General features: G+C 45.0%; 3 protein-coding genes and 2 pseudogenes across 8 annotated transcripts; 2 read left to right on the forward strand and 3 right to left on the reverse strand.

Moving 5' to 3' along the window:
* Positions 1–937: 937 nt before the first annotated feature.
* On the reverse strand, positions 938–9,907 carry LOC133381175 (zinc finger protein 883-like). 4 transcript variants are annotated; one of them, XM_061619864.1, is made up of 4 exons: positions 9,677–9,907; positions 6,467–6,617; positions 5,823–5,957; positions 938–3,527 (listed from the first exon to the last, which is right to left on the reverse strand). In XM_061619864.1, the coding sequence occupies exon 4, from the start codon at positions 3,493–3,495 to the stop codon at positions 1,555–1,557; it is 1,941 nt and encodes a 646-aa protein (XP_061475848.1). In that variant the 5' UTR covers positions 3,496–3,527; positions 5,823–5,957; positions 6,467–6,617; positions 9,677–9,907; the 3' UTR covers positions 938–1,554. The 4 variants fall into 4 exon arrangements, with proteins under 4 accessions (XP_061475848.1, XP_061475849.1, XP_061475847.1 ...); XM_061619865.1 differs by lacking the exon at positions 5,823–5,957 and having other exon boundaries at positions 6,467–6,567; XM_061619863.1 differs by lacking the exon at positions 5,823–5,957.
* LOC133381183 (putative zinc finger protein 56) lies at positions 9,137–24,269 on the forward strand. Of its 3 annotated transcripts, none has more exons than XM_061619883.1 (4): positions 9,137–10,724; positions 19,824–19,906; positions 20,441–20,567; positions 22,593–24,269. In XM_061619883.1, exons 1-4 carry the CDS (start codon positions 10,655–10,657, stop codon positions 23,261–23,263), a joined length of 951 nt encoding a protein of 316 aa, XP_061475867.1. In that variant the 5' UTR covers positions 9,137–10,654; the 3' UTR covers positions 23,264–24,269. The 3 variants fall into 3 exon arrangements, with proteins under 3 accessions (XP_061475867.1, XP_061475868.1, XP_061475869.1); XM_061619884.1 differs by having other exon boundaries at positions 9,138–10,607; XM_061619885.1 differs by having other exon boundaries at positions 9,286–9,308.
* LOC133381187 (gastrula zinc finger protein XlCGF49.1-like) lies at positions 10,816–40,620 on the reverse strand. Its single transcript, XM_061619891.1, has 2 exons — positions 40,426–40,620; positions 10,816–12,507 (listed from the first exon to the last, which is right to left on the reverse strand). Exon 2 carries the CDS (start codon positions 11,847–11,849, stop codon positions 11,259–11,261), a length of 591 nt encoding a protein of 196 aa, XP_061475875.1. The 5' UTR covers positions 11,850–12,507; positions 40,426–40,620; the 3' UTR covers positions 10,816–11,258.
* Positions 32,796–32,913, reverse strand: LOC133382474 (5S ribosomal RNA; annotated as a pseudogene).
* Positions 40,621–40,819: 199 nt separating the features above from the next.
* Positions 40,820–57,791, forward strand: LOC133381171 (zinc finger protein 420-like; annotated as a pseudogene).
* The last annotated feature ends 13,391 nt before the right edge of the window (positions 57,792–71,182 follow it).

The following is a 71,182-nucleotide window of genomic DNA, read 5'->3' on the forward strand; positions in this document are numbered from 1 at the left end:
TCGAGGATCGGGATATTCGCAGGGAGACCAAAATGCTTATTTACAAAGCCATTGCACTACCGACCTTACTGTATGCCTGTGAAACATGGAGCATCTATAAACGCCACTCCCAACTTCTTGAAAGATTCCACCAACACTGCCTCCAGAAAATTCTGCAAATTACTTGGGAAGATAGGCGGACTAATGTTAGCGCATTGGAAGAAGCAAAGACCACCAGTGTTGAAACAATGATCCTCCAACATCAACTTTGCTGGACCAGCCATGTTGTTCAAATGCCTGATCACCATCTTCCAAAGCAGCTACTTTACTCCCACCTTAAGGATGGAAAATGGAATATCAATGGACAGCAAAAGAGGTTCAAAGATGTTCTCAAAGCTAATCTAAAAAAATGTAACATAAGCATTGAGAACTGGGAAGCTTTGGCCCATGAGCGTCCCAATTGGAGGTCAGCCATTATCAAAGGTGCTATGGACTTTGAAGCAGCACGAGTACAGGGTGAAAGGGACAAACGAGCTAAGTGGAAGGTGTATCAAGCAAATCCTCATTGTGACCATCTTCCATCTGGAAACCTATGTCCTCACTGTGGGAGGCTGTGTGGATCCAGAATTGGCCTCTACAGTCACTTATGGACCCACGGTTAAAGACCTTATCTTGGAAGACAATCTTACTCGGCCACGAGTGATCGCCAATGATGAATGATGACATCTGTACCCCCAGTAACTCCCTGTCGATGGCCCTGCCTATTTTCTACGGGCATCACCCTCCCGTCCTCCTTGCCAAGGAATCTCAAGTGGCCAATTTACTTCCTGATAAAGGAAGTGTGTTCACTATTCTCTTCTCCATGTTGAAAACTTCATTGGACATCCAGTGAAGCTGAATGTTAGAAGATTCAGAACAGCAAAAGAAAGCACTTCTTCATGCAGCCCATAGTTATTTATTTATTTGATTTATTAGACGTCCATCTGGCAGGTTGACCGGCCACTCTGGGTGATGTACAGTAAGAAAATATATAGTACACTCAATATAAAAGCATATACAGAAAGGTTAAAATCACAAATAACTGCCAAACCTGATAAAACCTGGCCAGTTAAACTATGGAATTCACTCCCACAAGAGGCAGTGATGACCACCAAATTGGATGGCTTTAAAAGAGGATCAGGCAAAGACTATCAGTGTCTTGTAGCCATGATGGCTATGTTCTGTCTCCAAAGTCTGGGGCAGTATGCTTCCAAATACCAGATGCTAGAAATTGTAGGTGGGGAGAGAATGTTGTTGCCTCAGGTTTTGCTTGGGAACTTCCTATAGGCATCTGGCTAGCCACTGTGAAAACAGGATGCTGGCCATACAGTGAGCATTTCTATGGTTTGCATTGTACTTAGATCTCCCAGTATTTGTATAGTTTTTCTCCGGACTGAGGTCTATAATCTTTAATAAGACTTGAGTATTGACAGAAGCTACTTCCACACATGCGCTTAAATGGCCTCTCCTTTATGTACATAGCCTGGCATCCCATGTGATGAGTTCTCTTATGGTAATGCCTGTCAACTATCCCAACTATTGTGGGACTTTTCTGCCAGAGTGGGTTTTATGATGTGCAGTAAGGTTGGTACCAGTGCTAAAGGTCTTTCCACATTCCATGCATGCATATGGTTTCTCACCCGTGTGAATTCTTTTATGTACACTGAGAGACCCACTCTGACTGAAGCTCTTTCCACACTCTATGCATTTAAAAGGTTTCTCCCCTGTATGGGTTCTTTTATGTGAAGAAAGGGATCCACTCTGCCTGAAGCTCTTACCGCAATCCAAGCATTTATATGGCTTCTCACCTCTGTGGGCATTTTCATGAACAGTCATTGCTCTGCTGTTACTGAAGCTCTTTCCACACTCCATGCATTTATATGGGTTCTCCTCTGTATGTGTTCTTTGATGTTTTCTAAAGTATCCTCCATGGCAGAAGCTCTTTCCACATACCAAGCATTTATATGGTTTCTCCCCTGTGTGGGTTGTTTGGTGTATAGTGAGGTGACCACTCCGTCTAAAGCTTTTACCACACTCCATGCATTTATATGGCTTCTGCCCTGTGTGGATTCTTTGATGTATGTAAAGGGTTGCACTACTGCCGAACATCTTTCCACATTCCATACACTTATATGGTTTCTCACCTGTGTGGGTTCTTTGATGTGAGACAAGATGGCTACTTAGTCTAAAATTCTTTTCACACGCCATGCATTTGTAAGGCTTCTCCCCTGTATGGGTTCTTTGATGTATATTAAGATGTCCCCTCTGACTGAAGCTCTTTCCACACACCAAGCATTTATATGGTTTCTCCCCTGTGTGGGTTCTTTGATGTATAGTAAGGGTGTGATGCCGACTAAAACACTTTCCACAAACCAAGCATTCATATGGTTTCTCACCTGTGTGAGTTCTTTGATGTGAGGCAAGATTGCTTATTTTAAAATTCTTTCCACACACCATGCATTTATAAGGCTTCTCTCCTGTGTGGATTCTTTGATGTGTTCGAAAATTTGCACTCTGACTGAAGTTCATGTCACACACCAGGCATTTATATGGTTTTTCCCCTGTGTGGGTTCTTTGGTGTAAAGTGAGATATGAACTCGAACAGAAGCTCTTTCCACATTCTGTGCATTTATAAGGCTTCTCCCCTGTATGGGTTCTTTGATGTGAATGAAAAGATTCCCTGTGACTAAAGCTTTTTCCACACACAAAGCATTTATATGGCTTCTCACCTGTGTGGGTTCTTTGATGTAGAGCAAGGGTTCCACTGTGTCTAAAGCTCTTTCCACATTTCATGCACTGATGAGGTTTCTCCCCTGTGTGGGTTCTCTGATGTATATTAAGATGTCCCCTCTGACTGAAGCTCTTTCCACACACCAAGCATTTATATGGTTTCTCCCCTGTGTGGGTTCTCTGATGTATATTCAGATTTCCACGCTGGATGAAGCCCTTTCCACACTCCGTGCATTGATACATCTCTCCTGTGTGGATTCTTTCATGTTGTCGAAGATTTGCACACTGACTGAAGTTCTTGCCACACACCAGGCATTTATATGGTTTCTCCCCTGTATGGGTTCTTTGGTGAGAAGTGAGGTATGAAATTTGACTGAAGCTCTTTCCACATTCTGTGCATTTATATGGCTTCTCACCTGTGTGAGTTCTTTGATGTATTTTAAATTTTCCATTGTTACTGAAGCTCTTTCCACACTCCATGCATTTATAAGATTTCTCCCCTGTGTGGGTTCCACAGTACCTATTTAATACTGATTTGTCTGTGGATATTTTCACATACCCTAGGCACTTTTTCCATCTTTTACCATCAGGATCTCCTGCGTTTAGGAGTTCATGCATTTTGGCACCCTGAGAACTACAGCATTCCTTCATTCCATTCCTTGATGGGCTTCTCTTGTGCCTCTTTGGTCTCCTGTGACTTTGAAAGATCCCTGTTTCTGTTTCATGCTTACTCCTTTCTGATGACATCACAAATGGCTCTCTAGTGTCTTAGTTGTTTCCTGGGGAGAAAAAGAAAGGGGGTTGCATCAGGGAAAAAGCACAATCAGCTCTTTCTCAACGTCTTTAGATATCTTGCATTTTCTCTCTGTATGCCCAGCTCAAACATGACACCTTGTGAAGATGAACCTGTTTCTGACAATAACATGAATTTCTTTCCGCTCCATTTCCCATTTGATTTCAGTAGGCACAGCACTGCATGGATTTTTTCCTGCTTTGGTGGAATGGTAGTAATTTCTACAAGATTTTGTACTAAGGGGGATTAAAAGGCTATTGAGAAAGAAAGAGACTAAGCTGCGTATAACTCACTGCTCTGTTGTTCTAATTAATTTGCCCGCAGTTAAAAGAGTAGATAGTCAGAAGCAAAGACTGTGATGCACATATGAATCTAATGCAATAAGGGCAAATATTGCATTGAAGTTCAGCGATGGGGACTTTCGTCCCATTATAAGCTTCATCTCAATAAGAGGGTTGTTTTTGTCTATGCCTCTTAGGCTTCCAAGTAGTCAGGATCCATGATATGGGGGAACTGGATGTCAGACCAAGAGGGCCTGTTATGAGAACAATTTAATTTTCATTATTTCTGAAAGTTGTGAACAGACAAACAGAACAGAGAGTTAGAATGTTCCATTCAGATCAATCAATGGAAAACTGCTTTAGTTTTAATATTCAGATTGATTCAACACAAATTGATATTCTGGGTATACTGGACTCCACAAACCCTACAGGCTGGGATTAGGGGCTCAGCAACCATTTGCCCTCACTTTTTCTCTCCTCTCTCTTCAGGTTTTCAGCCCAATCAGATTCCTTTCTTGGGATGATCTGCTCTCTGCCCTCCCATTGCTATACTCTTTTCTTGTTTGCCTGCCTCACCCCAAAATCTCAGTTTCCCTGGCCCTTGCTACCCATAGTTATCCATTACTGCTCTTTTGTAGAAACTGGACGTTTCCTTCAATCCTAGTCCACTGTCTGTCATGGGCCCTGAGGAGAACCTGTGGTAAGATTGGGAGGAGGGAGAGTGGGTTACAGATGTCAAGCAGGGGGCTGGGGAAAACACAAAAGAAATATATCCAGAAAATTCTGGCATCTCTGAGTCTGGTGAGTCTAATGGTGCCCATAACTCCCCTACATCTATGACAGAGAGAAAGGAATTCCCACTGGGACCCAGCCCAGACCTAGTTGTTGAACAGATAAAATTTAATGAACAGCCTGGAGACTTCCAGAGAGAACCAAGGGAAAGTAGTATGTTAGACTCAGGAATTACACTTTTGCCAAGGTCATGCAGATTAGAGAAGAAACAGCTTAAAGCTAAAGAAAACGCTCTCTGCTCCTACCAAATCTAGAATGTACTAGAAAGCTAGCAACAAAAGCTAGAATGTACTAGAGAACACTCAGAAAAGTAATGTACCCACCCACCTCTCTTATATTTAGAATGCTGAATGAGAGTAGCTTGTTGCAGCAACAGTCTGCTGTTGCCTCCACATGCCTAGTCTGGTCATGAGTTATATCTAGGCTGGTTCTGAGAGATGCCTAGTCTGTTTCCGAGATATACGTGGTCTTTTCGTGTTCTATATCCTGAAGCATGTGTAGAAGACCTGATGCTGCATTCCTGCACTGACTTCTGGGATAAAGCTTAGTGTAAAACCCAGTCACCATGTCCTGAGTCTGCTTCTCTGGTTGGGAGCCAGGACACCCTCTAGCCTTGCCAGAAAGTCTTCCGCTTGATATCTGTAGATTCTTGCCCCAAAAAGCCTTGTTTCTGAAAGCCACACAAAATTGATACCCAATGCTCTTCTCCCTCTGGAAACCTCCCCTTCTCTTTCTAAAGCAAGTTGCTTGAGTCAACATTTGTTTTCCTTCCACTGCCTTCTTCACCACTTCAGCAGGTTTATGTTTGATTCCATTCCTAACCACACTTGCCTACTGAGTTATTTTAAAACCTGTCCAGTTCTTAATTCTCTCAGGTCTCGGAATGTAACCTTTTACATGTGTTGACAAAAAACCATAATTAACCTCCTTTATTTGTCACTTCCATGTTTAATTTTAATCAAAAGTTATATCTTACATACACTGATTAATAAAGGGGCTGCCGTCAGCTCCAGAACACCTCAGATTTTCTGCATGATGTGTATTTGTCATGCCTCTTGGCTTGTGACCTTAACGCTGAGTCATGACTAGACATCATTGGATGAAATACCATGTGTAGGAACCTACTTCTCGATTTAAAATGCCCACCCCAATGTTATTTTAGAGCGAACGAGAGGGAGAGAGCGAGCGAGAGAGAGGCATGTTCCAACCTCTTATAACAGGGGAACCTGTGGTCATGAAGATGTAGACATTCAAATTCCAATCAGCCTCAAGCAACATGACCAGCAGGGTGGAATGATGGGAGATGTCATCCAGCAAAATCTGTAGAGCCACATTATAGAAGCCTGTGAGACAAAAATGCAAAACTAAAAAGATCTGCACATCCAGAAAAAAGGACAAGTAGGCAAGATCCTTTATCACTAAAAACTAGCTTTCTATGTGCAGTGAGCTTGTTTCTTTTTTGTAATATGGGGGGATCCTGTGAGACTTTGCCAGGAATTTACCACCTCACCTACTGTTCGAGGGAAGTGGGTTGCAGGAGGAAGAGGAGGCAGAGGCACTACATACACATCACTGACAAGTAAGCAACACTGCAATCATCATATCTCCGAAAATGGAATTTTGGGGTTTTATTCTTAGTCTCACTACTTATAGTGCTTAGGAGATTGTTTCTGTCAGCACAAGTATTTCTGCTTGTCTGACAGAATGGCCTCCTATCCCCCCCGCCCCGCACAGACTGTTCTCCTGACAGTTCAAAAAAAGAATACAAGGTGCACAGGGGCAGCGGAGGAGGGGGAGTCCTGTTGCGCTAATGGGAACCCTTGTGCTGGTCTCTGCTAGTGCAATGACTTACCTGAATATGGCCTTTACACTTTTGAAAATGATGTCAGCCAAGCTCAGGTCCAGTACATGCCCAGATCCCACAGTCCAGCCTCCTATTCCATACTGGCATCCCTATGATGCAGTAAGAAATACTAAGAAGATGAATTCATCCCATCCAGCATCTATCAAACAAGAAACAAACATCATTTCCCAAAGTGATTACATTCACATAACTCTACAGCATGACTTTCTTGTACCTGGATCCAGTAGATCACACTCCTGCTTGATCAAAAAAACCCCCAAACCATTAGAACTGACCTCTCCTATGCACATTCCCGTACACATAGAAACATTAGCCGCTTCCAAGCTTGGTCTGGGAGGACTACAGATCTATGCAACGGGAGGGTGAAAGGCAGACATGAGTGCCAAGTGCTCAGAAGATATGGAGACCTGTTTTTGGCACTTGGGACATATTTTTTAGGGCCCAATTTGTTTTAATATTAAAGTGCTGTAATCTGCCCTGGGATCTGCTGGTCAAGGGCTGGTGGTGTAGTTGTCCAGGGAGTCAAGGGGTCTTAGACCCCTTACTTTTTTTGGAGCAGGGACCCAACAGGGTCCCAATGTCTCTAGCAACCTATAAGTCAATTAGCAAAAAAGGGGAATGTGTCAGCCACTGATAAAAGTCTGCTAGCATGCCTACTTGTCCTTTCCTGCTGATCAGAGTGAAAGGAGGTAGTCAGCCACTGAGAAGACTCTTCTTAGCCATTAACACTCTCCCCTTTCATGATTATAGGCTCCTAGGGATTCTGCCGTTGTAGGAAAAGGCATTAACAAGGATCTCATGTTCAACCCAGCAGCAAAAAGCATGGTGGTAACTGTGGCTAACATGAAGGGACCCCTCACTTCTGAATTTGGCACTACACACCTGTGAAGAGCAGATAATAACAACAATCCCTGCACACTTGTACGAGCATCTGTATATCTGGTACTCGTAGGATGCTAGTCACAGTAAAAGAACAACTTTGCTCTGTTCAGTGGATACGAAGCCCTATGGTGATTTTGCACAATGGTTACACATCCTTCTCTCTCTTTCCCTTCGGTAATCTTCGGGGGGGGCTGCTCTCTCCCCCCCCCAAGTATCCCTCTTGCTCTCCTTCCCTGTCTTTCCCAGAGAGCTATAAAAATATCAGACCTGCCCCTGGGTTGAAGTCAGCACTGTGCATGGAAATCAAGGGACAAATCCAAGATTTTTCTATAGTTGTAATTGGGCAAGAGGTATCCAACCCCCTCCCCGCCCAAAAACAACAAAATGCAGCAGCAAAGAGAAGCTCCTGATATATCCAGCTTGGGACTTATTTGATATACAAGATGTATTTTTATTTTTTGAAAAGCCTGATTCGTCTCCATAGAAGTCAATGGGCCATGAAGCTGCTGGGGCAAGTGAGCATTGGGTTTAACCTAGATGGGTTTTTTAGGAAACAACTGAAGTTGTTCTTTGCTGCAACCTAAAGAATGCTTTGTGTGGGGGATTCCATAGGGGAAGGGGTAGGAATCATAACCCCCTTCGGATCCACCTCTTACCTGCCACGTTCATGTTCCTGTGCACCTTCCCCTTAAGCTGCAGTAAGGGTATAACAATAAACTACATGGCAGGGTTGTTGTATCACACTTTCTTAGGCAGGGCAACAACCCTGGGTGACTTACGGCTGCACTTTCATCTCCACATAAAAAGATGATCCATATTGGGCTGATGATGCCACTGCACTGTGTGTGGAGACGAGAAAGGAAAGGGAAACCAGGCCACCTCTCAAGACTACTCTGGCTATTGCCATCCTGCCTTTAAAGCAGGGATGGGGAAACTGTGGCCCTCCAGACATTGCCAGGCTACCTGAAGCCAAGCTGGCTGGGGCTGATGCGAACTGGCGTCTGACGACATCTGGAGGGCCACAGATTCCACATACACACACAGAGTAATGGGAGGAGACCCAGGCCTGGCAAAAATGAAATGGAAGTCTGATTTGGGGGTAATCACAAAATTTACCTGGGGTAATGGGCACTTAGGCATGTCAACCTATGCATTTGCCAAAGTAAAAATAATCCCCATTTTTAAGGGAAGCAGAACACTTTTATTAGGATTATGAAATACATTTTATTCCTCTTTTCCAAGAAGCTGGCCTATGTGGTCTTTATCTGCACACCTACCCAGCGAGGTAGGCTAGATTGAGAAGGAAAATGGCTCAAGGCAACCTAGCCAGTCCTATAGACCAGTGGGAATTTCAGCCTGGGCCTCTCTTTAATCGCAACACCACACAAACTCTCCCCCTGGTCCACTTTACAGGGTTGTTGTGAGGATTGCTTGGGTATTCTGCTACCCCTAGTCTGCGGCATGGCTGGAGCCTTCTGCCTTGACTATTCCAAGGCAAAATTTGCCAATCTCACAAAAGAAGCGATATCCACTTGCAGCGTTTAAATAAATCACTCTTCCTCGCCGGAGCACACAGTCCAGCCAAACTCCCAAAGAGGGCAGCCGGAGAAGGCCTTTCCCCGGAGCAGCAACAAGTCCAGCTGAGGCGGGGTGTTTAGTTTCTCTAGGCCCTGGCCCTGCCTTGAGCCTTGAAAAGGCAAAGAAGAACCTGGGCAGTCCAAGCCCTCCCCCAAGGCTCTGTTCAGCTCAAAGCCCTTCAGACAGGGCTCTTCTCCAGCTCTGACCCACAAAAGCGGTACAGCTATTCCTTCCCACCTCCTACCCCCACCCCCGACTCAGGCTGTTTCCTCTGCAATAGGGCGACTCCCCCACGTGCCCCGCGAAGAACGGACAGAGCTGCAAGAGGGGTTGCTGGGAAGCCTGGGTCATCGACACAAAGCCGACTGAGGTTCGCTTTGCAACAGGCGTGGGCTATGGATGCGCGGGAGGGAGCCTCGGTGCAGACAACGGCTTTCTTTGGAAGGGGGAGCGGAAAGAGCCGTCCCCCCCTCTCACACACACAGAGATGTGCCGTTTCCACCATTAAGCAAAGCTGCTTCCCCCACCACAAGGCGCCCCCGCCTCCCCTCTCCATCCAAATCTCCAAGCTGAGCTTCAGAGATCACCCTGCAACAGACATCATGCGCCCGCATTGGAACGAGCAGCCCCTGCCTGGGATTGCGAAAGGGCGGGCGGAGGTTCTTCTCTTTTTCTTCCTCTCTTGTCATCCTCAGCACCTCAATATGCGCCCCCATCACCTCCCCACCCCCGATGCACCTTTTATCTTTTCCTCCCGTCACCACCAGACGGCGCACCAGCCTCCTCCCCGCCTCAGGCCAAAGCCTGTCGCGAGGCCGATTTCCCCTCCTCGCGACGAAAGGGAAGCGCCTTCGCCGCAGCTCTTCCTTGCTGCTGCCGTTTCCGGCCTCTCTCCGAAGCGGGACTCCGCTCATTTAACCCTTGGAGGACGGCGTGGTCTCGGTGCCTGCCCGGAGATCCGTTCCTCCCGACTGCAAAAATCCATTCCCCCAACGTAAAACTTGAAGGCATATAACATGTACTTATTGTTCAGTGGAGGCTGGTCTATAAGGGCAGATGGGGCGCTGCCCCACCAACCTCAGCAACCTTGCAGAACTCAGTAGGGAACAGGAGGAAACTGGAATGAGTTGGTCCCGCCTGCCATTGGATCTGGCTCCCCTGCTGCTGGTCTCGCTGCCTTCCACCCCACCAGCCCAAGTGGGCACCAGCTGCCACTGCTGTTGTCTGTGGCAGGTGGCTACAATTCAGGTTTTTCAGAGGGCCTTAAAGATTCATTTGTTTCGATTGGCCCCTTCCCCAATTTTTTGTCCCACTTGTTGAATGAACGCTGGAGTATTATTGTTATCGGAATTCAAATTCTGTTTTTCTGTTTGGGAATCTGTTTTTAATTTTTTGTTTTACCAGTGCTGATTTTTGAAATACTTTTTGTAAGCTATTGTGGATAGGTTTTGCTCCGGAAAAGTGACATACACATTTTCTTAAAATAAAAACAAAAGATCCTGTCTCAGCCAGATTGGCAGCCAGTAACAAGCCGCCTTGGACCAGAAGCATCATCCTGAACAGGCCCTTCTCTAGAAGAGAGGATGCTTCTGCAATGAAAACAACTCTGATGCAGACTGGGAGAGTGGTACTTTCTCACACCCCATGGACTTTCAAGAATGAAAAACAGGTTCTTTCCCCCTTCTACATTAATTTCCTCCAGCGGGCACATGGGGAATGAAAAAAAATCCAGAGCAACATAAAAAGGAAAGTCATTTAATTGAAACAATGAACAGATGGCAAAAATGTAAATATTAAGAACCATGAGCAATTAAAATGCTTCACAAATTTATATAAAACATTTTACTATATTATCATAAAAATGTGAAAACCGTAAAGAAAAAAATTGCTAATATATGGTTAACTTATTGTGTGTTTAGATGTGTAAGTCCCAACTGTATTCATATGGTTGTTGGGAGGATAAAATGGGGAGCGGAGAACAATCTATGCCACCTTAGCGTCCTTGGAGGAAAGGCAGAATATAAATGTAATATCCAGGCTTCTATGATGTGATGTAATGTAAGACTGGTACCACTGCAGCTCTTTCCGCACTCCATGGATTCATATGGTTTCTCCCCCATGTGGCTCCTTTTATGTGAAGCAAAGGCTCCACTAAGACTGAAGCTCCTTCCACACTCTATGCATTTATAAGGCTTCTCCCCTATGTGGGTTCTTTGATGTGCATTAAGGGTTCCACTGTATCTGAAGCTCTTTCTACACTCCGTGCATTTATAAGGCCTCTCTCCTGTGTGGGTTCTTTGATGCAAGGCGAGATGACCACTCAAGATGTAGCTCTTTCCACACTCCATACATTTATAAGGCCTCTCTCCTGTGTGGGGTTTTTTTTATGTGTATTAAGATGTGCTTTGCGACTGAAATTCTTTCCACAGTCCAAGCATTCATATGGTTTCTCCCCCGTGTGGGTTTTTTCATGTAAGGTGAGGCTGCCATGCTGACTGAAACTCTTTCCATTCACCAAGCATTTATATAATTTCTCCCCTGTGTGGATTCTTTCATGACTTTTAAGATTTCCACTCTGGCTGAAGCTCTTTCCACATTCCATGCATTTGTATGGTTTCTCCTCTGTGTGGATTCTTTGATGTATTTCAAATTTTCCACTTCCACTAAAGCTTTTTCCACACTCCATGCATTCATATGGCTTCTGCCCTGTGTGGATTCTTTGATGTAAAGCAAGGATATGATTGTGTTTGAAGTTCTTTCTGCACTCGATGCATTTTATAAGGCTTTTCTCATGTGTGGATTCTTTCATGTTTACTAAGATTTCCATTCTGACTGAAGCTCTTTCCACACTCCAAGCATTTAAATAGCTTCTCCCCTGTGTGGGTTTTTTTATGTACAGTAAGGCTGCCATACTGAGTAAAACTCTTTCCACCCACCAAACATTTATATGGTTTCTCCCGTGTGGATTCTTTGGTGTATTTTAAAATTTCCATGGTCACTGAAGCTCTTTCCACACTCTATGCATTTATAGAACCTGTGTGGGTTTTTGCATGTAAGATAAGGCTTCCATGCCAACTGAAACTCTTTCCACCCATCAAGCATTTATATAATTTCTCCCTGTGTGGATTCTTTGATGACTTTTAAGATTTCCACTCTGGCTGAAGTTCTTTCCACATTCCATGCATTTGTATGGTTTCTCCCCTGTGTGGATTCTTTGATGTATTTTAAAATTTCCACGGTCAGCGAAGCTCTTTCCACACTCTATGCATTTAAATGGCTTCTCTCCTGTTTGGATCCCACAATGTCTATTTAATACCAATTTGTCTTTGAATATTTTCACATTCACTGGTTCCTTTCCCCATCTTTTCCCTTTGCAATCTTCTTTGTTTAGGAGTTGATGGATGTTGGCATTCTGAGAAGTAGAGGATTTCTTCATCTTATCCTTCATCCTTGGTCGGCTTCTCTTGTGCCTCTTTGGTGTCCTTTAATTTTGAAAATTTTCTTTCACACTTTCTGCTTAGTCAATTTTGATGGCATCACAAATGGCTCTTTACTGTCTTAACTATGACCTGGGGAGGAAATGAACATATCATAATGAGTTCAAGGCAGAAACAGAGGATCATATGAAGGAACAAGCATCATTGGCTCTGTTCTCAACATCTCCAAGATTGTCCCACTTCTGCTCTGTATGTCCTGCTGAAACATGACACCTTTTGAATACACTCCTGTCTCCGACAACATGAATTCCTTTCTGCTCCATTTCCCACTTGATTTCAGTAGGCTCAGCCTTGTGTGAATTTTTTCCTCCTTTGACATAATGGTGGTAATTTCCACAAGATTATATACTGAAAAGTGGTACACCACCACCACAGCTAAGCTTGTTACAGAAGTGAGATACCAAGCTGGGTAAAACTCACAATTCTGTTGTTCTAATTAACTTGACCACAGTCAAGAGTAGATGGTCAGATGCAATGACTGTGATGTGCATGGGTGTTCTGTACTGTAAGGGGAATTCCTCACCAGTTAATACCCAAGAGACTTTATTTCACCTGTAACCTTTCAATATATTGTAATAAAGGCAGGTATTGCACTGTACTCCAGCACTGGAAAATTTTGTTCCCATTATCAGCTTCCTCTCAATGAGCCAATTCTCCCTGTCTATTCCTTTTAGGCTTCCAAGGAGTCAGGATCCAGGATATGGGACAACTGGGTGTCAGACAAACAGAATAGAGTTAGAATATTCCTTTCAGCTCTATCAATGGCAACTTGCTTTAACATCTAGATGTATTACTATTATTATTATTATAATTTTTATGTGCCCTTCACCCAGAGGTCCCAGGGCAGGTTACAACCATTTTAAAACACCTAATTAAAGCAATTAAAATAACCTAAACAACATCACAGAAAATAGAGTGAGTCCTAAAAATATACATCTCGGGTATTAGGGTAAAGAGGTGCAACCTCAGCGTTTGCCAAAGTTGTACAATGAAGTTGCCAGACACACCTCGGTTCGGAGGAAATTCCACAGCTTAGGGGCTGCCACAGAGAATGCCGTCTCCCAAGCTACCACCATCCAAGCTTCCGAGGCTGGTGGTCCTCCTCTGCCAATCTCAACACCTGAGAGGGTCTGTAGGGAAGGAGGCGGTCTTTCAGATATTTGGGACCTAATATGTTTAGGGCTTTAAACACGAATGTGAGTACCTTGAACTGGTCCTGAAAACGAACTGGCAACCAATGCAGCTGTTTTAAAACTGGGATTACATGAGTTCCAAAGGGAACCCCAGCCAGTAATCTGGCTGCTGCATTTTGGACCAGCTGAAGTCTCCAACTTGTCTTCAAGGGCAGCCCCACGGAGAGTGCATTGCAATGATCCAGTCTGGAAGTTACCAGAGTATGGAGCACCGTGAACAGGTCTTTTCTGTCCAAAAGGGGCTGAAGCTGGCAAACCAGCCACAGCTAGAAAAAGACACTCCTAGCCACTGAGGCCACCTGAGCCTCCAGTGATAGTGATAGATCAAGGAATACCTCCAGGCTGTGAACCTCTCCTTGAAGTGAAGAGCAACCTCATCCAGAACAGGCCGTCTTCCCCCTCTTGGACATGAGAACTCTGGACACATAACACTGCTGTCTTTTCAGGATTCAGCCTCAATTTATTGGCCCACATCCAGTCTATCACTGACTCCAAGCACCGGTTCAACATCTCAACTGCCTCTCCAGATTCAGATGGAATAGAGAGGTGGAGCTGGGTATCATCTGCATATTGATGGCACCTCACTCCAAATCTCCTGATGATAGCTCCCAGCGGCTTCATATAGGTGTTAAATAGCATGGCGGACAAGATGGAACCTTGAGGAACACCACAGGATAATTCCCATGGTGCTGAATAGTAGCCTCCCATAATTACTTTTTGGAAGTGGCTCTGGAGGTGTGAGCGGAACCACTGAAGCAGTGCCCCAAACCCCCATCTCCCTGAGATGTTCCAGAAGGATACCGTGGCCAACAGTATCAACAGCCGCTGAGAGATCAAGGAGAATGAGCAGGGTCGCATTCCCCCTATCTCCCAGCAGATGTCATCAACCAGGGCAACCAAGGCCATGGCCAGGCATGAAACCAGATTGGAATGGATCCAAATAATGAACTTCCTCCTAGCATGATTGAAGCTGGACCACCACCACCTTCTCAAGCACCTTGCCCAAAAAAGAGGTATCTGCCACTGGCAGTTGTTTAACACTTCTGAGTCCAGGGAGATCGTCTGAAGGAAGGGACACACCACCGCCTCCTTCAAGGCAGATGGTACCTCCAGTGAAGTATTAATCACTCACTGGACCCACCCAGTCAGTCCCCTACGGCTAGTTCCCAGTAGCCAGATGGGCAAGAGTCAAGGGGGCAGGTGGTGGGCCACACTTCTTCAAGCAGCTTTCCACATCCTCAGGCCACAATAATTGAAACTGACCCAATACAGGTGGAACCAGTACTTTGGACACCTCCGTTGGATGCCACAGTTAGAGCAAGTACAACTCTCTGAATCTGATCGATTTTGTCCCTAAAATGCCTTGCAAAGTGGTTACAGCCATCCTCCGAGGGTGTCACAGCAACATTATCTTGGCCAGATGGCAAAAGCCCATTCACTATTTGGAAAAGCTCTACCGGCCGGCAACTTGTGGATGAAATGGTGGCAGAGAAATAGGTTTCCTTCGCTGCCACCACTGCCATCTGGTAGGCATGATAGTGCAGTCTTACCTGTGTTTGGTCAGGTTTGGACTGAGATTTGTGCCACCTGCACTCCAGCCGCTGACCCTCCTGTTCCATCACACACAGATCACTGCAGTACCAAGGCGACCTACGTGCTCCACAGAGATAGCAGGCACACTCAGGAGTGATTGTGTTGGTGGCTCTACGCATCTCACCATTTCACAGTGAGACAAGAGCCTCAACAGGAGCACTAGCCATGCCAGCCAGAAAATCTCCCATAGCATTCAGGAATCCATCAGATTCCATAAGTCTTCAAGGGCGGACTATCTCAATGGATCCCCTACCCTTGCAGAGTGGAGTCATTCATTGACGATCACTCGTGGCCGAGTAAGATTGTCTTCCAAGATAAGGTCTTTGCTTGGAAGACGCCTGTGCGTGAATTTGTTTTACGTGGGGAGATTGGCGCACAACGAACACACAGTCTTGACAGAAAAAGGCTTTGATCCAATGGCATGGATACCACAACAATTGGAAGTCTTTTATCTGCTGCAGCCTTCATCCACCTTCACAGCCGTTGTAACGTACACATTGTTATCCTCCGCCTGTTCTGCTGTTGAGGACTTTCTTGGATCGTTCTTTGTCTGGTTCCTCTCCCTTGACCTTACCACCATGGGTGAACCTGCTGGGAGTACATGACTCCCGACGGCATCGCTCACAGGGTTCATTGGAACACGCAAGCCCACTCACAGCAGAGTGGAGTAACTACATTCAACCCAAACCTTACCAGGGAATGGTACGTCCATGACAACTGGGCCTGGCAACCAAGAGGTCTTCTGTATCCTTAAAAGTTGTGCAGGGGGAAGGGAGAATTCCACCTTGTGGTTTTTCCCATTACAGTGTTGCAAGAACACCTGCACTTGGCTGACTTTCTCTTCTCCTAAAGATACAGGATCAGTCTCTGGCCATGGACCTGGCAACCCTAGGATAGTTACGCTCCTTGACCTGCAAAGAGCCTTGACAGTTTCCCCGCAGCCGAGCAACGGGAAAAAGCAACAGAACTATCCCCCACCCTGTGCCAAGCGAGGCTGTTTACTCTGCCTCAGGATAAGCATAGAAAACTCATGGAAACTGCATGACGCTCCGATAGGCAGAGGATGCAAGCGAAAAACGCAGCTTAGCGGCCCCTTTGCAATTGGAGAAATACTGATCTAGATGCACCTATGGTCTAATTTTGTAAGAGAAAGCTCCTGTCGTCCCCCACGAAATCCCATGAAGCCTGTTTCCCTTCCGAGAGTAAAAGAAAGTGCGTCCGCGATTGGCTCTCCACTTTAAATTTTTTAAAAAAGCCCCTCTAGGAAATAGCACGTAGCTTATTTAACCCTTGAAGGACGGGGTTGCAGAAGCAGCTTCTCTCTCTACCTTTAAACTTCATTCATTGCGCCTTCATAACGTTTCTGTTTGTTCCTGGCTTTTTTTTTTTTTTTTACACTCTCTGCAATGAACGAGGAGGAACGCGGGAGGTGTCCCTTTGACTGCACGGGCGATGGAAAAACCAGCTAGTCTTTTTATTCTGGTTCGGGAGTAATGAAGGAGAACCAAATGGTTTGCCAGGATGTATTTACATTCCAACTTTTCCTCCATGGAAGTCCATAAAGATCCAACCTGGTCACTTATCCAGGCGCTGAACAAATCCAAACCTGCTTAACTTTGGCAAGCGACTCCATCACGGGCCTTCACACCATCACCCGGGGACCTTAAACATGCAGCTGGACTCACCACAGATAAAATGGAGTGCAACCCTAAACCGGGTTGGCCACCGTGATGCTGCACTGGATGGGCCCTTGGCCTGATCCACCAGCGCTCTTCTTATGTTCTGGAGGGGAAGGAGAGGGAGCTTCTGTCCTCCGAGGGTTAAGTAGATGGAGCTCAGTTTCCTCGTGAGGCGGGAAGTTTTCCAACTGAGAAGAAGACCATAGCGAAAGCGCTTTCGATTGCGTTCGGGAAAGAGCCCCGGAGAGATGCCTTGGCGAGGCGGCTGGTGCGCGCCGCGGGCAGGACAAAGTGGTAAAAGTGCAACACGAGGTGATGGGGAGACCTAGAACTGGGAAGGACGAGTCTGGTAATGATCAGGAGATGTACTCAAATCCAGCTGCAAGGTTATTTTCGAAGCCCCCCTTCCTCCCCCGCCCATGATCTTGGCTCCCTTACGATACAGAGTGGGATGCGTGTTTCTGTGCGCGCAGAAAGGATACGCGGCGGGGGGGGCGGTTTGGTGGGGAAATAGTCCTTTATTACCCCACCCAAGCAACTTCTGAGGCGCCCTTCCTCACCTTCCCGCTCTATATTCTCTGGAGAGTGGGTTGATCTCCGAGGAGGGTTTGAAAGAAGACCCCGGCACTCTGATGGAGAACCCCAAAGTCCATGCTTACACCTCTGCAACTGTTGACCCATTAGGCTTTACTACCACAGGTTGTTTTTCATCAAGTCTGAAAGTTTCAAGAAGTCTGGGGAAGAAGGAGTGTTATCAGCTGCAAAGCCTGTGTCTGGCCTGGGAACGGACAGCCAAGGCCAGTAATGTAGTCATGGCAACCAGGGAGATATCGGCTGGGAAAAGTTCCAACAGCATTCTGTTTGTGTCTGTCTAAGTTTTGCTTTCGGAGAGAGATGTTCTGTCTAGTGGGGGGTTGTGTTCTTGAAGAAGCAGCAGTTCTCTGCATGTGCTCTTGCTATGAGCCTTAATGTCCTGAGTAAATGGACTCTTAATACTATGCCGTGTTCTTGGATTTCTTGACCAACTTATACACTAATGTAACTGCGCTTACAACGCACACCGCACACATCAACAGCAACATGCCTCCCCCCAACTGCATTGCGTGAATGGCACCGTCCCCTCTTGGCGCTCTGGCCGCTCTTGCATGGGAGATGGGGGTGTGGTTGCCCTGGGTGTAGAGGAAATATCCGGGGGGGGGGGAGGAATGGCTGTGCTATTTTCAGCACCAGTGCTGGAGAAGAACGTCTGTAACCTTCTATGGCTGGGGGGGGGAAAGAACACGTTTCCCCTTTGCTAGGCTGCGGATGAGGGGCTAAGAACATTCATTCGTCCGTCTGTCCATCCATTAAATTTGTATCCCGCCCTTTCTTCCAGAAGAAGCCCAGGGCAGCAAACATAAGAATCGTCTTGTCCACCATCCTGGTCTCACAGTGGTCAATCAGATGCTTCAGTGGCAAGCCTGCAAAAAAGACATGAGTGCAACAGCAACTCTCCCCACTTGTGATTCTTAGCAACTTTAAAAAGGCTTAAAAATTAAGATGGAAACAAAGAAATAACTCCTGTGTCCCTGGCAGTAATGTGGGGAAGGGGTGAACAGGAAGGAGTGACCTGTAGTGATCATATGGGATCTGATGCTCTTTTGTTTTCTTTCTGTTTACAAATGATATGGAAGAGTGGCGAAGATTTATTGTAGGAAAAAGACAATGAATTGATCAGCTGCTGTTGCAACTCTGCTTGCTTGGAATGGGCTCTGCCAGAGTCCTGTAATGGGTGTTCTCTTTTTGCCTCTCCAGGCCAAGATCGAACGTCCCCTCTCAGGTAGAGGCTACTGTTGTAGGCCTCCTTAAATATTATGTATCATGTAAGTCTATATAGTTAGAGTGTTTTGAAGTTGCCCCCCTCAGAGTTGTAATGAACTTTTTTTAAAAAAAGGTAAGCTTTTTCAGTACTCGTTCTCCCCCTCCAGGAAGTCTGGGCATACAGCCAGAGTGTAGCTCTTCAATCAACAAGTCTGAGCTTAATTGTAAACATAGAAGAGACCGAGAAGGAATACCTTATTAGGATTCTCTGGATGTCCAGTAATAACCTTAACTCAAATCTGAGATATAGATCTGTGAGAAGTATCTGTGAGAACAGAAAGGAGATGCAATTCCAGATCAGATGATCAGGTGGAGAGACTATAAAAGAGAGATCACAAATGCAGTTATTATCAGTCCTTATGGACTGACTGCACATGCTGCTGCCAATTTGTCTAATTGCTGAGGCTTATCTGAGTCCCATGGGTGAGCTTTAAATTACCATTTGTTTCTATCTATGTGTTAAGACTGTATAAGAATATATTGTATTACTTAATATCCTTTGGTTTTGTGTTATATTATTAATTCTGATTTATTAGTTTACTGACTATAGCCAGACTTATGTATGCTTAGATATATCCATATAGAAATGTGTAGTCAATAAAAAGCATAACCTCCTTCCTCTATAGAGCTCCGTTCTTTTTTTACCCTGATTTATCCCTAGTCCTGGGAGAAATCTCTGGTGGGAGTTTCCTGTGAAAGTCTGCCTGTTCAGATACACTTCTGTGCTAACTGTGAAAGCCTAGGTGAGTGCAGTTGCAACATACAAGGGCTCTGAACAGCTTTAGGCTTAAGGGAAAAGTGAAGAACCCTCAAATCTGTCTGTGGGCTCATAAGGGGTCATTCAAACAATTTCACTATCATAGCAAAAGTTGACTTTTTTTTAGGGGTGCTCCATAATAATGCCTTGCCATTTTGTCTCTCTCCTTCACAGGGACATGAATGGTCCCACTTCTCAGCTGCCCCCAGACCCAGGCTCTGCTCCTTTTGCAGTGTGTGATGGGAACATCCAAAGGACTCCCAGAGAGGGCCTAGTTCATGCCACACTCTTTTGTCTCCCGCACAGGCAGAGCAATGGCACCAGAGGCACAATCTGGATCTCTGCGTCCTTGTGATGGAGTGGGAAAAGCTGCCATGAATCCATCTCAGGTAAGGGAGGGATCATCATGGAGAGAGGCAGGGGAGAGCCTGGGTGCCTCCCTATGTGTTCGGGGTGGGAGGTCTGGAAAAAAATATTTATACCTGTTTTCCTTTTGCTTCCTGCAAGATGACCAAATAAGAAGTTTCTGTAAACTTTCACAGGAAGTCTTGAATCCTGAACACACTGAAAAGTGCACACTCACCTATCCATTTAGACCTTCCCCTTTCAAACTTGGAGCATTGTTGGCTCTACAGAGATTTTTTATGTAAAGTAGGGCCCCACTCATACGGTGGGTTACGTTCCGGACCCCTGCCGAAAAGCAAAAACTGCTGAAAAGCGGAACTCATTGAATAGAATGGTGCACGATGCCCGAAAACCGCCTTAAAAGCGGAACAGGCGCTGTATGAGTGGGGCTTTAGTCTAATTGCGTCTAATTGAGAGTGCCGCATTAGTGACGCGCCGTAAAGCGAAGCGCCGTAAAGCGGGGCCCTACTATATGTATGCATTTAATTCTGAATAGAGACTCTGTCTTTTCCTTTCAGTGGCTGGTGTACTTTGAGGAGGTATTTGTGCATTTCACCAAACAGGAGTGTCGTCTCCTGGATCCAGGCCAAAGAGCTCTCTACGAGGACGTCATGCTGGAGAATTTTATGAATGTAATATCTCTGGGTAAGGATGGATTTTCCTTGGTCAACGGATGCTGAAGCAATGGATTCCTCTTCCCCAAATTTTGCAGTGCACTGTAGGGATGGCAGTGTGGGAACGAGCGGCCCGGCCAAGTGCTCAGAACCTGCCTTCTGTACTGTACTGTGTTGGACCTAAGCCTGGCTTATGCCATTTTGAAAAGTGTAAAAAAATTAGAGAAGTGATGCTTGTAGCATTATTCTCTGCAGCTGCTCTGTCTACCTCCAGGAGTCTTGGGGCCATGTAGCAGGGGTCCTGCTGCTGATCCCCAGAGACCCTCCTGGCCCTCTTCCTCCTTCTCGCTGTTGCTGCTGGTTCATTTGCCCTCTCTGAGCATGTGAGCAGCGGCATGGATAAGAGGGAGCAACAGCCTCCACTTCCTCTCCGCCCCTCTGCATTCTGAGCAGTAGTACTGGGGGTGGGGAGAGATAGCTTTAAGAGATGACTAGATAAACTGATGGCGAATTAGTCTATCAAAGGTGTGAATACCAGTTCCTGGAGAAGTAGAAGAGGGATGTTGTCTCCATATACTACCTGTGGGCTTTTCAGAGGCATCTGGTTGGCTACTGTGGGAATGTTGGACTTGGTATTGAGATATGCCCCAAATTTTAAATACCTGGCACAGCTACCACCTTGCCAGTAAACTGAGCTTAACATCCATTCAGTATTAGATGCATCCTGTTGGGTGCATTTCACTTTGTCCTATTCATCAGCAGGAGATACAAGATGTTCATTCCCCCCCCCCACTCTTGGCGGTTGTTTTGGGTGTGTGTGTCGGAGCAATAGATGGACTTGAAATGCCAAAATATTTTGTATTCATTGGCTGGTCTATTTTCTTGAGAGAAACCTGCAAACCAGACTGGTTGGCAGAAGGAGACAATCCATTTGTCTTGGGCTGTGAAGAAGGGTAGAGATCAGCAGGTACGGGCTTCAATTTGTGATGTGACTTGTTCTTGTTTGCATATAGGATGGGGTATGGGAATTTGTCATCTTGTATTTAACCTCCTAGGACACAGGTTGGTCCATCAGACTAGAAATTCTCCTGGTGGACATACCACAAATGCCAGACCCCATCACTAGCCCCTTTAAAGCAGAAATGGGAAACCTGTGGTCACCCAGAGATTGTTGGACTCCCAGCTCCCATTAGCCACACCTGGATAGCCAATCATCATGCATGGTGGAAGGTTTTTTTCCTGAGTGCCCACCAACCACAAATTTTAGTTTGAACAGCAATTCATTATTTCAATAAACAGCCTGTTTCAGTCTAGAGCGCTTCAGAAGCTACATGATTCCATTTTGGTCCAAATCCCAATTTTGAAAAACAACACTTTGTACCTCATTCCTGTTCTGGGCTAAGCCCCATATTTTCATTCATTTCTCTATATTTCCCACTTAACCTGTCATTCTATAAAGTCCTGTCCTTAACAGAGTGAAGAGCAGTGTTCTCTCTCCCATTTTAATTTGAAGAGAATCTTCTTCAGACGCTGTAGACTGTCTGCCAAGTGCAAACTAGTAAATACAGATAACAGGTCTGGGAAGAGAGCCAGAATGTCCACCTAAAAGGATGGATCTCCTTAGAAGTTGATTGTTTTGAATCTTACGAGATTCAGGCTTTCCTCAGGGCATATGAAAAGTGATCTGAAGGGTTAAGAGATTAATAAAAGCTCTTTAGCTAGGTTCTAGAATGTACACTGCTTGATAATAAAGTGTATAATAATGCTAAACACAATGTGTAACACTAGTGCTTTCAGCCCAGTCAAAATGCTGCAGGTGTTGTGTATCACGTCTATCCCATCTGATGGTGAGAGGTACTATTGTATGTTTCTGTATTTTCAGTTGTTATTGAGTAACTTATTGAAAAGATGGTACAGGTTTCAGCAGTGTCCAAATAGGGGAGGGGAGAATCTTGGAAATCTGAAAAATGTGTAGCAGGTAATCAGGCTTGATCCCTGATGAAATCTTTGATTTTAGTATTGAAGTTCTAACAAGTTTTTTTCCTTCTCCAAGCAGATGATCAGCAGGACAATAAAAACTATAGGGAGCCATCAGAAGCAGCCAAGCATGGAGCAGGAAGAGAGATGTTTGGAAATCAAAGAGGAGAAAATAAGCATGAGGCAAACCAATCAAAGAATGGAAGGAAGAAATCCTCCATTTCTCAGGGTACTCCTCATGAACTCCTCAACCCAGAAGATCACAAAGGAAAGAAACAGGAAAAGTGTCTGTTATATGGGAAAACATTCAAAGATAACTTGGTATTAACTGGACATTGTAGAACTCATACAGGGGAGAAACCATATAAATGTATGGAATGTGGAAAGAACTTCAGTCAAAGAGGAATTCTTACTACACATGAAAAAATTCACACTGGCGAGAAACCATATAAATGCATGCAGTGTGGAAAAAGCTTCAGTGTGAATGGAAGTCTAACTAGACATGTAAGAATCCACACTGGGGAGAAACCATATAAATGTATGGTATGTGGTAAGAGTTTCAATGATAATGGGAATCTTACTAAACGTGAGAATCCACACAGACGAGAAATGTGGAATGAGCTTCAGACGAAAGAGAAATCTTACTCAACATTCAAGAAGACACAGGTGAGGAACAATTTCAGTGCATGCAGTGTTGAAAGAGCTTCAGTAATCCTGAAAATTTTAATGAGCATGAAAGAACGCATATAGGGGAGAAACTGTATCAACTTATGGAGCTCAGGTAGGTTGGAACTCTTACTATAAATGAAATAACTTACACGGGATAAACCATTGTTGCAGATGGCTTGTCCCAGGCAAGCAAATGCCAGAGAAAATATGTGGGCCAGAATACCTAACTTTCCCCAGTCAAATTTAATTCCGCTCAGTCTTTTGTGTTGGAAATAGACAAACAACCTAAATTTTTGACATAAGATTATTGGCGTCCTTATCTGAACTAAGCTTCAAAACTTCTCTCTATTCTAAGCAATAAGACTTTATAATGAGCAACTTTTACCTTAAGGAGCAATTTAGGAAAATCATTGGCAATTAACAGCTAGAAAAGAACACCATGACTTAGTGGCAGAGCTTGGAAAAGTTACTTTTTTGAACTACAACTCCTACCAGCCCAATCCAGTGGCTATGCTGGCTGGGGCTGATGGGAGTTGTAGTTTAAAAAAGTAACTTTTCCAAGCTCTGCTTAGTAGGAACCTACATCTTTACGAATATCATAATTCAATTCACATCTTTGAGTGCCAACTCCTGATATGCTCAAAGGCACGTCAAACAGTTGGCTTTATATAAAAGTAAAGGATGCTTCAAACACATGTATGTGTAACCTTGGAATTATAATTATTGCATTCTTTTCATGTGTTCAGATAGCCTGTAAATTGATAGTTTTGTTTTGATCTGAAATATATATTTTCCTCTGATATTTGGGAGGCTATAATTGATCTTAGGTGTATAGCATACATTTGTCCTCTTCAAAAGAAAATATGGAGTATAAATATTGCTTAACTTTTCTATACCAAATCAGTCTTTTCCTAGGAGAGACTAAATGCTCATGCCCCAGGTAATTATTGTGTCCCACTCTGCAGTTCAATGTTTTGATTATGTTGCATTATTGCCTTCTTAAATTATGCTTTTATATGTGATTAACCTTCTGTCTTTCTCTTCTGTAATCCTGAACTATATTATTATTATTTATTGCACTTTTAGACCGCCCTTTAGCGACAAGCTCTCAGGGCGGTGTACAACAGAATAAAAACAGATTAAAATCCAGGTGGGTGTGGGTACAGTACATTATAAAAACATTTTTAAAACAAAATTAAGACAAAAAATTAAAAATAAAATAGATTAAATTTTAAAATGTAAAATTTAAAATGCCTGGGCAAAGAGGTAGGTCTTTACCTGGCGCCGAAAAGATAACAAAGAAGGCGCCAGGCGTATCTCATCAGGGAGGGCGTTCCATAATTCGGGGGCCACCACTGAGAAGGCCCTAGCTCTAGTTATTGCTCTCCGGGCCTCCCTGTGCGTTGGAACCCGGAGAAGGGCCTTCAACATCGAGCGCAGCGACCGGGTAGGTACATAGCGGAAGAGGTGTTCCGCCAGGTATTGTGGTCCGATGCCATTAAGGGCTTTATAGGTAAGAACCAACACTTTGAATCTGGCCCGGAAACATATTGGTAGCCAGTGCAGCTGGGCCAGGACAGGTGTTATATGGTCAGATTTTTTAGTCCCAGTAAGAACTCTGGCCGCAGCATTCTGCACCAGCTGAAGTTTCCGAACCGTCTTCAAAGGTAACCCTACGTAGAGTGCATTACAGTAGTCCAATCTAGAGGTTACCAGAGCATGGATAACTATATTTGCTTAAGTAAATAAAAACTAAATATACAGTATGCTGGATGCAGAAGTGGAGGATTAACTTTCCCCTCAACATGGAAGCTGTTTCTGGAGTAATCTAAGGTGCTGCTTTAAGCACTGAACCAGATTTTTTATGCATAAAAGATACTCTTATGATTTTACTTTGAGCATAGCCGTATTTGTCACACCATATAAACATATGGCATGTGGAAAAAGCTTCAGCATGAGACATCGACGAACCCACATGGGAAAGAAGGCATATAAATGCAAGGGATATGGAAGGAGCTTCAGAAATACTGAAATGCTTACTGCACATGAAAGAACCCACCCAGGAGAGAAGCCACATAAATGCATTGTATATGGTAGGAGCTTCAGTCAGAGTGGAATTCCAGATACCAAAGAATCCATACATGGGTGAAACCATATTATTAATGTATGGAATGTGGAAAAAGCTTCAGGCCTGATGGGAACCTTAATGTACATTAAAAAAGTCAAACAGGAGAAACCATGTAAATTTAGATGTGTTTAAAAGACCTTCATGCAGATGAGTATCCTTATTTTGCATCAAAGAACCCATATAGAGGGGAAACCATAAAAATGCATGGAATGTCCAAAGAGCTTTGTTGTTATGTGCCTTCAAGTCAATTACGACTTATGGTGACCCTATGAATCAGTGAGCTCCAGTAGCATCTGTCATGAACCACTCTGTTTGGATACTCTGTTCATAGGGTTTGCGTGGTAAGAAGTATTCAGAGGTGGTTTACCGTTGCCTTCCTCCGAGTTTGGATGCCTCTTAGTCTGGTGTCTCAGCTTTGACCATTCTGCCTTGGGTGCCTCTGCTAGGAGCCTAGCCTCTTGGTCTAGACTCCTGACGGCATTGCTCTCAGCTTCTTCAACACCCAAAGAGCTTTAACAAAACCAAAAACCTTAACGTATATTGAAAAATCCATCAGAGAAACTTGTCCAGGTCCCACTTTTTTTTTATTTGGTGGCCAACCGAACTGGCTCTAAATGATAAACAATGGTGTATGCGGTATAGAAGCAGCATCCAAAAGTATAGTGATGCTAGGACGGCACTGATGCCAAGGAAGACCAGTCAGTACCAGGAGCTGGAACGGAAAGTGAAATGAAGTCAAAGGTTCCCAAGATGTTTGAGGACTGTCCAAAGAAAACCTCTAGGGGAGACGAAGAGATTTATACCAGTACAGCCGGTCCCTCCAGAACTCTGCAGCATTTCAAGATACACTAGGACTCTGTCTGCCTTCTCCTTCCTCCAGAGCAGACCTGGAGTAAATCTCCGACTGTTTAGTCTTCTGGCAGTGACTCATACATTCTGTGAGCTCTGGATATCTCAGCAGGTCCATTGCCATCTCAAATCCTGCACTATGGGAGATGGAAGGGGAGAATTTGAGTTGAGGCTGTTTGTGTGTGGGATTGATCAAAAGAATCTGCAGGATAGGGTAACTTAGCAGGCTGTTGGGATCAGTATCACTTGTAAACAGAGACAATTGCCTTGCAAAACTGGAAAGATTGTAGAAGAGAAATTCTTCTGAATCTTGTCCAGGACATGCTTATAACCTCCTTATTTTATACCAGCGTTGGTCACATCTGCTTCCCTACTCCTCAGTACCCTTCCTTGCTTAATTGTAATAAGGCAAGAGATTTTTGTTTTGATTCAAACCTAGCTTATTTTTTGCCATATCTTTCACAGAAGAATGGATTTCTTGCTATCAACCTATCCAGGTTTAAAGCTGTCATGGTCATTTCTCTCTGAACCAGTCCTTCGGGGATGGGACTTTAATCCCATTCATAATTTTGAACAGATTTAGCTGCTGTAGTTTTTAATAAAGTAAGAAAATTGAATATATATTTTTTACTATTCTTGAGGCTTAAACATCAACATTTTATTTTCTGTCTTTGCCCTCTCTATCTAAACTTTTCTGGATTTGTCTCTCAACTCCCCCCTAAGCCCACAGAACCCCGTTCCTTTGACCTCCTGTTTGAACATAGGTAGCTATAATACTGTCTTGCTTGAAATTTAAGTTGCTGTATACTGGCCTTTCCCTAATTTGAACTGGTGGGAGATTTAAGTGGTAAATCAATGTAGAGCTGAATCATTGCATACCATAATTACAGTAGGGCCCCGCTTTTCGGTGTTCCGCTAATACAGCGTCTTTCAAATAGAGTAAGGCCCCACTCATGCGGCGTTTGTTCCGCTTGTACGATGTTTTTCAGGTGTCGGGCACCATTTTATTGACGGAGTTCCGCTTTTCGGCAGAGGTCTGGAACGTAACCCACCGTATGAGTGGGGCCCTACTGTATTGCTTGCCGTAGTTCTTTTACTTGATGCTTTGATATTTCTTCTATTTTAGGAGAGTTAAGTTGTAATTCACATTCTATATTTTCCATGTAATTCTTATATCCTATTTTCCCCCTTGCATTCCAGTTCCTTATATTTTTCCTTACCTGAGATTACTCTTTGTATAATGTTTTTGATTTCTTTTGATATTATGCATATGTTTTTCATAAACTGAAATGTGTTGACTAATATTTTGCTATTGCATTTTAAATAAATTTTACAAACTGATTTTAGCCTCTAGTCATATCTAGTCACAACCCTCTTGAGGACTGGGGTTAGTTAATGACATCTCCGTCAGGCAAAGCCTAAACTTATCCCTGTTGACCACGTGTAACACCTTAATGTGTGCAGTGGGTGTGATATTTGAGATCTTTTCATCCCAGCCTCTTTGAGTGCATAGCCTTGGCGCAGGTCATTCCAAAGCCCACTGTAAGCAGTAAGATTCTTATTCTTACTGATAATATTAATCTCAAATAAAATTTGGCCAGATTCATAGCCTTACATCTCCAGTGAATGAACTCTCCTTTTTTGGGTGGAAGGTGAAACTGTCCCGATGGCTTTTTCTTGTGAATGCACAGGACTGAGGGTTCTTACATTCTCCCTGTTGCTTTTTGAGACTCCTTGTACGTCAGACATTATGTTCACCTGAGCTTACACAATTTCACAACAGCAGTTGTCTGAACAGGCAGCCTAAGGTGGGTGCTCCGACCCAAGACTTTCCTAGCACTTAGGAGACACCAGGAAAATAAATGGGGGTTCAATAGAGGATTGTCTTTTAATATTTCTTAAAACATTTATTCTTTATACATTTATTTCTTCTTTATACGTATTACACGTATGTGTCTGGCCTCAGCCAGGAGATCAGAATCATATAAGTCAGGATCAAAGTCCTGACTGCTTACAAGCACATAATGTCATACATAATGCTTACAGTGGCCTCAACCAGTAGCTCAAGGTAATAAACTTGACCTTAGCCAATATGTCTCTTGAATATCAGATCTCAAACACAATAGATGAGGTTGTAAACCTCAGGCTCCTGTTAGCAACTTTTAAGATTTAATTTTTACATTCAGTTGGGCATTGAGAGTGTTCATGGACTGAGATTAGACAGGCCACAGTTTTGCATGCTGTAGTCACCTCCCAGCTAGATTACTGCTGTGTGCCCTGTGAAGGGCTGCCCTTGAAGATGTCCTATAGCTTGTGCAGATTGCAGCAACTGAGAGTATTGACAGCCACTCTGTGCAATTTATAACACGTGTTTTGCAGGATCTGTACTGACTATGCATATATATCTTTCTCCAGTACAAACCTATAAAGTCCTGAAGGATTTAGGACCTAGTTATATGACAGAATATCTCTCCACAGTGATTTCTAAATGCACTAAATAAATGAATGGGTAGCGGTGACATTAGCGAGGAGGTGGGCCTGCTTACCTAAGTGCTCAACCCCTCACATTTGGAGCTGACACTGAGCAAACAGAAGGAATAAACAGTTTTTGAATGGAGGTATATAAGTTGTAAAATTTCCCCAATTGTATCTATTGGTGCTTTTGAACAGGGGTATACAAATCTGTGGTGCAATCACACTTGGACTCTTCTGTATAGTTTTGTGTCATGCCTCCCATCGGATGAGTCCTCAGAGGAGAATGAGGAGCAGGGGGTTCGCACAGCAGACCCAGGAGAGGGAACAAGCAGACCCACCCCAGCAGCGGCTCCAAACCCCTCACCACTGGAAGATGTTCAGGATACAGTTGGGGCCCCTCAGTCAGACTCAGAGAGTGGCCAGGAGGCCCCTCCACTCCCTGCAGAGCGAAGACACCTGTGAGAAGCAGAGCAATGCAGGTGTTCTGGCCGTTTAAGGGCTGACTGCTAGCACCTGAACCAGGAAGGGGAGCTTAAAAGACAGTGAGACCCCACTTGTCATTGGCTGGAAGCATAGTCAAGATGCCAGTGTCAGACCCTCGCCAGCCGTGCCTTGCAACTCAGATTACCTTCGTTAAAATATTGGACTTTGTCCTTCATTAGAAAATTGGACCTTTTGGAAGACGACCTGGTATGTGCACTGAGACCCCTTGACCGCCTCCCTTGCTTATCTACTTTACAACTAAGCCCCTGTGTAGGCGGATGCCAGCTGACTGTTTTCCAGCACCGTATATCGCCTCAATGCAGCTGGCAGAGACTGATAGCATGCTTCCAGCCCAAATAGGTGAAGCAAGGGTTGGAAATTGGTCTACTATGGAACAATGCCAGCAGGAAAACCTGCGTCTCTGCTCATGGGTAAACCAGCTAATGACAGCTGTTCAAGCTTTGCAAGCTCAGGGTGGAGAAACTGCCCTCCCACACCAGCTGTGAATGTCAAATGCCTGGTGGTGGCTCCAGAGAAGTTCTCTGAGGCTTCTGACCAGCTCTCAGCATTTCTGGCACAAACCCAACTCTTTATAGACTTATTTATTATTTATTTATTTATTTCTGCGATTTATTTATCGCCCATCTGGCTGGAAACCGAGCCACTCTGAGCGATGTACAAAGTCATAATATATAAGTATCACAACATCAAAACAGCAATAAAACTAAAACAACAGGTAAAGGTTACTACAGTAAAATTCAATAAAGCTTCTGGCCTGTATAGTCCACAAGGTGCGTCATTTGCAAAACCGAAAGCGGCATCTCCTCCCACTCTCAGCATCCAGCGTAGCAAACAGCGAGAGGCGGCACAAACAGGCCCCACGAAGACGCGACCAACAGGAAAGTTCTCCCCGAGAAGCCAAAAGCAAAGGCGATGAGAGGCAAAACGCGGCCGACACAAGGCAAAACGAGCAAGGCCAGCACGGCAGGACAACGGAGGCCGCAGGGGCGCGCCCCAACCCCAGCAGCCAGCAGAAAACTGCCGCGGCCAAACATCGCTGTCTCCCGAATAGAGGCCGCAGCTCCAGGCTCGCCGAAGGGCCGCAGCTCATCCCCAGCTCCGATCCAGCAACCAGGAAACGGCGGCGTCCAGTGTAGGTCAAAGTCTTACATCGTATTTCTGATAGCTGGCATCCAAGTCGGGTCCGAGGGTGGTGACATAAGAAGGGGGGAGGCTACCCCGTATTTCCCAATGCATTGTAACCTCCAACAAGGGAGAAATTACCACATAAAAGCTGTTTGTTGCGGAGCTCCCTCGCCCGTAGCTGTTACTCCTGCCGCCATGATGGTTTACTTTACTTACTTGAAGCCCGAAGGCTTCCTAGATTATAAGACCCGGGTTGGGTTTCTAATTAGCCTATTCACAGGACCTGGCTGCATTCACCAGGGAGCTGCAGGCCATGTCTGAGGATCCTGTGAGGTTGGCCACCACCAACCGCCGTATCCGTCGGCTGAGGCAGGGCCAGCTTCCCCTTGCAGTGTATGTGACTGAGTTCTGCCTGCTGCAACAAGACTTGGGATGGAATGACGCTGCACTCATGTACCAATTCCAGGACGGCCTCGATCTTCTGGATGAGCCGGCTCAGGTGGAGCGACTGGCAACCCTGCAAAAAAGCAGACAAGTCTCGACCCGGGCTTGGTCTGCCCAGGGAGATCCTGCCCCATGGAGAGCCTTCCTGCAGGGACCCCACCCCACTAGAGGAACCCACGCAGCTGGAAGGGGCTCAGCCATGCCTATCCCACACGGAGAAGCAGAGGTGCAGGTAGCTGGGCCTGGGCCTATACTGCAGAAGCCAAGGACATTTTATGACCCAGTGCCCAGCCAAATTACCATCACTTTCAACCCCGGGAAACCCCAGCGCCCCGGTCTCTATGGGCCCCTAGATTGGGCTGATCCTGCCATCAAGAGGGCCTGCCAGCTCAGCCCTTCACCACTCAGACACCTGACTGTGCGGGTTTCCCTAAAGATCTCCGGGCAGGGGACCCTGCAAGAACAAGCCTTGTTGGACTCAGGCTCATCCAGCAACTTCATGGATATACTCTTTGCAGACCTGCACCACATCCCACAACAACCTACTGCCCAGCCTGTACTGGTAGAAACAATTGATGGTCGACTGCTTACATCCGGACCGGTGGTACAGGAGACCATATCCTTGGAGATGACTCTCGGAGAACACCAGGAAAGAATCCAATTCTACCTGGTGGCAGCCCCCACTTCCCATTAGGGCTCAGTCTGGCTTGGCTCCAACAACATGACAAGAATCCAGTGCTCCACAAGCCTGTTGTCCTTCCCGCCCTCATACTGTCAAACAACTTGCTGGGGACAGTCAGAGCTTGTCCTTACCACCCTGGAAGAGAGCCCCAAACTGGAGGAACTGCCAGAAAAATATCAGGAGTTCTGTGACATGTTTGGGAAATAAGAGGCTGATCAGGTACCACCCCATCAGCCCTGAGACTGCCCGTCTGAATTGCTCCCAGGGGCCAAGATCTCGGTTGGGCGTATTTACTCCTTATCTGAGCCCGAATTGGCAGCCCATCAAAGGACAAGTACGAGTAGCGCTATGACTAATGATGTCACTGGGTCAAAGCTGAAAGGAAGCCCAGAGGCTGATGCGCACAGATGCAAAAGGAGAATCCGGAGCTGTATGACGCACACAATAGTAATATGGAATGTGAGAAGCATGAACCAGGGAAAGTTGGAAATTGTCAAGCAAGAAATGGAAAGTATCAACATTACAATACTTGGCGTGAGTGAATTAAAATGGACGGGAATGGGACATTTTCAATCAGGTAACTACAAAATATTTTATGCAGGAAATGAGAAATTAAGAAGAAATGGGGTTGCTTTAACAGTAAGAAGTGATGTAGCAAAAGCAGTTATAAGCAATAACGCAAGGTCTGAGCCAGTGATATCAAAGAGTTTTAATGGGGAACCTATTGACATAACCATCATCCAAATCTATGCTCCAATGGCAAACACAGAAGAAGAAGAATTGGAGAGACTTTATGCAAAAGTACAGGAAAAAATTGATCACACACCAAAACAGGATGCTCTGATAATCAGGGGGGACTGGGATGCAAAAGTAGGGAACAGAGAAGAACTAGGAATTGTGGGGAAATGGGGCTTAGGAGACAGAAATGAAGCAGGAGAAAGACTTACTGAATTCTGTGAAGCCAGTAATTTGTTTCTTGCAAACACATTTTTGAGCAACTGAAAAGACGACTGTACACGTGGACATCACCAAATGGTCAATAAACACAAAGAAGCTGACTAATAACAGTACTTTCCAACAGTCAAGGGGCCTCCCAAGAGGATCATCAAGGCAAGGGAGGTGACCTTTTTTGACATCCAGGAATGCTGCTTGGAATGACTGGAATGATTTGTGTATATTGGTGGGCACAAGTTGGAGTAGAATGGAATGAGCAATATTGAAGAGCAGTGGGCATTGCATTATTTGTGTAGATGTAAGACAGAATTAGTGTGTGATGTATATGTGGTTTGTTATATGCCTTCAAGTTGATTATGACTTATGGCGACCCTATGAATCTTTTTCGGATGTATTCATAGGGTTTTCATGGTAAGAGGTATTCAGAGGTGGTTTACCATTGCCTTCCTCTAAGCCTATGGCACCCAGTATTCTCAGGTGGTCTCCCATCCAAGTACTAACCCAGCCTGACCCTGCTTAGCTTCCAAGATCAGACAAGATTGGGCGTGTTCAGGGTAGTATGGCATAGGCGAATCAATGCTGTACCATGCAATAAATCAACAGCAAATTAGGGTTTTTTTTGAAGGGGAGGATGGGCACTTGCAGGCTTTCATAGCCTCTCTTATTACAGTGGGATGCCACAAATCATACACCCATGCAGCTGGAAGAGGATCCTCTACAAAATGTCGTTGGCTACTGCCTGGCCCAGAATGTCCAGTGGATGCATGGCACAAGTCAAGTGCGTCTATGCATACCACCCACAGCCAAAATATGCAGGGGGAGGAAAGTAACTCGTGGTGCCCACCCCAAAATATGCTTGGTGCCACCACATGTCGTACACCTACTCCTATGGGAGAGTGTCCTGTATGGCATGCCATTGGTCTTGCCCAGCCCAGTGCTTTCTCTGGACTGATGGCATGATTAAATGTGCCTATGCACATGAAAAATAGTAATGTAAAAATGAATAAATATGGAAATGGGGATGCCCATCCCAAAATATGGGCCACACTCCATTATGCACCATCCAGAAGAGTGTCCTCTGTGAAATGACAGTGGATGCTGTCTGACCCAGAGCTGCTGGCAGCTGCAAGGCACAGTCAAGGGTATCTATGCACACCACCAATAGCCAATATATGTAGAAAAAAATTAAGAGCTAGGGGTGCCCACCTTATAATATGCTTTGGTCCACTACATATCATGCATTCATCCATCCAGGGGGAGTATCTTCTGTGAAATGCCATTGGATCCCACCCAGCCCTGAGCTTCCTGCGGGCTCAAAGCAGAGTCAAGCACAGGTGTACACACTAAAGGCAACCAAAATATGTTTATTTTTTAAAAATTGGGGATCTCCACCCCAAAATATGATTTTGGTCACACTAAATCATGCTCCCACCCCTCAAGCCAGAGAGTATCCTCTGCAAGATGGTATTGGATCCTGCCTGGCCCAGACCTTCCTGGCATAGACAAGCACATTTTTGAACAACAAAAATAGGCAAAATATTTAGGGGAAAATACATTAAGGGAAGGCCTACCACAAAATATGCTTTGGGTCACCACAAATCATACACCCATGCATCTGGGAGTGTGTCCTCTACAAGATGGCACTGGATCTAACCAATCACAGAGCTTCCTCCTGGCATAAGGCACCATCATGTGATGTACACACACCAGCAATATCCAAGAAGTTGTGGGTTCTCACCCACAAATATTTATTATTGATTGATTAGATTTATATTCCGCTCTTCCTCCAAATAGGAGCCCAGGGAGGCAAACAAAAGCACTAAAAACACTTTAAAACATCATAAAAACAGACTTTAAAATATATTAGAACATCTTTAAAAACATTTTTTAACAGGTTTAAAAACAACTTTAAAAAAAAAAAGGTTTAAAAACATATTAAAAAGCAATCCCAACACAGACACAGACTGGGATAAGGTCTCTACTTGTTAAAAGATGAAGGTTTTCAGTAGGCGCCAAAAAGATAACAGAGATGGCACCTGTCTAATATTTAAAGGGAGGGAATTCCAAAGGGTAGGTGCCGCCACACTAAAGGTTTGCTTCCTATGTTCTGCAGAACAAACCTGATAAGATGGTATCTGCAGGAGGCCTTCACCTGCAGAGCGCAGTGATCAACTGGGTATATAAGGGATAAGATGGTCTTTCAGGTATCCTGGTCCCAAGCTGTATAGGGCTTTGTACACCAAAACTAGAACCTTGAACTTGGCCCAGTAGCTAATGGGCAGGCAGTGCAATTCTTTCAACAGCAGGGTGACATGTTGGTGATACCCTGCCCCAGTGAGCAGTCTCACCGCCAGATTTTGCACCAGCTGCAGCTTCTGGATCAACCTCAAGGGTAGCCCCACATAGAGCGCATTACAGTAATCCAGCCTGGAGGTTAGTAGTGCATGGACAACAGCAATCAGGCTATCCTGGTCCAGAAATGGTGGCAGCTGTCTTACCAGCCAAATCTGGTAAAAGGCACTCCTAGCCACTGAGGTCACCTGGGCCTCTAGCGACAAAGATGGATCCAGGAGCACCGCCAGACTACAGACCTGCTCTTTCAGAGGGAGTATGACCCCATCCAAAGCAGGCAACTGACCAGTTATCTGAACTCAGGAACCACCAACCCACAGCGTCTCCGTCTTGCTATGATTCATACTCAGTTTATTGGCCCTCATCCAGCCCACCACCGAGTCCAGGCACCGGTCCAGGGCTTGCACGGCCTCTCCCGATTCAGATGTTACAGAGCTGGGTATCGTCAGCATATTGCTGACACCTTGCCCCAAATCTCCTGATGACCGCTCCCAGGGGCTTCATATAGATGTTAAACAAGATGGTACACTGCAGCACCCCACAGCACAACTGCCAGAGGGCCGAAAGACAATCACCCAAATGCTATTATCTGAAAACGACCCTGGAGATAGGATTGGAACCACTGTAAAACAGTGTCTCCAATACCTATCTCACCTAGTCGGCCCAGAAGGATACCATGGTCAACAGAATCAAAAGCCGCTGAGAGATCAATTAAGAATAACAGGGTCACACTCCCCTGTCCTTCTCCCGATAAAGGTCATCCATCAGGGCAACCAAGGCTGATTCAGTCCCATAACCAGGCCTGAACTCAGACTGGAATGGTTCAAGATAACCTGTTTCATTCGAGAGTACTTGCAATTATCTTCCTGAATCAATCACCTTCCCGAAGAAGGGGGTATTTGCGACCAGGCAGTAATTGTTGCAAACCAATGGATCCAGGGTGGGCTTTTTCAGGAGTGGTCGAATCACCGCCTCTTTCAGGGTGGCTGGAACCACTTCCTCCCACAATGATGTGTTGACCACACCCTGGATCCACTTGGTCAAACCCCCTCGGCAAGCTTTAATTAGCCAAGCAGGACAAGGGTCAAGAGGACGTGTTGCTGGCTACATTGCCACAAGTGTCTTGTCCACATCATCAGGCCACATCAACTGAAATCGTTCCCAAGAAGTTGGAGCAGACTTTGCACTGGACACCTCATTGGGGACTCCAGTAGATGTGGATGGGGCATCAAGACTGCTATGGAGGCAAGCAACTTTACCCTCAAAGTGCCTGGCAAACAATTCACAGTGGGCCTCCGAAGGGTCTAGCTCCATTTCCTGGAGTTGATGTCAACAGACCTGACAATACAGAAAAGCTCCACTGGACGGCTACTTGAGGGTGTGATGGAGGCAGAGAAGTGGGCCTTCTTTGCCCCCCTCACTGCCACACAGTAGGCACGGTTGTGATGTTTTACTCGTGCCCGATCAGCCTCACAGCGCGTCTTTCGCCACTTGCGCTATAGCCGTCATCCAGCCTTTTCATTGCCCTTAGTCCACTGATGTACCAAGGTGCAAACCGGGCTCCACAATGCCAGAGAAGGCTCTCAGGGGCAATCATGTCAACAGCCCAATGTGCCTCACTGTTCCACAGCTTGACAAGGGCTTCAACAGAGTCACCTGCTCTATCTACTGGGAACTCCCCTAGGGCATTCAGGAATCCAGTGGATTCTATTAGTTTCTGGGGGTGGACCATCTTAATCTGTCAACCCACCCCTGCAAGGGAGGATCAGAGCCATAAATCTAAACTTCATCCGGAAGTGGTCTGACCATGACAATGGGGTGACATCCACACACCCCATCTCCAGATTACCCCTTCCTCCATCTGGAGCAAACCAAGTCAAGGGTGGCCGGTGGAAACTTGAGACAGTCCCACAGTCATCATGGAGGCCATGAAGTCCCTAGTCAGAACACTAGAGGCAGCCTCAGCATGGACATTGAAATCACCCAGGACTATCGTTCTGGGCTCCTCCAACACCACAGCCGAGACGGCCTCCCCCTGCTCGGGCAGAGAAGCTGCCAGGCAGCAGGATGGACGATACACCAGCTGCAACCCTAGTTTACTGTCTCCTTGGCCTGACACCAGGTGAAGGCCCTCACAGCCAGCTCTAAAACAGAGTGGCTACCTGGTGATAGAGATGGAAGTTCTGTAGACCACAGTAACTCCTCTCCCCCATCCCTGCAGCCTGTGCTGGTGTTGCACCAAGTATCCAGGTGGGCAAAGCTGGGTCAGATCAACTCCTTCCATCTCACCCATCCAGGTCTCCATAATGCACACCAAATCGGCACCTTCATCCATGATCAAATCATGGATGAGTGTGGTCTTATTGTGTACCGATCTGGCGTTAAACAACAACACACACAGGCCAGCGGGCACAGCAGATGAGCAACAAGGAACCCATCCATGAGAGGAGTGGGAGCAAGGAACAAGGTGTAGATATGCTTTGGACTATCACATATCATATACACATGCACCCGAGAGAGTCTCATGTGTGGAATTGTATCTTAATCTTTCTGAACTAAATCTTTGCCTGTAAGCCAAGTGACATTCTGGCTTGCCACCAGAGATGATATACTCATAGTTTGGGTTCAATTTTTTCAAAAGCAACAATTATAAGGAGTTCAGTTTTTTTCAATAGCAATGAATTTTGAGGTGAAGGGCATAAAAATGGCAGTGCAATGGTATTGGGCCCATGGAAGAAAGATATAATAAAATGGGAGATGGTAAATGTTGGTTATGCCATGAGGTCCAAGGGGTTTCTTTCACACATAGTGGAGGTGTAGAAAGGCTAATAAAGTATACTGGCAAATGGTAATAACAATTATTAAGGCCATGTTCCAGGTTCGGATAATGCAGAGCTGCTATTGGGTTTTCTAATTTAAACGATACACAAGGTAACACAAATATCCAAACACAGATATTGAAGATATTACCTCTTAGCAAGAGCCAGGTTCCGAGAAAGCAAGACTTAGAAATATATAGGAACAGCTGGAAATTATAACAGAGATGGTATGTCCATATAAAATGATAAGGGAGGCAATGAATAAACAACCGATGTACACCTTGCTGGTATAAAGGAAATGAATTTATACATATTTATAAGCAAACATTTTTACAAAAAGACAGCTTTGTGACCTCACACAAAATTCTGTTTCTTCAGCAGAACAGAAGTGGACAAATTGTGACTAACCAAACTTCCAGTCACCCTTGGCTTAACTAGTAACTAGTCCTGGCTGCAGATCCAGTGAATGTTTGTCGCAAAGGGTGTGGATGTGGGTGTTCTTTCATTCATACCAGTTGCTGGGAGTCACAGGAAGGGGAAGTGCTGTTGCACTCAGATTCTGCTTACAGGTTTCCATTGGAGCACTGTTGGCCACTGTGAGAACATGATGTTGGACTAGATGGGCCTTTGATCCAGCAGAGTTTTTGTTATGTTCTTATTTTAAATGAAAAATGGAATGCACAACATATTGTTTTGTAACATGTAAGTGATGTGGAAAATTCCACAGCCATGGTGGGCGAGGGTAATTGCACGTATAAAGGAGGGTGGAGCGATTGAAGTGATGGTGTAAATTTTTGAATTTCCCTCTGCTTTAACAGCTAATGGGGTTACTGCACAGCTCTTCTGGCGCACATCGCAAATAGAAATTCTTTCATTCGCTATGTGGGATCACATGTCCTTGGATGTTGCGAGGGTATATAAGGGAGTCTCAGTCTGTGTTCAGGCAGACATGCTTGTGTGATTGCTGTCTCCTTACGTAAGTAATAAATTCTGACTGAAGTTCTTGTGTGCACTTATTCCTGGGTCTGAACCATTTAGTTGTGGAACAATAAAAGGAATTTCCGTGACATAAGCATTCAATTTATTTTTATTTTTATTTTTTTACTATGTTTTGTCCAGATCTAAAGTGGTGGAGAGAACTTTTAACACTGGAGATCTTTCCACAATCACAAATGACTGGAATTTCTACAATGGAATCAGAGAGTTTAAAAATGCAGGTTGTGGCAATGCTCAGGCAACAGACAAGAGAATTTATTCAACTAAGTCCTGCTCAGAGTAGACCCATTGAAATTAATGAACCTAAGTTAGCCATGTCTATTAATTTCAGTGGGTCTACTGTGAGTAAGACTAACATTGAATACCACCCATAGTGCTCCAAAACTTTTAAAAGGCAAACAGTAGTCCTAGTCATATTGTAGCTGTGAGACTATAACAGACTATATAAGTCCATCAGAAGATAGTATGCAATTTTACTATGCACAAATAGCTAAGAGTAGCCAGTAGTGCTCTTCTAAATGCCCCACCATTAATGAAATTATTGATAATTGAGAGATTAGATTATCTGCAATCGGTAAAATGGACTAGGTTTTGCATATGTGACATGGTATGGATTCTGTTAATTTCAACTATGTCCTTTCTTTTTAAAAATGATTATTTCTTTTAATATTACACCAGTTACGATAACTACATTAATGACTTCTTAGCTTTCAAATAAAATTGAAAACAAGAAATAATAATATCAAATAGATAGCATTGTTCTCAAACAGAATGAGTGGGTGATCTCTGGTGGCAAATGGCAGGAGGACATTTGGCAGGGTCTATAGACAATGATTTTGGGGTTGGCACCCTCAAGTTACTTTTCCTACATATTTGGCCATTTTTGGTGTGTGTAGATGTACTTTACAGTGCTGTGTGCCCAGTGGAAGCTCTGTGCTGGCTGGAATATAGCACTGTTCTGTAGAGAACACACTCTCAGATGTGCGGGTATATGACCTGAGTTGGCCCAAACCATATTTTTGAGTTTGCGCCCCCACTTACTTTTTATTTTTATTTTTTTGCTATCTATTTTGACTATTGTTGGTGCGCAGACACACTTGATGGTGCCATACAGCCATAGGAAGCTCTGGGCTAGGCAGGATCCGATGTCATCTCGTAGATGATACTCTCCTGGATACATATGTGGATGTAACATTTGGGGTGGGCCACAGTATATTTTGCAGTGGGCATCCCAGTTCCTTATTTTTCCCCCTGCCTCAGGTTGGTGCTCAGAAGGCGTGCTTGACTGTGCCATGCATCCACAGGAAGCTCTGGGCCAGGCAGGATCCCATATCATCCTGTAGTGGAGACTCTCCTGAATGTGCAGGTGTATGAATTGTGCTGGGTCAAAGCATATTTTGCATATTTGGGCACTCCCAATTCCTTATTTTTCTATGGTCTTATGATGTCATCACATATTAATGAGTGTCTCGCAAGCATCATTTTACCTGAGGAAAATTATTGTTGGACTCGAAGAGGCGAGTACCCCAAATAATTGAGATACAAGATATAGGGTATCCCTAAGCTTATTTTGGGGTTCAGGGACATACAAACTTTTCATTGGAGCTCAGGTATATGAATTGTTTAGTGTTTTGAACTTCTGAGCAAATAAGCGACTGGGATCTAGGCACCAGTTTCAGCATTGTGGTTGTTAATTACTTGTGATTGCCCATTACTTGACCTTCTATCATATTTTTTTTCCTTTTCTGTGTTTATTTATTTAGAAGTTTTGAAAAACATATATATTCCTCAACAATCTAAACAATACTACTTTACCCCATCCCCCCATAAATCTTCCCTCTTCCCACCTATTCAACATCTTCCATTTTCCATTGAAATACACAGTTATAGAGTCTAAGGAGAACGTTAACTTAACCATAGTCTTTTAAAAGGAGTTGGTACTTGACCCGTTTTTTCATCTTTTGCAGAGAAGAGTATGAAGGGCCATCAGTCCTCTTCGAAAGCCTCTTTGTGTTTCCTCTTTCCAACCTTCTATCATATTTTAATTCCATGATATTCCTGATCCTATCATACCAATCTAGCACAGATGAATCCTCCCCCTCCAGACCATTTTTTTTGCTACACGTTTTTGCCCCACAGCAGCAAGCAAGTTTACCACTTCCTCTACATCTACAGCTGGAACTAAGTTTTTTGAAAGAGTGCAGTGGCAACGTTGGTTCACAGGTAAAGAGATGCTGCCCTCCAAGGGTTAAATGAACTGCGCTGTCGTTCCTAGAGAGGCAGGAAATGTTAATAGTGGGGAAGACGATAATGAACGCACCTCGGTTTTATGTTTGGAAAAGATGCTTGGTGAGCTGGGAGCGAGGCTGATGCATGCAGAGGTCGGAATAAGGAGATAAAAGGTGCTGCACTGGCGATATGGGAGGCTTTGGGGAGGGAAATTATCGTAGGTGGGAGGCTCATGTACCCAAATCCAGCTGCAAAGGGGGCTCCAAACAGCTGCCTGTTTATTGCGCGATTCTTTTTGAAGTCTCACCCGCCCCAAAGATCAACTCAGCCCGCCTTGTTTTATGAACAGGGTGGGCGTGTTTGTGTGCACGCAGAAAAGTGGGGAGGTTCAAAGAGAGCTTTTTCCTCTCATCGGCCACCCAACCAATGCTCCAAGATGCCCTTCCCGATCCTCCTACTTTTATTATTATTATTGTTGTATTACCTGCCCTTCACAATAGAAAGTACAATACTGAAAACAGTTTAAAGCAGATTACGTTCATAGCTAGAGAGGGTCCTAAAATATGCCTCTCTCTCAAATGTCAAGGGCCAAGATGCATCTTCAGCATAACTAGGAAACCTGTATAATGAAGGTACCAGACGCACGTCAGTTTAGGGGCTGCCACAGAGAAGGTGTCACTTGCAGACTGGGTTGATCTCCAAGGGCGGCTTCAAAGAAGATCGTGAAAGAACCCCCAAACCCCACCCCGTCCAAGTGAATCCAGGTGGAAAGTGGTCCCTAAAGTGCAGGGGTTTAAGTGGCATGATCTTCCTGCCAGTCCTTCCTGGAGTTTTAGCCAGTCCAAATGGGCTATGAGGTTGTCTTGATGGAAACAGCCTTTCTTGGGCAGGGAGGGGGCAATAGCTGTGCTGGTTTTCTGTGCAGAGCTGTAAGAGCCATCTGTAAATTTCCAGCTTTAGAAAAGGTAGTAAGTTTCCCTTTTACTTGGCTGGCAAGGAGAAGATGGGTGTTGAAACTGACCAGGCTCTAAAGCTACAGGTTTCAGGGCAGAGACAAAAGAAAATAAATGCCTCAAGACTGGACTTGCTGCTCCGCGAGGAGGACATTTCCATATGTCCTCTTGAGCGTTCGGTTAGACTCTCTGCTGTGGCAGTGAAGATAAAACCCACAGGATGGATCGTGCTTCTTTTCCAGGCTTGGCAGCTGCTGGTGACAGCCTTGCACTTGCCTAGCCTTACAGTTGCCTTAGAACATTCAGAGCATGAGTTCCTCACAGTGATAATGAAAATCCATGTAGAATATCCTAGTAGTCCTCATGAGAGCCCTGTAGGGTGGGCCAGGGTGAGAGTCTGTGTGGTGTAGTGGTCAGAGTGTTGGGGTTAGACTGGACAAGACCGAGAATGAAATCTGCACTCATGCCACGCCCCCTCACAGCCACACACCCTAATTCACTTGCTTGTTTTCCATCATCATCTCTACACTTCTTAGTCCTTCCCACACACAATCTCTCCCACCATAGCAGACATTCCTAGGAGCCAATCAGCATGAAAGGGGGGTGGGTTAGTAGCTGAGAAGAGTCTTCTCAGTGACTGACTCACCTCCTTTCATTCTGATTGGCTCCAATCGAAAGGACAAGGAAGCATTTTAGAAGGTTCTTAGTGGGTAACACACTCTCATTCTGATTGGTTTATAAGATGCTGGAGACACAGGAGCCTAGCTGGGATCCTGCTCCCAAAAAAGTAAGGGATCTAAGACCCCCTAAGTTTCTGGACGACTACACCCCTGATTGGGTCAGTAGCCCACTCCTCCCAGCCTATCTTACTGGGTTGTTGTGAAGAAAAAGGGGACATGATCCTGGGTGCCACCCTGAACTCCTGGGACGAGAATGAAAATGTAATTAATAATGATCTGCCCATATTATGACAAAACAAATGGACTGCCTTCAAGTCGATTCCAACTTATGGCGACCCTATGAATAGGGTTTTCATGGTAAGCGGTATTCAGAGGTGGTTTACCAGTGCCTTTGTCATGGCCCCGTCAGAGGACTCCTCAGATGAGGACGACTCGGGAGTAACAGCAGCAGACCCAGGAGCAGCAGGAGACATGGAGGAGCCTCCTGAGAATCCAGCTCCTTCTGCCCCTCAGCTGCAGAGCACCCCAGGGACAGCAGAGGCCCTGCAGCCAGACACAGACAGTGAACAGGATACTCCCCCCTCACCTGCAGAACGTAGACAGCAGAAGGTCAGGCAGAAGAGAGGCAGGCCTGTCTCCTTAAGGCCCAAACGCGGAGGGCTCACACCTGCTGTCCATCCTGCTCTTTATAAGGCACACCTTGGCTGCAGCTTGTTGCTGACTGCAACGTCAGGCGTGGCTTTGTGTAGACCTAGTTTCCCTGCAGCATCTCTTTGACTGACCTCCTTGGCAATTGATCCCGGACCTCCACTGACCTCGCTTCTGGACTTCTGACTCGGCAAGTACGCTTCGGATAGGCCTGGCAGATTTACAACCCGACTGCTGGCTAAGGACTTTCCTTCCCTGACAAAGACCCAGGAATTTCCAGCCCCCCCTGACACTGCTGATGCAGTGTAGAGCTGACAGCCTTCTTCTGAGGCTGAAAGGCAGTGACTGGCCCAAGGTCACCCAGTGAGCTTCATGGCTGTGTGGGTATTTGAACCCTGGTCTCCCAGGTCATAGTCCAATGCTCCAACCACTACACCACCCTGGCTCTAGCTCATATTATAGGGAAGGATAATTTTTCATTTTGCCAACAATGCATTTTGGTGGGTGTATGTTAACTGCAAATAATCAAAATCTGTTAAATGGTAGACATTCAGAGTTGTGGGCAACCCCAGGTAAATTTTGTGAATATCCTCAAATTTGACATCAATTTCCCCCACTTTGGTCTCAGGCAGCTTCTTTTGTCCCTGTGCAGGTGGGAAAGCTTTTACTTTTCCCCACTAGGCTTGACAGTAACTGGAGGCTTTGGAGAAGCAGGAGTGGAGACGATGTACCTGGATTGATTGTGGGGTGGTGAGAAAAGACCTTCTCAGACAGATAGAACAATGTAGAATAAATTAAGGGGGAAATTAAATGCCATTTATTTTGCCGTCACCTGTCTCCCCACACACGCACACACAAGTTGGGACATGGATGGCTGCACTTCTCACCTGGTCCCAGACTCCATTTGCAGTCCACGATGGGAACAGACGTGGCCTGGTTTACTCCTCCTTCATCTCCCCCGTAGGTAGAGCAATGGCACCAGAGGCACAATCTGGATCATCACTTCCTTGTGATGGAATGGAAAGAGCTGCTGTTCAGTCCCCATGGGTAAGAAAAGGATCCCCTTTGTTGGCAGTGGGAGGTCTGCAGGGAACATGACTCTTTCCCTTTTGGTCTTACAAGATGTCGGGTTGACCAAGTAAGGCTGCGAACTCGACTGTGTCTCTCTCATGACATCTTCAGTCCTGCAGAAAAATGAAAATACAACCACAAAGCTTTCCTGGCTAGCTGAATAGTCTTCTTCCATGGACATTGTTTTTAAATTCATCCTGTGCTGGGTTTTTTTGGTGCTGTTTTTAATTGTTTTATCTGCCTTTATTATATCTTGTACATTGTCTTGAGACATATGTGGAAGGCAATGAATAAGTAAGAGCTCTATTAAATACACAAGAGATTTTGATGTATGTAGGAGTTTATTTCTGAGCAGACACTCTTTATCTTTTTCTTTCAGTGGCTGGTGTCCTTTGAGGAGGTAGCTGTGTATTTCACCAAGGGGGAGTGGGATCTCCTAGATCCGGGCCAAAGAGATCTTTACAAAGAAGTCATGTGGGCGAATTATGGGAATGTGGTCTCTCTGGGTAAGGATAGATTTTCCTTGGTTGATAGATGATGAAAAGGATGAGTTGTTCTATCTATCCATCCATTCCTGGACATAGTGATGCCAGTGTGGAAATGGGTGGCTGGGCCATGTGTGCTGGACATTATTTATTATTCATTAAATTTATTAGTTGCTTTTCTTCATAAAAATGAACCCAAAGCAACATACAATAAAAATATTAAAATCAATATAAAATACAAATAAGTTTTTAAAACACACAATACATGGATAAGATGGTGGAACAACCCACTTCCCTAAAAGACACTACAATGTCAAACGCCGTCTCAAAAATTAAGCGCTGAATGCCTAGGAGAAGAGGAATGTTTTTGCCTGGCACCTAAACATAGATAATGATGGCACCAGGTGTGCCTCACTGGGCAAAGCGTTCCATAAGCAGGGGGCCACCACTGAGAAGGCCCAGTCTCGTGTCACCATCCTCTGCACCTCCCTTAGAGAAGGCACACAAAGACGGGCCTCAGATGCTGAATGCAGGGTCTGGGTTGGTTCATAAGGGGAGAGGCGGCCCTTGTGCTTCTTATGCCACACTGCTGGACCTGTGCTGAGACCATTTTGAAAAATGTACAATGCCATTTTTGGAGAGATGAGGCTTGCAAAGTTAAGTCACTTGTCACCGATGATTTTTCGCTGTTCTCCTCCTGCAGCTCAGGACAGATGAGGTGGTAGTCTTTAGACTCCTGTTGGGGACTTTAGGGATTTAATCCTTTATTTATTTATTTATTTATTTTGTATCTCTCTTCATCTTTCAAAAGAAGTCTCTAAGCGGTTTACAGTATTAAAAATTGTGCATGTAGAATGATACAAAACATTTTAAAAGATCTTAAACAGCAGAATAAACCAAAGCAACTAACCCAGCAATCACAATAGCTGCTGGCAGATCAACGCACAGAAATACGACCGAGGCAACCAGCCCCCCCCCCCAAATAAACAAGCACATGTGTACAGGTAGCATCATCACGCCCACTTCTGCTGCTGCCTCCCCAACTTACACTGTCACCAAAAGGTAGGGCAAAACTATACACTCCTCTCACCAGGAAGCACCTGCAATCATTCCATCCCCACACAACACCCGTAAAAACAACAACGGGGCAACATCCTCATCCTGAGGATAATCCAGAAAAGGTTGATCCGCAGTAGCGCTAGTTGTGTGTCCAGTGGATTTAGAGATGCATTTTGTTGAAGCCATCCAGCCACCACACTCTTCTTCTCTGTCAGTAGCTGGCATACTCCATTAATGCCTTATAGGCCAACATCTTGTGCTCAGGATGCTCCCCCTCGGCTGAGAGCCGCAGGACAAGGGCCCTATAAAAAAAGTGTGTCGAAACTACATGTTACGGTGAAAGACTTAAGCATAGCTGTCCGACGTAGATGCTAGTGTACCCAGGCTGTGGTCTGAAGGCACATGACGCCAGCTCCCTGCTGAAGCTAAGCATGGTCAGGTCTGGTCAGTGCCTGGATGGGAGACCGCCTGGGAACCATATGTAAGCCGCCTTGGGTTTCAATCATGAAAAGAAAGGCAGGGTAGAAATGTAATAAATAAACAAATAATAGTGTAATGTGTGGGTATCAGGGATAGGGAGCCTTAGGGTGGGGGCCAAATCTGACCCTCTAGGCCGGTCTCTCTGGCCCTTGGGATTCGCCCCTCCCAAGCCACACCCCTCGCCCTTTGCCACCTTTTTGCCTGGTTGCAAGGTCGCTTTGAACACTGATACTGCCTCTTGTTTGTCTGGAAGGAGGAGTGAGGTTGGTGTGTTAGTATGGAGAAAACACAAGCCTATCGTACAAAGGTAAAATTCTCACTCAACGCTTTGTCCAGTTTTGCCTGCCAATGGCACATGGTCCCCGGAAGGTTGGCCAGGAGGGTGGGGCCCTACTGTACTGTTTGGGACCAGGATACCTGAAAGACCGTCTTACCCCTTATATACCCAGTCAATCACTGAGCTCTGCAGATGAGGGCCTCTTGCAGATACTATCTTATCAGGAGGTCTGTTCAGCACAACATAGGAAACGGACTTTAGTGCGGCAGCATCTACCCTTTGGAATTCCCTCCCCTTAAATATTAGACAGGCGCCATCTCTGTTATCTTTTGGGCACCTGCTGAAGACCTTCCTCTTTCAACAAGCCTTTTAAGTAGAGACCTTATCCCAGGCTGCGTCTGTGTTGGAATTGCTTGTTAATATGTTTTTAAGCCTTTTTTAAAAAAATGTTTTTAAAGATGTTTTGTTTTAATATATTTTTAAGTCTGTTTTTATGATGTTTTAAAGTGTTTTTAGTGCTTTTGTTTGCCACCCTGGGCTCCTGCTGGGAGGAAGGGCAGGATATGAATGAATGAATGAATGAATGAATGAATGAATGGGCAGGTGGTGACATTAGCAAGGATGCAGAGCCAATTTGGGGCAGCTTGCTCTAGGGCCCTCCAAAATCTGGAGCTGACACTGAGCAATAAATTTGTTGCTGCATGATTTTAGTGATGATCACAAAATTAGACGGCTTTAACAGATGACTAGATAAATTGATGGATGATAAGGCATCTCCAGAGGCCTCTCGCTGGCCGCTATGGAAATGTTAAACCAGTATCAACATATGCCCAAACTATAAATAGATGGCACTGCTTCCACAGTGCCAGTGAACTTAATGTACATTCATTGCCAGAAAGATTCTGCTGGGTTCACATGTCCCTGTCGCATTCATCTGTAGGATATAGAAGATGTTAATTTTCCCTATGCTTTGATTTTGGGAGGGGGTCAGAGCAATGGGTGGACTTAAAATGGCTGAATGTTTTGTAGTGATTAGCCTGTCTGTTTCCCTGAAAGAAATCCCCAAGCCAGACCTCATCTCCTGGCTGGAAGGAAGAGGTGACTCATTTCTCCAGGGCTGTGAAGAAGGGGAGAGATCAGCAGGTATGAACTTCAGTTTGTGATGGGACCACTTCTTGCTTGGATATTGGGGGCGGGGACAGATTGCCTGGAGAATTCTTCATCTTGTGTTGTAACATATTGAGGGTGATCCATCAGGCTGTGGTTTCCCCTGGTTGTGACTTGTGGCTTCACCCTCCTAGCTGATGTACGCTTGACACTCACTAAGTCTCCCTTCCCAAATTTTGTTCCTTTTTTCCTTTGGGGTTTAGGTGAGATCTGGAGGCTGAAATGGCCCCATCCCGTATGGTTCCATCTGTGGCTTTAGGCTTGTTTTCTGCTCCGTCACAAAAAGTCACAGAAACTAAGACCAAAGCTGATTGGACGGGAGTGGATGTGTGTCACAGAGGCAGAAGGACATGAATCGCCAGCATTTTCCAAGCAGGCACTACTAGTAGAGCTAGCAAATGGTACTACACAGGAAGAAGGTGATACAATATTGCAATATCCCTTTCGCAAAGCACTATGTGATTGGAGAGCCCTGGTAAAATCATTCCCTCTGATTAGAAGCCAGCCCTGTCAGTCACAAAAGAGTTCTCCCTCCCCCCGTCCTTACCTTTGTGGTGCCCTTATATGGCAACCTTTGGGAGAAACCTTTCCATTTTTGCATATGCCGCAGTCTTCTGCTCAGACAAGTTAAGATTCTGGAGTTTGCATCCACAAGACACAGTGATGGCCACCAACTTGGATGGCTTTGAAAGAGGATTAGGCAAATTCATGGAGGACAGGGCTATCAGTTAGGAGTTATTTGTTGCGTGTGTGCATGTATAGATCATACAGGGATGGAATCCAAGAGCCGTTTAGAACAGGAATAAGATAGGCCAGGCAAGTTTCTTGTACGAGTCTTTACTAGGCAAAGACATTAGACACAGTTCTCTCTTCACAGACATTTCCCCCACACTCTGAGACACAGCAAGATGTTCCCTTATCTACTTCCCAGCCAGCTTCTGACCTTGGCAAACCTGGCGCTCTGTTCTTTCAGCTTAACCCTTCTGCTTCAGGTTTCTCTCTCTCTGCTAAAAACCCTGTCTGTGAGTCTCACAGCATGCTTCACTGACCAACATTATTGGCCACCAAATCCCATCAGCCCCAGCCAGTCAGGAACAGTTGAGGCTCTTCCACTAGGGCTACTGGGACACAGCCCTTCCAAGCAGAATATCAAGCAATAATAAAAAAAAAACACCCCAAAATCTCAAAGCCACTTGTTTTATACTTCCATGTGAGCTTAAGACGTGCATATCTGTCAGTCTCCTGTCATCTGGCCAATTGGTACTCTGCGCCACTTAGCCAATATTAAATTTATACCCCGCCTTATGGCCAAAAGGCCCTCAAGGCGGCTTACAAAAACACAAATATAACACATCATAATACATCAATACAATAATGCAATTCTCAAAATTAAATGACAAGTAACATTATTAAAACAAAAGGAAAAACATGTAAATGTGTCACGATAAGAGAACCACATGCAGCCAGTTTTTTTATACTAGATATGCTCTGCTCCGAAGGCAAAACAGTCTCAATTTGAAAGGACACAAATTGGCTCTTCTTCAGCTTTTTCAAGACCTGGTCTTCATGACTCCCCAAAACGCCGTCCTCCATTTTGTAACTTAGAGACGAGAGACCTTCATTTTCCTCTTCACGCAGTATGAAGTACCTGCTTTGCCAGCCTTGGATTAGGTTGGTGTATTTGCTCAGAGAGCCCTCGAGCACCGTCTCAGTCTTCCTGCCTGCCGCCAGCCCCCCCCCAGTGCCGCCAGTGCTCCCTCCCGGACTGGCTGCGACTGAACAGGGGCTGCTGCTACTCCCGCCACCTCCATCAGGCCTCCCAGTTGGTGCATCTGCCGCTCCTTGCCAACCAGGGAGCCCCTGGCTGGTGGATGAACAAGGAGAAGAGCGTGCCGAGGTGAGGCGGCTGCTACTCCGGCTGCTGCTGTTACTGCTGCCCCCGCCCCAGTGAACCAGCAAGCAGGACAGGGATGTCCACAGGTGTCAGGATCCAAGATGGTTGGATTCCAATGATTTCCAAGGATTCCAATGGTTCCCAGACTTTCTGTCATGAGCCACTTGAAAATTGCTGAGGGTCTTGGCTTGAACATTTACTTATTTTTCTTCCTGATATAGCAATTGTAATATGCTAGATGCTGTATGGTTTTTAATTACATTTGTATTGCTGCTTTTATTTCTTATCTTGCATTTTGTTGTGTTACAATTTGAAATCAGTTCAGTTGAATTCAATTCGAATTGTGATACAATCTAAGAAATAAAAGAAGCAATACAATTAAAAATCAGTATGAATATCCAATGGAGACACACCATGGACCACCAGAATGAAGCTCAAACCACAGTTTGGGACCCCCTTATCTATTCTGAGCATGCTCAGAGCTGTTTCCTTGAAGGTCACACCCACACAGTACGTTTCTGGAAGACTGTTTGCTTCCCTGATCAGCCTTACCATTTGCTTATTTTATTTCATTGTCCCGCCTATTTGTGTGAGCACCATTGGAAAGACTGAGTCTTCTCTTTGTACAATAAATGTTTTTTACTTAAACCATTTTTGTTGCAATTCTGTACGTACCTATTAGGGAGCAATCGCCATGATATCTAGTGGGGCATACCTCTGAGTAATGTACAGTCATTGTGGCATGAACCCACACTAGGAATTGTGACAGCAGCGATCCCTTCTGAACCAAAGTAAGACACTTTTCAATTTAGTTAGGTGCTATTTGTAAAACTAGAGAGCCAGTGTGGCATAGTGGTTAGAGTGCTGGACTATGACCTGGGAGACCAGGGTTCGAATCCCCACACAGCCATGAAGCTCACTGGCTGAACTTCGGCCAGTCACCGCCTCTCAGCCTCAGAGGAAGGCAATGGTAAATCCCCTCTGAATACCGCTTACCGTGAAAACCCTATTCATAGGGTCGCCATAAGTCGCGATCGACTTGAAGGCAGTCCATTTCCATTTGTAAAACTAATGCTTACATGTCCACAGTTTCTTGGCAAGGAAGGAAGATGGGGAGAAAACCAGAACTTGGCTGTGCCCCTGTGACCTCATTGGCCACCCCTCCCCCCGTGAGTGGCCCTGCCTCTTCCAGTGGGCACCAGCTGCCGCTGGTGGGCAGAGAAGGCTTTGTTGAATCAGGACTGGCGATGATATGGGACCAAGATGTCAGGCATAGAGAACAATCTGGAATAAATTCAGGGAGGAGGGAAAAGTGAAATGCTATGTATTTATGTGCTCCAAAAGTTGTGACGCCTTATAATCTTGAAAGCTACGAAACCCAAATGTGTACAAAGGGTGAAAGACTTGCCATCTCCTCCCTGTTTCTCCTCCACTGGTGCATGAACAACTCCACTTCTCATCTAGTCCCAGACCCAGTCTCTTCTCTCTTTGCAGCACAGCAGTAGGAGTCCCGGAGTTGACGTGGTTTACCCTTCCTTTGTCTCTCCCACAGGCAGAGCAATGGCAACACAGGCCCAGTCTGGTCTGTCGCTTCCTTGTGGTGGCATGGAAAGAGCTGCCGTTCACCCATCTCAGGTAAAGGAGGGATCATCGCAGAGGCCCAGCGTGGATGCCTTCCTCTGTGTCGGTGGTGGGAGATCTGGAAGAAATAGGCCTCTGTCCCTTCATTTTTGTTGCTTCGAGATGTCAAGGTGATCAAGGCATCACATCTCCTTTCAAACTGGGAGCACCATCAGATGTGCAGAGATTTGTATGAACGTAGGAATTTATTTCTGAGTAGAGATTCTGTCTTTTTCTTTCAGCAGCTGGTGTCCTTTGAGGAAGTGGCTGTGTATTTCACCAAGACGGAGTGGGATCTCCTCTTCCCAGGCCAACGTGATCTCTACAAGGAAGTCATGCTGGAGAATTATGGGAATGTCATCTCCCTTGGTAAGGATGCTTTTCCATGATTGATAGATGCTTGATGGGTTGCATTCCTCCTCTTGGTATTCATCACTGCACTGTAGAGGCGCCAGTGTGGAAACGGATGGTCATGCCGAGTGCTCTGGAGATGCCTTCCTGTGCCACAGTCTGCTGGACCTGCATTTGGCTGACACTATTTGGAAAAATGTAAAATGCCATTTTGGGGGAATGTGATGCTTGCAAAGTTAAGTCACTTCTCACTGATGTGAATGCAATACTTCCTTGTTTTCTTCCTTCACAAACAGGATAAATGTGATGGTTTTGCCTTCCTGTTGAGAAGCTTGTTTTTCTATATGAAATTATTTTCTGTCTATGTATTTTGTTTATTCTTTTGCTTTTATTGTTAAATCACATAAAAATGTTTTACAGGAAGGGAGGGATTCTTAAACAAATAAATGTAATAGAGCAAGAACACCCAAAATGTGGAGCTGACCCTGAGCATAGAGAAGGGATAAGTGGCCAATTTTCACAATGGAGAGATGAAAGTTGTGAGTCTTCCCATGACCTCTGCTAGGACTGGTGCTTCTTTACTTGGTTATACAAACCTGTGACACAACCACACTTGAAATACTCTGTATACTTTTGCTTGCCGCACGTAAAAAGGATATTGTAGAACTGGAAAAGGTGCAGAAAAAGGCAACCAGTACATTCAGAGGCAGAAACAACTCCCCCAACGAGGTTAAAACGTCTCTGTGTGTGTGTTTTAAGATTTTTTCTCCCTCACTCATAATATTAGAACTTCTGCTCATCCAGTGAAACTGAATGATGGCAGACTGAGGACAGACTATAGGAATGGCTTTTTAAATATTTCAGCTCTGCAATTTGGTGCTACCAGGTTTTGTTGATGCCTACCAAATTAGATGGTTATAAAAGATTATGAAGGATATCCAAGGCATGATGACTATATGCTACCTCCAGGATCGAAGGCAGCTTGCCTTTGAATATCAGTTGCTGGGGGAGCAGAAGAGGGTTATAGTCATCTTGGGCTTCCCAGAGGCATCTGGTTGTCCTCTGTAGGCACAGTGCCCAAAATTAGAAACAGCTGGTGCTGCTTGAACTGAGCTGATGTTAATTTCCCCCACTCTTGGCTTTTGAGAGGGGGTCAAAGCCTTGAAATGCCTTAATATTTTGAAGTCATTAGCCTCTCTCTTTCCTTGCAAGAAATTCCCAAACTAGATCTCATTTCCTGGCTGGCAGAAGGAGATGGTCCGTTTGCCTGGGGCTGTGAGGAAGAGGAGAGATCAGCAGGTACGTGCTTCAGTTTGTGGTGGGACCAGGTCTTGGGGGCAGGGGGAATTCCTCGGTTAATATGTTCTATGTTTAATCTCACCAAGGACAGTCTGGTCCACAAGGCTGTGAATTCTCTGGGCGAACATGTCCCAAGTGCCAATCCCCATCACTAGTCCCCGTAAAGCACGGGTGGGGAATCTGTGGCCCCCCAGAGGTTATTGGACTCCAACTGCCATTGCTGCAACCAGGATGGCCAATCATCAGGGATTATTGGAGATGCCTTTCGGAGTGTCTACCAACCACAAAATTTGGTTTGGTCCCAGATTTGGTGCCTCAGAAAACAGCCTGTTTCAGCCTGGAGCACTACGGAGGCTGCCTGATTCAGTCTGGGTCCAAATCTTATTTTGGAAAAACAGCAGGATGTGCCTCATCCAATTGCTGTTACGGGATTTAAAAAAAAAATGATACATTTTTAAAAGGCTATAACTTTTTCCATTTTGACAGGATCAGATGAAATGTGTAGTCATAATACCCTCTTGAGAGTGGATAAAGTCTGCAAAAATGCAGGAAAATAGGTCCAGTGTATGTGTGCATTTTTAAAGTTTAATGTAAGGAACCATCTATAATATTTTCAAATTGATTGCAAGGGGAGAAAACTTTCAGGGGTTTGCTTGCCTCCCTGTGGCTTTGTGAGCAGTGATTTTAGTATGAAAATGGTACGCATGGTGGAGATGCCCCTAGAAAAGAAAGCTACAAAATTTCAGAAGAATGGGTGCAGGGCCTAGGGAGTTAAGATTAAACCTGCTGGATGTTAGCTGGTGAGGCATTTCCCTTACAGCACTGGAACCTTGTGTTGTGTAGGTCTTGGATGGGGAGTCACTCCTTTGTATCTGACCATCTACACTTTTAATTGCAGCCCACTTAGGATCCACAGAATTCTCCATTAGCTGCACTCTCTTTTGGACCACATAACTGCTGTTGATTCTGACCATCTATTCTTTTGATTGATGCCCATTTAATAGAATCCAGGAAACAATTATCCTTTTCCAGTTTAGTGTGTTTCTTCTTTCCCTAGCCTGGCTGCAGTTCCATTTCCCCCTTTTACATAACCTGGTGGAACCTGATTTCACAGTTTTATCAGAGAAAGAAAAAAACCCACATGTGTGCATGCACGCACGCACGCACGCACACACACACATATCCCTTGTGAAATCAAGTAGGAAATGAACCAGAAAGGAATTCATGTTATTGAGTAACATATTCATAGGTGACATAGGTTTCAACAGAGAGAAGAGGGAACACTCTTGGAAGTCTGGAAAAAACAAATCCTTGATGAAGCCCTAACCAATTTTTTTCTTTTTTTCTCCAAGCAGGTGATAAGCAAGACAATAAAAACTATAGGGAACCATTGGAAACAACCCATGAAGTGGAAAAAGAGATGCTTTTAAATCAAAGGAGACAAAATAGGGGAGAGGGAAACCAATTAAAGAATGGGAGGAAGAAATCTTCTCATTCTCAGGGTGCTGACATGCATGAACTCCTGAATCCAGATCACAATGGAAAGCAACAGAAAAAGCGTCTAGTGTATGGGGAAATATTCAAAGGTAAATCTGTATTAAATAAACGTTGCAGAGCCCACACAGTGGAGAACCCATATAAATGCATGGACTGTGGAAAGAGCTTCAACATGAGAGGAAATCTTAATGTACATCAAAGAATCCACACAGGGGCAAAACCATTTCAATGCATAGAGTGTGGGAAAAGCTTCAGTGTGAATGGAAGTCTTATTAGACATCAAAGAATCCATACAGGGATGAAACCTTATAAATGTATGGTATGTGGAAAAAGCTTCAGCGATAAAGGAAATCTTACTAAACATGAAAGAACCCACACAGGAGAAAAACCTTATAAATGCTTGGAATGTGGAAAGAGTTTCAACATGAAAGGAAGTCTTACTAGACATCAAAGAACCCATACAGAAAAGAAGCCATGTAAATGCATGGAGTGTGGAAAGAGCTTCAGAAATACTGGAAAGCTTACTGCACATGAAAGGATCCATACGGGGGAGAAACCATACAAATGCATAGAGTGTGGGAAAAGTTTCAGTGTGAATGGAAGTCTTACTAGACATCAAAGAATCCATACAGGGGTGAAACCATATAAATGTATGGTATGTGGAAGGAGCTTCAGCGACAAGGGAAATGTTACTAAACATAAAAGAACGCACACAGGGGAGAAACCATATAAATGCATGGAGTGTGGAAAGCGCTTTCACGTGAGAGAAAATCTTAATGTACATCAAAGAACCCACACAGGCAAGAAACTATATAAATGCATGGAGTGTGGAAAGTGCTTCAGAAATACTGGAAAGCTTATTGTACACGAAAGAACCCACACGGGGGAGAAACCATACAAATGTATGGTATGTGGAAAAAGCTTCAGAGATAAGGGAAATCTTACTAGGCATCAAAGAATCCACACAGGGGAGAAACCATATAAATGTATGGTATGTGGAAAGAGCTTCAGTGATAAGGGAAATCTTACTAAACACGAAAGAACCCACCCAGGAATAAAACTACATAAATGCATGGAGTGTGGAAAGAGCTTCAGTAGTGATGAAAACCTTAATCTTCATGTAAGAACACACACACCAGAGAAACTATATAAATGCATGGAGTGTGGAAAGAGTTTCAGCATGAGGGGAAATCTTAATGTGCATCAAAGGATCCACACAGGGGAGAAACCATATCAATGCATGGAGTGTGGAAAGAGCTTCAGTGATGGGGGAAATCTTACTAGACATGAAAAAATCCACAAAGGAGTGAAGCCATATAATTGTATGCAGTGTGGAAAAAGTTTCAGCACTGTTGAAAACTTTGTTGTACATCGAAGAACCCACACAGGGGTGAAACCATATAAATGTATGGTATGTGGGAAAACCTTCAGTCAGAGTGGAAGCCTTACTAGACATCAAAAAATCCACACAGGGGTGAAACCGTATAAATGTATGGTATGTGGAAAGAGTTTCAGAGAAGAAGGAAATCTTACTAAACACAAAAGAATCCACACTGGGGAGAAACCCTATAAATGCATGGAGTGTGGAAAGAGTTTTAACATGAGAGAAAGTCTTAATGTACATCAAAGAATCCACACAGGAAAGAAACCATATATGTGCATGAAGTGTGGAAAGAGCTTCAGAAATACTGGAACACTTACGGTACATGAAAGAACCCACACAGGAGAGAAACCATATAAATGCATGATATGTGGAAAAGGCTTCAGAGATAAGGGGAATCTTACTAGACATCAAAGAATCCACAAGGGTGAAACCATATAAATGTATGGTATGTGGAAAGAGCTTTAGTGATAAGGGAAATCTTACTAAACATGAAAGAACTCACACAGAAATGAAATTGCATAAATGCATGGAGTGTGGAAAAAGTTTCAACCAACAGGAAGCTTTAATGTACATGGAAGAACCCAGACAGGGGAGAAACCATATAAATGCTTGGAGTGTGGAAAGAGCTTCACTGACACGGGAAATCTTACTAGACATGAAAAAATCCACATGGGCAAAACCATATAAATGCATGGAATGTGGAAAAGCTTCAGCACTGTTAAAAACCTTGATGTACATCAAAGAACCCACGCAGGGAGAAACCATATAAATGCCTGGAATGTGGAATGAGCTTCAATAACAGAAAACCAGACATCAAAGAACCCATATGGGAGAAACCATATAAATGGTTAGTGTGTGGAAAGACCTTCATTCAGTGTATCCTATCTTACATCAAGGAACCCAAACAGAGGAAAAACCATAAAAATGCATGGAGCAACAAATGAAGTCTAGCAAAAACAGGAACCTCAACATAAAGCAAACCACCCACACATGCAAGAAGCTTATAAAAGTCCTTTTTTACTTACCCGGTGGCCAACTAAGCTGGTGCTCAATCAGGATCAAAGATGTAGCTAGTATAGAAGCAGGATTCACAGCACAACTGTACTGATTCTGGAAAGGCACTGATGCTAAGGAAGACCAGTCAGTACCAGGAACTGGAATATAAACAGAAGCCAAGTCAAAGGTTCCCAAGAGCCTTAAAGAAGGCTGACCAAAGAAAATCTACAGAGCTGTTATCCCAACAGACACTCAGGTGAGACTGAGAGATTTCTGCCTGTACAGCCAGTCACTCCAGAACCATGCAGGGTTTCAAAATAAACAAAGACTCTTTATGGCTTCTCCTTCCTCCAGAATATACCCTTTCTTCTGAGTTGTTCCTAATGGTGAAGCATTCTGGCAGCTTTACATGTGTCCCATTGGCTCTGGATTTCCCATCTGGTCCACCACCATTTTGGATCCTGCATCATGGGAGATTGTGGGAGAGAGTCTGGATTGAGGTGAAGTGAGGGCTTCATCCAAAGGGAGCTGGCAGGATATCCTTGGGACAGGGTAGCTTATTAGTTATATATACCATCCTTCCGCCCAGAGGAGCCAGGGTGACAGTTTAGCAGGCTGTTGTGATAGAATAGAGATCTATCATTTGGAGGCAGGCGGAGGCAGTATGCTTCTAAATTCCAGGAAACCGCAAGAGAGAGGGCTCTTTCCAATCGGGTCCTGCTTGTGGATTTCCCATGGTTGGCCACTGTGAGAACAGGATGCTGGACTAGATGGGCCATTGGCCTGATCCAGCAGACTCTTCTTATTTTCCCAAACCGGAAATGATTCAAGGGAGAATTCCCCTTGAATTGAAGATAGACTTACATTTTCTTGCCAGAATAAACTAGATGAGTTGCATCTACTTGTGCAGTCTAAATTTATAGATAAGGGTCCATAGCATTCTTGAAAGCTCTTATGTTATACAAAAATAAATTCATTTAAAAAGGTAACATGGACAGTTACATAGAAGTTAAAACAAAAAAAAAATTAGAATTTTTTTAATCTCCCTAATCTGCTTCACATTCTTTCTCATCTCACAAGCTGAACTCAGAGGCAGGCTACATTCTGAATTGCAGCCCAAAGCTCAAAGCTCACATCCAGGTTAACATCTTCCCCACGCCTCCTTCTTTGAATGAAATTTTCCACAGGGTGCCATGCCTCCTCCTTGGATGAGGTCTCCCCAGTCATACTGGTCATACTGAATCCTGAGAAAACTTCTAAGTGCTTGGGGTGTTGAAAGATTGTATTCAACACCTTACTATACATCAGAGCTTCCCAAACTGTGGTCTGCGGACCCGATGTTTTTTTGAAGAGCAACAGCAGCGGCTGCTCCAATAATCTAAGCCTGGGCTTTGCACGTGTCCTGCTAAGTTTCTGTTTGTTATGTGCCCATTAACGTTAGCTTTTAGCTTCCTCTGCGGAGCTCAAGGTTCTCCCCCTCCGCAGTTTGTGCTTACTACAACCCTGTGAGGTAGGTTAGGATGAGAGACGGGTACTGACCTAAGGTCACCCAGTGAGCTTCATAGCCGAGTGAGGATTTGAACCTTGTCTCCCAGGTCTTCTCTCATTTAATATAATAATAATAAATTTAATTTATGTGTCGCCTATCTGACCAATGGCCACTCTAGGCGACTTACATATGGAAAATTAAAACACAATACAATAAATACAATTACAAATTAGAACAATGCAGCAGCAAAAGCAGTAATAATACAGGGCATGAGGCATTTAATCATAGCAGTTAGCCCTCCCCGGAAATCCCGAAGGCCTGTTGAAAGAGCCAGGTCTTTAAGGCTTTGCGGAAGACATTTAGGGAAGAGGCGTGCCGTAGATCTTGTGGGAGGGAGTTCCAGAAGGTGCGGGCCACCACTGAGAAAGCCCTCTCTCTAGTTCCCGCCAGTCTAGCTGTTTTTGTTGGCGGGATTGAGAGAAGGCCCTGTGTGGCTGATCGTGTCGGGCGGCATAATTGGTGGCGTTGAAGGCGCTCCTTTAGATAAACTGGGCCGAAACCGTATAGGGATTTAAAGGTTAATACCAACACCTTGAATTGGGCCTGGAAAACAACAGGAAGCCAGTGTAGATCGAACAACACAGGTGTGATGTGATCCCGGCGGCGACTATTCGTAAGTAATCGAGCCGCCGCGTTTTGTATAAGTTGTAGTTTCAGGACCGTTTCAAGGGTAACCCCACGTAGAGCGCATTACAGTAATCCAATCGAGAGGTGACCAGGGCATGTACTACCAGTGGGAGCTGATGAACAGGAAGGTAGGGTTGCAGCCTTCGTATGAGGTGTAGTTGATACCAGGCTGCCCGGCTCACTGCCGAAATCTGAGCCTCCATGGACAGCCTGGAGTCAAGTACAACCCCAAAGCTACGGACCTGGTCCTTCAGGGGAAGACTCACCCCGCTGAACTTCAGGTCAACATCTCCCAACCTTCTCTTGTCCCACACAAGCAGCACCTCGGTCTTATCGGGGTTCAGCTTCAGCCTGTTCTTTCCCATCCATCCACTCACGGATTCCAGGCACTTGGACAAGGTCTCCACAGCCAACTCTGGTAAAGATTTAAATGAGAGATAGAGCTGAGTGTCATCTGCATATTGGTGACACTGCAGCCCAAATCTCCTAATGATTGTCCCTAGCGGCTTCATGTAAATGTTAAATAGCATGGGAGAGAGGATAGAACCCTGTGGCACACCACAATTGAGAGGCCAAGGGTCTGAAACCTCCTCCCCCAATGCTACCTGTTGGCACCTATTGGAGAGAAAGGAACGGAACCACTGCAATACAGTACCTCCAATTCCCAATCCCTCCAGGCGATGTAAAAGGATACTGTGGTGAACAGTATCAAAAGCCGCTGAGAGATCGAGGAGGACAAGAAAGGTGAATTCTCCCCTATCTAATGCCCTCCTCATATCATCTACCAGAGCGACCAAGGCTGTTTCAGTTCTGTGACCAGTCCTGAAACCCGATTGGTATGGATCCAAGTAATCCGTTTCATCCAAGTGTGTTGACAACTGGTTGGCCACCACTCGCTCAATGACCTTGCCCAAGAATGGAAGATTCGAAATTGGGCGAAAGTTATTAAGAACTTGGGGATCCAAGGAGGGCTTCTTTAAGATGGGCTTTACAATTGCCTCCTTGAAAGCTAATGGCATCACACCCTCTTGCAAGGATGCGTTTACCACCGCTTTGATCCCCTCACCCAATTTCTCTTTGCAGCTCACTAGGAGCCACGATGGGCATGGATCAGTTAGGCAAGTGGTAGGCTTCACAGTCGAGAGCACCTTGTCCACATCCTCAGAAAGGAGAAGCCGAAACCGATCCCAATTTACCGGCTTGCAACTGGCTAACTCTGGTTCACTTACTGTATCCACGGCATACGGGATCGAGCTCCGCAAGTGTTCGATTTTATCGGCGAAGTGCTTTGCCAATCTGTCACAGGAGGCTTTTGACTGTTCCAAAGGTTCCTGAGCAACTGGACCGACCAGGCTACGAACCACCTGGAACAGCCTCCTGGGACAGCACTCCGCAGACGCAATAGAGGCAGCAAAGAAAGCCTTCTTTCCTGCCCTTATTGCCACTTGGTAGGCAGCTATTGCTGCTCTAACCTGTGTCCGGACATCTTCGGAGCGGGATTTCCGCCACTGGCGCTCTAGTCGTCTCACCACCTGTCTCAGCGAACGCAACCATGGTGTATACCACGGCGCTGAGTTCTATTCAGGGGGAGAGGACGTTTCGGAGCCACCCGGTCTAATGCCCCGGTGATCTCATCATTCCACTCCCTCACCAGGGTTTCGACTGGGCGGACTTCAGCAGGTTCCAATTCCCCTAGCGCAGTTAGGAATCCTTCCATCTTACTCCACATTCTTGAAAAAAAGATGCAGAAGTGAACAAGCTGGCAGGGTGGGCTGGTGGAGACTCTTTCCTCCTAGAGTTCAGGGGTGTAGTTGTCCAGGGTCTCAGGGTCTTAGACCCCTTACTTATTTGGAAGCCAGGTCTCAGTAGCGTCCCAATGTTTCCAGCATCCTATGAGCCAATCACCATGAAAGGGGAGCATGTTAGCCATTGAGAAGGGTCTTCTAATGTGTTTCCTTGTCATTTCCTGCTGATTGAAACCAATCAGTGAAAGGGGTCCTATTAGTTCTTACTTCCAAAAGCCAAGTTGTGGAGAGTGAGAATTCTGTAATTGCAGAAGTTTGAATTTCCCCTTAATTTCTCTAATCTTTTGGAATATGGCTCTTGTTCTACCCTCTTTGTTGTCCTCTTCTATTTCTATACAATAACTATTGTAATAGTTCTCTTTGTCCCTACGTACCAGTTGCTGTATTGTTGCATTTAGGGTTCTGACCGTGTTTCTATCTCCTTTTGCTTTTGCTTTCCTTCTTTTTTTTAACCATTTTAAGAGTTTCTTCAGTCATCCATTGAGGTCTTTCTCTCTTTTTAACTAGAGGTATTGTCTTTTTGCATTCTTCCCCGATAACATCTCTGACTTCAGTCCATAGTTCTCTGGTTCTCTGTCAACTAAGTTTAAAGGCTCAAATCTGTTCCTTATTTAATCTATATTCTTCTGGGATGTTATTTAAATTGTATTTTGGCATTATGATTGCTTTGTTATTCTTCTTTAGCTTTACTCTGATTTTCGATATGACCAGCTCATGATCTGTACCGCAGTCTGCTCCTGGTCTTGTTTTTGCAGAAAGTATGGAACTTCTCCATCTTCTGCTACCAATTATATAATCAATTTGATTCCTATATTGATCATTTAGTGATGTCCATGTGTACAGTCTTTTTGGTTGCTCAAAAAATGTGTTTGCAAGAAACAAATATTGCCTTCACAGAATTCAGTAAGTCTTTCTCCTGCTTCATTTCTAGCTCCTAGGGCCCATTTCCCCACAATTCCTAATTCTTCTCTGTTCCCTGCTTTCGCATTCCAGTCCCCCATGATTATCGGCACATCTTGTTTTGGTGTGTGATCAATTTCTTCCTGTACTTCTGGGTAAAATCTCTCCAATTCCTCTTCTTTTGAGTTTGCTGTTGGAGTGTAGACTTGGATGGTGGTTATGTTGATAGGTTTCCCACTTAATTTCATTGATATCACTCGCTCAGGCCTTGCGTTATAGCTCCTAATTGCTTTTGCTACATCACTTCTCACTATTAAACCAACCCCGTTTCTTCTTAATTTCTCATTTCCTGCATAAAATATTTTGTAGTTGCCTGATTGAAAATGTCCCATTCCCGTCCATTTTAATTCACTCACGCCAAGTATTGTAATGATGATACTTTCCATTTCTTGCTTGACAATTTCCAACTTCCCTTGGTTCATGCTTTTCACATTCCATGTTCCTATTGTGTGTGTCATACAGCTCCGGACTCTCCTTTTGCATCTGTGCACATCAGCCTCTGGGCTTCCTTTCGGCTTTGACCCAGCTGTGTCAGTCACAGCCCTACTCGTACTTGTCCTTTGTTCTTCCCCAGTAGCTCGGTGAGTGCCTTCTGACCTGGGGGTCTTATCTTCCAGCACTATCTCGTGTTGCATTTTGGATACTCTGTTCATAGGGTTTTTGTTTTAAGAGGTATTCAGAGGTGGTTTACCATTGCCTTCCTCTGAGCTTGCATGCATCTTAGTCTGGTGTCTCAGCTTTGCCCCTGCTAGGAGTCTAGACTCCTGACAGCATTCCTCTCAGCTTCTTCGACACTCTCAAACCCCCTCACCACGTTAAGGTGTGCATCCTAGAAGGGATGGCATCTTTAAGACATACCAATTTGGACTGCAATCCTATGTGTTAAAGCTGCAGTTCTATGCATATCTACCATTGATCTTGGTGTGACTTACTTCTGAGTAAATATGCATGGGATTGGCTGCATGATGCCTCTTTTAATGCCCCCTTCCCCTTGAAGCAGAAGTCTCCTTTCCTCCTCAATAGCCTGGATATAAGGGGGGAGGGGTAAAAGCAAAAAAGCTTTCCAGGTTGTGAACCATCATGCTTAATTGCAAGTAAGCACCATAGAGAACACAGACTTCTTTTTGTTTAAAGGTACACGGGATCAGGCTTCCAAGGCTGCAGTCCTATGCACATCTACCATCTGAGTAAATGTGCATGGGATCATCTGCATGATGAGGTTTGGGGAGAAAAAAAGAGACAGAACTGATTACGTTTGGGAGGGAAAGGGCAGAAAAATAATGAAGTGGTCTGCTAAGACCCTCAGCAGTTTTCAAGTGTTCCATGAGGAAAAAAAGTTTGGGAACCACTGCTATACATTAAACAATTCACACAGAAGGAGACTTTATCAATGTATGGAGTGTGGGAACAGTTTCTGCCAGAGTGATGTCACTTCACATGAAAGATTCCACATTGTACATTTGTAGTTTCTCCCCAGAGTGTTGATAGGGCTTCACTGATGGCATAACCTTTAGTATACATCAAATAATACACTGGGGGGGGTGCAATTTTTTGGGGTGGTGAAAGAGCTTCAGCTAGAGGGATGCTCTTTTATATCAAGTATGGGGAACCTCTCTTTTTTTTTGAGCCCAGCAGCAACATTCTAGGGCCAAATGACAGCAATGGGTAGGCCAGAACTGCCAACACACGAGCACACACATTCAAACATGCACAGCACCATCAACCCACCCATTCCATTTTGTCATTCCCTTCCCCTTTTCCTGCCTTTTCTTTCTCATTCCCTCCCCCCCCCTTCTCATGGGCGCTTTTGAAAAGCTGAATTGCTGCTCAATGTGATTTTTTTTTTAGGGTGTCACAGTGCATGGGGAAGGGAGGGTTAGCCTTTCCCTACCCTGTTGTCTGCCCCCTCCCCAAGTGTCCCCTGCCTCCAAATTAGGCTTTACAAGGAGCTCCAATTGGCAGTATGGAACTCATATGAATGCTAGGAGTTCTTCCTCAACATCAGAGAACTCACAACAAAGCAAACCATGCCACTGCTCGATACTTCTGAGGGTCTTTTAAGGGTGAAGGTAAACTGTCCCTCCGCTGCCAAAATGATTATTTATGGAGGATAAGGATAGGAGAATAAGAATTAATGGGATGAAAATGGGTAGATTGTAATGTTTTGGCAGAGTAGGTTAAGCTAGCAGAAGAATTTAGGATTGGGGAAGAGATTTGGCAATGAGACTGAGTAACAGCATTTTGCAGTAATCAAATTCTGTGCACACTTTCCAGTGAGTAAGCCCTACTGAAAAGAGTGAGTCTTAATTCCTAGTGCCCATTTATTGTGCTTTCCCATGTTTTTTAAGACACTTTGTTTTTGGTAGCTTTTGAGGTACCAAGGAGTATCTGGATTCAATTGCCACTGAAGATTTTAATTCCCCCCCCTCTTTTTAAATATTACCACTTACAATCTTTCAGTCTTCTTGCATTTGCATGGTGAAGTATGATAAAATTGAAACAATGTATCCATTTGGCTATTGCTATTTTATTTTTTAAAAAATGAGTGTCAAATGAGGAGCAAGAGTCTTGCCCAACTGTACTTGCTTGAGGCTCCCCTCATGTTCGTTTTGAGTCACCTAATACCACTTCTGAACAGGAAGCTGCTTTATACCAAGTCAGACCACTCGTCCATCTAGCTCAGTACTGACTACACTGACTGGCAGCAGCTCTCCAGGATTTCAGGCAGGATTCTCTCCTAATCCTACCTGGAGATGCCAGGGACTGAGTCTTGGACCTTCTGCATGCAAAGAAGATGCTCTACCAATGAGCTACGGCCCTTGTTTGGTTAGCTTCTCCATTAAGGCAATCATCCAAATTTGTCGACACCACCCTTCTATCAGGTTACAATTTACTGCCACTAAATGTGTCACAACAAAAAATGAAATTAGTCATTCTTTGATGCATATTGTACTTCCTTCCTCAGTAAAAATGGACAAAAGAGCCCTTGAGGGGTCTGTTACTAAAGTTTGTATTGTATTAATTTAATTTCATAACACACTTTCACCCAGAACTCCTTTATTATGAGACATATTCACCACATGTGGTAGAATGTGCCTGATTCCCCACATGTCTCTCCAACATAGTGGGTTATTACTCTTGGTTATCCTGCTCAAGGTGTGGGGAATCAGGTACCATCTATGTGCCAATTTAATTGAGTTTTAGGCTAGCCAAGGAAGAATGAAAGGTGGTTGTATCCCAAATTTGTCCTATTTAACTGGATCTATTATTTTTGCATCATACTCCCAACATTCTTATAAGCTATGTCCCATTCGTATTAGATAGAAGAATTTTATGTAGTCCTGATAGAAGACTCTTATTTGTAAAGGAATTTTGATCAACAGCTTTCAAGTGATATTAACCGTCTCATGACTTGTTCTTGTATTAATGGTATTAGCAGAAAATGTCGTATTTGATATAATTGCATTCCATGTACAGACAGTATTTTCTAATTTATTTTTGAGTTGTGTGTTTGTGACTGGATGTGTGTTGGGAAAGAGATCTCTAATGGTGTATTATCCATGTGATTCCCAGTCTTTGCATTGTCTGAATTTATCCACGTGATCAATATATATGGAATTGTTTTAACTGTTATATATGCATCTGTTTTATATTTGTTGTTATATTGTAAATCTCTTCAGGCTGCCTTATAGGAAGCAATTCGCAAATGAAATAAATAAATAATGAGAGGTGATCGACACAGGAAGCTGCCTGACACTGACCATTGGTTGGTCTATATTGTTTACACTGACTGGCAGTGGCTCTTCAGATTTTCAGGCAGCAGTCTCTGCCAGCCCTAGATGGAGATGCTGCTGATTCAACTTGGAACCTTCTGCATGCAGGGAAGATGCTCTGCCACTGAGTTGTGGCCCTTATGCAAGCTACGGCCAAGACAAGGGAGTAACCAACCTTTGCAGAAAAGCACAAAACTGAACGTCTGGCCCAATCACCAACTGGAGATTAGAGAAGATCTCAAGCCGGTCCCTGTACCATCATATCTTTGAAAACGTTTTTGGAAAACATTTCTTGAAAGAGTGGATCAGTTTTAACTGCTTTTGTGCCCAAAGTTGGTAGGGTTCCAACCATGTTCCATGCATGTATAAAGACCCACAACAAAGCATGTTTTCTCTAGCTTTTGGAGGCTATTGTTAAACAGATTTTAGCCGTGAACCTGGGGAAGGGTATTATTATTGATACCTTACAGTTTTAATTGTATCCTGTGATTTTTAATTGTAAGATTTATTTATTCTTATGTAAACTGCTTTCAGGTCACTTGTTGATGAAAAATGGAAATGGACTGCCTTCAAGTCGATCCTGACTTATGGCTACCCTATGAATAGGGTTTTCATGGTAAGCGGTATTCAGCTTATAAACACACCAAATAAATACATTTTACCATGTAGGACAGTTCTCTTCCATCCAGTGACCCAGCTCTCCGCATCTCAAAACACCTAACCCTCCAACTCTGGGTAAGATCCACACCTGCTGGTTGACCTCGCCCACATCCGTGTGATGTTTGTGTTTAAAATAACCAGATAAACAATATACACTTGTGATAGATTTATAGTACTAGGATTTATGTTTTAGATACGCACGTCGAAGTGTCTGCTGTGTTGTCTTACAATTCAGTAAAGCATTGCAAAGAAACATTGAGTTCGTCTGTGCTGGATCAACAAAGGAATCGCCCTGGTCTCTTGGGATGTCTGAAAGTGAATTAAACCGTGCCAAATAGAATGTATGATACCTGTGTTTCGAGAAACCTGTCCTGGAGTGTCCCATGGAGGTTGGCGTGACTTCCTAGATGTCCAGACAGACTGAACAGAATGGTTCTTTGGGGCAAACAGTTAAGGCCTTAGATAGCCCACCACCGCCTTATGAAGCCAAGATGAAACTAGGATCAGCCCGATGGAGGGAAGGCATTTCCAAACGAATAGCTTGGTGTGCCAAACAACCGGAGGTAACTTTCCCACCACTACAAAGCCACCTACACTTTCTCGGGGTCGACTCATGGCTCTCAGCTTTGCTTTCAATCTAGAGTCAACCTCAACAAAGTGCAGTTGGCTTTGAGGGCTGAGTGCAAACCTGCAGGGGGCCAGTTGGGGCCCGTGTGCAAAACAGGTGGAGGACCTCAAGCAGAGGGCATGGCTAACCGGTGACCCTCCACATGTTGAACTCAAACTCCCACCTGCCCCAGCCAGCACGGCAAACAGTCAGTGACGATGGAAGTTGGAGTCCAGCAGCATCTAAAGGGGCACAGGTTCATCAACTTGATTAGGTTACAGGCAAAGGTGGTGCTCACCAGAAAGACATTTGTGTTTTCACCAAGGCTACTTGATGGCCGAACAGAGGTATGTGCTTGTAGGTTGGCAGTGAACAAATAGATCATGGTGCAGAGTTAGGCATTAGGTGCCGCCAGAGCTCTTGTCTCTCCCAGGCACTGGAGATAAGTTTGTCTCCTCTTAATGAGGGTGGCCAACAACGGATGTCAAAGAATTCCGATGAAAACAGAAGCAGAAATTGCTAAAGTTTGCACATTTCTCCCATGTCTGGAATGGAAATCAATCCAGTGAATACCTATCTACAGTTCCCAGACTTTGTTGGGAAGGATTGGTCATTCAACCACTTTAAGACTGTCATGTGGATCTCAGAATTGAAATAACACACCAGTTTTAATCCTAGCTAATTGCATACAAGGTGTGCAATAATGTACATATCTTGGGTTAGACCATTTTATGAAAGCAAGCGTGCAAACATGCAATCCTTACTGCTGTCCTGCAGAAGCCAGTGAGCCTGAGTTCGAGTCTCGGAGGAGGCACCTTGCAGCACCCAGCTTTTGCTACAGGCGTGGAAGAGGAATCAAGCTGTGCTTTCGCAGAAAGGTGAAGAGGAGCCTTTGTGTTAGGTCCTAGGAGAATTATTGCAAGAGATGGCATGGATTTGGATCCCAATCTAGCCCATATGAGCAGGGGTAGCAGGACACCACTTTTAAAAAGACCCCTTTGCTCACCTGCAGTCAGATTTGAGGCCAATTGAATGAAAGAGCAGAGGGGCAACAGACAGTGCCATATGTCACTGGTAGTCTGTCCAGATTTAGCACTTTTGCTGCTGCAGCCTGGGTTTAAGCAGCGGCGTCACTAGCGGGGGGTGCGGACCTCCGGTGCGCGCCCTCCCAGAGGCATGGATGAGGTGGCTGAGCTTGTGCGCATGCACGTGCGCTCGAGGCCAGCCCCTGTTTGAGAGGTGTTTGGTGGACGTTAGTGGGTTGGTTGAGAGGTGTTTGGTGGACGTTGGTGGGTTTGAGAGGTGTTTGGAGCTGGGTGTTTGGAGGTGGATGTGGGAAGAGTGTGGAGTTCGGATTAATACTAAGACAAGTATCACAGGAATAGATGAAACCATATGCTTATGTGCCTTTATAAAGTAATCTTGTTATTTCTAATATTTAATAAACACTATTTTGGTTTATCGGAGGCCTGATCCTTGGCTGGGGAATATACAGACCAGAGGGGAGGGCAAGGTACTTACCAAGGCTGAAGGGAAACTGTAACAATTGGTGGCAGCGGTGAAGGGAAGAATATAACACCACAAGTATCCAGAGCAACCCAGAATTATATGCATTCTATATAGATCAAAGGGATTGGGACAGCTTAAGCACGCAGTCACAGAGGTAACCTGATTGAGAGAGACTCAGGCAGAGTCTCTGGGAATACTGGTTATAGGACGTGACTGGTGGTGCTGCCTAGCAGGGGGATCTGGTGAGGTCTGTGCTAGAGCAGAGAGAGAAACCATAAAAAAGGACAGTCTGGACTGGTGGAGTCCCTGGTGGTGCCTAGTGACAGGCAGTAGCCACGAGCAGGTAGGAACCTGACAGGGAGAGCCAGGGAAGGGCGTCACAGGTGACGTATGTAATTACCACAGTATTAAGAGGCATTAAGAAAAGCAGGCCTCACAATAAAAGCTAAGAAATGCCAGTTTGGGCTGAAGGAAGTAATCTATTTAGGACATAAGGTGGGGAGTGGGAAAATCACCCCCTTATGGAGCAAGGTGGAGGCAATACAATCGTGGCCTATCCCCTTAACTAAAAAACAAGTTAGGGCATTTCTAGTTGTGGCTGGTTTTTATAGAAAGTTTGTGAAAGATTTTAGGGAAATCGCAACCCCCTTGCATGAGTTGACAAAGAAAAAGTGTTCTGAGCTTGTGGTATGGACGGATGAATGTCAAGGCTTTTGATCTGCTGAAGCAAGCCTTGTGCCAAGGACCTATATTAATAGCACCAGACTATGAGCAGCCATTCATCGTGGCTACGGATGCGTCGGACCTCGCGCTGGGAGTCGTCTTGCTGCAGGAGAGAGAAGGCACCAGACATCCAGTGGCGTATCTGAGTCGCAAGCTGACGCTGAGGGAGAAAAACTATTCATCGGTCCAAAAGGAGTGCCTAGCGGTCGTGTGGGGACTGAACAAGTTGCGCCCATACGTGTGGGGACGAAGATTTACGGTGACGACGGATCATCGGGCCTTGTTATGGTTGCAGACTATGAAAAACCATAACACTATGCTGCAGTGGTGGTCCTGGGCCCTACAAGACTATCAAGTGGACTTCCAGTTCATCAAAGGCAAGGACAATGTATTGGCCGATGGACTTTCAAGGCAAGTGGCTGGGACTGCAGTGACGTGACCCAGACGGAGGAACCAAAAAGACATTTTCCCCATAGAGACTTGTTTTACTTGTTAACGCGACGTATAAATCCTAGAGCAGGAATAATACTCTGCAGTTATTTTTAAGGGGGGGGGAATGTGATGTTCCTGTATTAATGTATATATGGTAAGTGCTGTTTGTATAGAAGATACATGGTAAGTGGAATGAAAGAGGAGGGGGGAGTAAATGAGCAGTAGAATGCTGGATGATTGGCTGAGTGTTTGAATGGCTGGGAGTATAAATGGAAGAATGACAGTTGAATCTGGGTGGAGAATCTGTGGTGAATCTGGGTGGAAGTTGCTGGGTTGTTTGAGAAGTGTTTGGTGGTGTTTGGAGGTGGATGTCAGGACCGTGTGGAGAAACAGAGAGTGGGAGTTCTAGTTCATGATAAGTCAAGTATCACAGAAATAGATGAAACCATATGCTTAAGTACCATTAGAAAAGTAATCTTGTTATCTCTGTTATTTAATAAAAACTATATTTGCTTTACCAAAGGCCTGATCCTTGGCTGGGGTTTCACAGACCAGAAGGGAGGGTAAGGTAATGACCAAGGCTGAAGGGAAACAGTAACAAATGGTGGCAGTGGTGAAGAGGAGATTATAACATTCATAAGTATCTAGAGCAACCCTGAGTTATGAGTTATCTGCAGTGATACAAGGGGGTTGGGGACAGCTTAAGCACGCAGTCACAGAGGTAACCTGATTGAGACTCAGGCAGAGTCTCTGGGGATACTGGTTATAGGACGTGACTGGTGGTGCTGCCTAGCAGGGGGATCTGGTGAGGTCTATGCTAGAGCGGAGAGAGAAACCATAAAAAAGGACAGTCCAGACTGGTGGAGTCCCTGATGGTGCCTGGTGACAGGCAGTAGCCACGAGCAGGTAGGAACCTGACAGGGAGAGCCAGGGAAGGGTGTCACAGCCTCCCATCTCAACTTTTCTCTCAAATACTCTATATAAGCGGGATTGCTTAAGTACCCTTCTGGGGTCTCTTCCCTGACAGGTTGTTTTTGCTGGGCAGTTGTAAATCCTATAAGTGCCACCCTCAATTCGTCTACTCCTTTACCCTCGTGAGGTAAATTGAATGTTATGCACTTCTCCACCAGCTCCTCTCTTTTCATTTTTATATATTCAGCCATGGTGTTTGAGTTCACTCACTCTTTGCCAGGTGATGGTCACTGTCTCTTTGTCTTATTGCCCCTGGGAGGGCGCACGCCGGAGGGGCACCCAGCCGGAGAAGGCCTGGGAACGCTGGTGCACCTCCCTCCCCCCGCCGATGCTGCTCCCGGTCTCGCCCACCCACCTCCGATGAGTTGGAGCAGCCTTGCCGGGCAACGGCGCGGGTCGGCTCTGGGTGTCACCCCCCTCATGGAGACACCCGGGTGCGGGCCGCACCCTCTGCACCCCGGAAGTGCCGCCCCTGGTGAGGATGCAGAGAAGGGGGTCGGCAAACACTGAGCGATCACCCCAAGGAAGGGCTAGGCTGAGCCGAGCATTGGAGGGGGCGGCGTGGAAGACGGGAAAGGAGAGAAAGAGAGAGACTGTTTAGTGTGCGCGGCCGCTGCTCAGCCGTTCTAGGGCATCGCGCTCTCCTCCCCCTCCCCCCACCCATCCTTCTCCGCGCCCGTGCCCCTGCATGCGTGCGTGTCAGACCAACAGCCGGCGCGTGCGCGCTTCGACCGAGGCCGAGCGTGGTGCTCGCGCCGCCGCCTCCTCCTGCTCGAGCTTCTCCCTCTCCGCGTGAGGAGAAATTAGCAGTTGAGGGCGTTTTGGTTTGAACTAAGCGAGGACGGATAGGGACTTGTCAACACCCTGTAAGTCTCGGGCAGAGACCAGAGGCTTATTTCAGCCCACATCTAGTAAGTTCTGCTCTCCACATAATATGCTTTTTTAATTTTTTTAAGATAAATACA

This window comes from Rhineura floridana, chromosome 3 (genome assembly GCF_030035675.1).
Source record: "Rhineura floridana isolate rRhiFlo1 chromosome 3, rRhiFlo1.hap2, whole genome shotgun sequence".
Lineage (NCBI taxonomy): Eukaryota > Metazoa > Chordata > Lepidosauria > Squamata > Rhineuridae > Rhineura > Rhineura floridana.

Excerpts from the sequence above, each read along its gene's own strand:
- LOC133381175 (XM_061619865.1), bottom strand. The coding sequence starts at position 3,495 with ATGTCATCAGAAAGGAGTAAGCATGAAACAGAAACAGGGATCTTTCAA.
- LOC133381183 (XM_061619883.1), top strand. The coding sequence starts at position 10,655 with ATGAAAAAAAATCCAGAGCAACATAAAAAGGAAAGTCATTTAATTGAA. Across the intron at positions 19,907-20,440 it reads CTGCCATGAATCCATCTCAG|TGGCTGGTGTACTTTGAGGA; the intron begins GTAAGGGAGGGA and ends TTTTCCTTTCAG. Across the intron at positions 20,568-22,592 it reads TATGAATGTAATATCTCTGG|ATGATCAGCAGGACAATAAA; the intron begins GTAAGGATGGAT and ends TTCTCCAAGCAG.
- LOC133381187 (XM_061619891.1), bottom strand. The coding sequence starts at position 11,849 with ATGGCAGCCTTACTGTACATAAAAAAACCCACACAGGGGAGAAGCTAT.